This window comes from Chanodichthys erythropterus, chromosome 2 (assembly GCF_024489055.1).
Source record: "Chanodichthys erythropterus isolate Z2021 chromosome 2, ASM2448905v1, whole genome shotgun sequence".
In the NCBI taxonomy this organism is placed as follows: domain Eukaryota; kingdom Metazoa; phylum Chordata; class Actinopteri; order Cypriniformes; family Xenocyprididae; genus Chanodichthys; species Chanodichthys erythropterus.
This window is the reverse complement of record NC_090222.1, coordinates 461,236-533,324: the sequence shown is the minus strand read 5'-3', so window position 1 is coordinate 533,324 and position 72,089 is coordinate 461,236. Positions and strand designations below refer to the sequence as shown.

At 39.9% G+C, this 72,089-nt stretch overlaps 3 protein-coding genes across 3 annotated transcripts in view; 2 read left to right on the top strand and 1 right to left on the bottom strand.

The window, feature by feature from the left end:
• mtf1 (metal-regulatory transcription factor 1) overlaps positions 1–30,047 on the top strand; it is a 32,606-nt gene extending 2,559 nt beyond the window's left edge. The window contains exons 3-12 of the mRNA XM_067399407.1: positions 5,778–6,282; positions 13,240–13,478; positions 18,098–18,229; positions 18,455–18,528; positions 19,872–20,002; positions 20,103–20,180; positions 20,264–20,366; positions 22,244–22,767; positions 23,981–24,038; positions 25,764–30,047. Of these exons, the coding sequence (XP_067255508.1) occupies positions 5,778–6,282; positions 13,240–13,478; positions 18,098–18,229; positions 18,455–18,528; positions 19,872–20,002; positions 20,103–20,180; positions 20,264–20,366; positions 22,244–22,767; positions 23,981–24,038; positions 25,764–26,149 (2,230 nt within the window). The 3' untranslated portion in view covers positions 26,150–30,047. The remainder of the gene's footprint in view (positions 1–5,777; positions 6,283–13,239; positions 13,479–18,097; positions 18,230–18,454; positions 18,529–19,871; positions 20,003–20,102; positions 20,181–20,263; positions 20,367–22,243; positions 22,768–23,980; positions 24,039–25,763) is intronic.
• An 803-nt stretch (positions 30,048–30,850) lies between these two features.
• On the top strand, positions 30,851–38,246 carry yrdc (yrdC N(6)-threonylcarbamoyltransferase domain containing). The gene is made up of 6 exons (XM_067391480.1): positions 30,851–31,063; positions 33,764–33,959; positions 34,490–34,604; positions 35,897–36,016; positions 36,097–36,227; positions 36,924–38,246. Exons 1-6 carry the CDS (start codon positions 30,922–30,924, stop codon positions 36,991–36,993), a joined length of 774 nt encoding a protein of 257 aa, XP_067247581.1. The 5' UTR covers positions 30,851–30,921; the 3' UTR covers positions 36,994–38,246.
• Positions 38,247–42,443: 4,197 nt separating this feature from the next.
• On the bottom strand, positions 42,444–57,851 carry znf407 (zinc finger protein 407). Its single transcript, XM_067399396.1, has 9 exons — positions 57,775–57,851; positions 51,387–54,289; positions 49,604–49,718; positions 48,938–49,012; positions 47,183–47,349; positions 47,019–47,102; positions 46,638–46,758; positions 46,292–46,470; positions 42,444–43,670 (listed from the first exon to the last, which is right to left on the bottom strand). Exons 2-9 carry the CDS (start codon positions 54,223–54,225, stop codon positions 42,883–42,885), a joined length of 4,368 nt encoding a protein of 1,455 aa, XP_067255497.1. The 5' UTR covers positions 54,226–54,289; positions 57,775–57,851; the 3' UTR covers positions 42,444–42,882.
• Between the last annotated feature and the right edge of the window lie 14,238 nt (positions 57,852–72,089).

The following is a 72,089-nucleotide window of genomic DNA, read 5'->3' as shown; positions in this document are numbered from 1 at the left end:
AGGAAGTAATTTAATCATTAATGGTCATGTGACCCAGGATGACAAGTCCTCACAATCCATTTTAAAGGCACAATATGTAATTTTTTGCCGCTAGAGGTCGCTTATTCCAAACAAAGGTCTAGCTCGGGGGTCGGCAACCCAAAATGTTCAAAGAGCCATATTGGACCAAAAAAAAACAAAAAAGAAATCTGTCTGGAGCCGCAAAAAATTAAAAGCCTTATATCAGCCTTATATGAAGGCAACACAGGCTGTAAGTGTATATTAGCCTATTATCAAAATGACTAAGTAGGCTACAAATACATAATGAGGTATTCCCGAGGTATATATTTAAAAACTGCTGAAAGCTACAGAAAAAAGAAGCAAATGGATCGGTGCAATTCACAGAAACAGCTGGACTCCAGCAGAGAAACGTGGATTTGCAGTTATCATTTCGTGTCAAATTGTTTGATTTTGAGGTAAAATCATTCTATATATATTGTATTGTTATATATTGTGTTGACAAATCATCTATAAATATTTTCCATCTTTTATTCTGCATAATTGTGTGTTTTAAAATAAACACTGACAAAAACTATAATAGATGTTTTAGGGATGGACAATATGACGATATATATAACATTGATATAACGTTAAGTGATTACGCGGATTTAAACCTAAGTTACCTATATTGTAGTTATATAAAATATTCACAGGCAGATTTGCTTTAACGTTATATATTTCCTCGGCGTCAAATCAGGCACATAATATAAATGTCAGGAAACACGACTCCTGGCTACATGTCAATATCCATGGATTAGGTTTATTTGACAAGTTGTAAGAAACACTTTCGAGTCCAAACTTGAGTGTAATTAGTTTGTTTTTACTCGCGTTTTCACAGTTTCCTCTGTTAAATCCAGTCACGCAGCAGGTTCTTTTGCCAATCAGTCCAGCTGAGGGAGCGCGCTTTCGGCGGGAAAGTGGCGTCGATGGCTATGACGCAAATCTTCGTTGACAGAAATGTTGAAATTTAATATTTATTATACACATTTTTACAGCATTGGAAAATGTTAAGAATGTTTGTGTCATATTTGTCCTCCTACAGAAACCATATGAAAACAAAAAAATCTATTTTTTCCATTTTCATACATTTTTGAAAAAGCTCCAGGGAGCCACTAGGGATGCGCTAAAGAGCCACGGGTTGCCGACCTCCGGTCTAGCTTGATGACGCCTTGATTTCACGAAATCATGGGAAGTGTTGTCTTCACATTTACAGCCAGTGGAAAAGAATCCAACGGGACTCGTGAGAATCAGAAATCATGTTCATGGATGAGGTTATTAACGTTACTGTAGTATGAAGCAGAGCAGGGCCAAATGATGTTGGAGCTGAACGAGGCCACTGGAGTGATTGCTCTTGAGAACAGTGGAGCTTTTATTGTGTCGCAGTCGCCACTTCCGCTTCTTCCGGTCAAGGGTATGTGGAGTAAAGCAGCGCTGTTTATCATATGAGATACATTTGTGTGTTGAAAGTTGTTATAGTGTTACTCTGTGTTCGCTCTGCGGCTGCTATGAGACACTTGTTGCACACTGCAGTAAGATAGATCGATAATTAGCATGATAAAACATGGTACTCACTGTAAGTCAAGAAAACGAGAATAAACCGTAAGACTTGCTATGTTGAGCTATATAACATGATTAGTTTTCTGTCGATCAATATATCCAAACAGTTTCTCATCTGTCTGATAAAACACATAATATATTAAAGCGTATTTGGTGTTTTCATGGTTTCTACAAAATGAAACTGGAAATTGAGGTTAAAGCCCAAAGTATACTTCACTTTTTACAGGTACACGAGGGTCTGTGTACAGTGCACGTGACACAGTTTTTGTCATCAGAAGAGTACGCCGCCAGATTTTTGTAACTGCGCATACTTGTACACGCAGGTCGCACATACGTATTTAATTTTTCTTTTTTTGCAGTAATTACTTTATCCACAAGGGGGCATTGATTCACAAGGTAGTTCTGCATAAACAGAACAGACCTGAACACATGCAAGCTACAGGCCTACATAGACTAGAGATCGTGTGAAGAGATTAGAAAGTACCCTCATTTGTACAACTCTAGCATGAAAGAATACAAAGATAAATATAGCTGCGAGCAGCGATGGCGGGCCCAAGCCCGGTGGCACCGCCACCCCGGTGGCTTCAGGGCAACTGTGCACAGCGGGCAATAGGCACTTAAAACGGTTAAACATCAAAGGACTATGTCAAATTCACTCCACATTTACTGCACTACAAGGTGCCGCTATAGAGCCCCTCCTCCCTGCCCATTTTCAAAGGATTACATGTGCCAAGTTTTAACATTATTCTGATGAATTTTGAAGCAAATCAGGTAAAAATAAGAGGGTGATCTCAATGTATGCTGAAAGTGACACATTTTCTGCTTCCAGTTGGTGGCGCTATGACTTTGAATCACAATAGTCAAATCCATGTGATCAGCCTTGTACAACGAAGACTAAGCCAAAGTTTCATCAAAATCAATTAATGTATGCAGAAGTTATAACACTTTGTTTCCCTTTTCTTGCCATAAATTCGTTGCCTCGCCACGGCCAAACCGTTTGAGATATCCAAAATCCGTTTGCAATTAAACAACTTCAATGTGTTAGCAACAAGTTAAAAAAAAGCTTGGTGTAAATTGGATAAACCCTGTAGGAGTAGTAGTATAAAATTCATAGCCTGTTTTTTCAAAAAATTAACATTCAAACCAAAATAGCTGACTTCCTGTTGGTCGGAGCTAATGAATGTCAATTAGAAAATTGTCCGGCTTGATGAGAATAATATGTGTACCGAGTTTGGTGACTGTAGGAAAAACTAACCCCCCCACTTTTGTCAAAAGGTGGCGCTACTGAGCCCCTCCACCACGCCCATTTCTATGGCTTTGTCCATGTCTACTGGTTGACAATATTGATGTGTGTGTCGAGTTTCATGCAATTTGAAGCATGTTAAGAGCCTCAAAAACACTCAAGAATATTATTACAGTTTGACCTGTTGCCATGGCAACAATATTTCAAATATCAAAAATCCTGTCATAGGTCTACATCTGCTGTGTATTGACATTACACTGATGAAGTTTGAAGCAAATCAGGTAAAAATAAGAGGGTGATCTCAAAGCATTTTAAAAGTGATACACTTCTTGCTGCCATTTGGTGGCGCTATAACTTTGACTCACAATAGTCACATCCATGTGATCAGACTACTACAACCAACACACTCCTGAAGTTTCATAAACATCAATCAATGTATGCAGAAGTTATAACACATTTCCTGTTTCCCTTTTCTCGCCATAAATTCGTTGCCTCGCCACGGCCAGACCGTTTGAGATATCCAAAATCCGTTTGCAATTAAACAACTTCAATGTGTTCGCAACAAGTTAAAAAAAGCTTGGTGTAAATTGGATAAACCCTGTAGGAGTAGTAGTATAAAATTCATAGCCTGTTTTTTCAAAAAATTAACATTCAAACCAAAATAGCTGACTTCCTGTTGGTCGGAGCTAATGAATGTAAATTAGAAAATTGTCCGGCTTGATGAGAATAATATGTGTACCGAGTTTGGTGACTGTAGGAAAAACTAACCCCCCCACTTTTGTCAAAAGGTGGCGCTACTGAGCCCCTCCACCACGCCCATTTCTATGGCTTTGTCCATGTCTACTGGTTGACAATATTGATGTGTGTGTCGAGTTTCATGCAATTTGAAGCATGTTAAGAGCCTCAAAAACACTCAAGAATATTATTACAGTTTGACCTGTTGCCATGGCAACAATATTTCAAATATCAAAAATCCTGTCATAGGTCTACATCTGCTGTGTATTGACATTACACTGATGAAGTTTGAAGCAAATCAGGTAAAAATAAGAGGGTGATCTCAAAACATTTCAAAAAGTGATACACTTCCTGCTGCCAGTTGGTGGCGCTATAACTTTGACTCACAATAGTCACATCCATGTGATCAGACTCCTATAACGAACACACTCGTGAAGTTTCATAAAGATCAATATATGTATTAAGACGTTATAACACATTTCCTGTTTCCTTTTTCTCGCCATAAATTCGTTGCCTCGCCACGGCCAAACCGTTCGAGATATCAAAAATCCCCTGGCAATTTTTAATCATCAGTGTCTTGACTTCATGCTGACCGAGTTTGGTGGCGATCGGATTAATCGTCTAGGAGGAGTATATCAAATTCCAGAGCATGCGTTTTTCAAACAACCCTTAATAGCTGACTTCCTGTTGGCGTGGCGATTAACTTAGAGCGCGAAAGTTGTTCGGCCCGATGAGGTCTATATGTGTACCGAGTTTCATACTAATACGTGCAAGCATGTTTAATATATGGACCAAATTTTCAGACTTTTTCAAGGGGGCGCTGTCGAGCCCCCCTGCCACGCCCGGGTACCAGCCTCTCCGGCGTCCTAATGGCCGCGGATTCCAATGTGTGTGCCAATTTTCAAGAGTTTTTGAGCATGTTAAGGCCCCCAAAAAGCCCCGGAAGACGGAAAAAAAAAAAAAAAAAAAAAAAAAATAAAAATAATAATAATCCTTAGAAGAACAAGAGGGCCCTGCGCGCTTAATTCGCTTGGGCCCTAATTACATGGGTTGTATCTCCTGGTGAGAGATTGCTCAAAATGGCACATGTCGAATGCTTGTGTACACGTACGAGTCAAATGAAGTATACTTTGCAATGCTGTGCATTCGACTGTGCACGTACACTAGTATACGTGTAAAAACTAAGTATATCCATGGCTTAACGCAGGTATGATGTTATTGGTAGGCGACGCATGGCCTCGGTCCATGTCCTGGTTAAAATTGCTTATTTCTCTGGATATAAACATTCTTTGGGATAATGTAAGTACACAAGTCAGCAAAATACGTAACACTGTTCTAGTGGTTTTTGGATATTTTAATCCAAAAATGTTACATATTGTGCCTTTTAAATCTAGATTTGGCGGGAGAGTTGGAGTTAACGTATAAATGAATAATTCATTTGTTTTGTTTTGTGATATATTACACACATTTTTATCACACATTTAAAGTATAATAATATATTCCGTTGTCGTGGTAGCATTCCTTGTGACGCTAATGAGGAGATTACGTCATCTTTCACTGCTCCCTTCACGAAGTGCGTTCCAAACCGCTTCGTTATTTATGACGCACATGTGCTCCGTGCGTCCCCACTTCAAGAGCTCTGCCCTTCAGAGTGAGTAAGGAATAGAGATGCCACTTCCAATTGGAATATGCCCATGACTTGTTTCATTACCAGATGAATCAGCATTTTTGAGCGAATCTCTTGAGTGAATGATTGAATGACAATGCCATTTTACAGTTTCAAAAGGTTTTTGCTATCGTAGACGTCAGTGTTTATATCAGAACTGTAAACTTTTGTCCAGTACTTGAATTATTGTAAGCCAGAAATAATGATACTGTGTGGATTAAAAGGCTGTTTGTGTAGCCGTTTCATACCTAAACATGACAACGGCTCTCTCTGGATCAGAGGCAGCGCCAACACAGATCTGAATTAATGCTCCGGTGTGATTTTGTCAAAGTTTTAATAGACACAAGAGAATCGTTGTCATTTAGGAATAAGATTGCGTGGGTGTTTGAATCAAGGTCGCGATTAATCGTGCAGCTCTAGTTAGTAACACTGATGAGGAAGTGAGTAGTGAGTTCAGTCCATGATTCCCACTGATGAATCCTGTTTTCAGTTTAGGTACCATGAATATTGTCTTTAACCTCTTTAAACTCATTCCAGCCGCAACAAAAGCAAGCGTGTGGACACAAACCCAGGACTGAGCTCCTCCATCAGGATCATGGGAGAGAATGGCCCTCTCATAGAGTCAGCCATGCTCTTTGAAGACGAGGAAGAGGATGTGGACAAACTGTGCCGAGACGAGGAAGAAGAGGACAAGATGGCCAGGTTTGACAAAGATGACGATATAATCTCGGGACCCTCGTCGTCCTCGGGAAGGGTCTATGATCGCACCACTGTGCTCATCGAGCAAGACCCCATCCGCCTGGATGAGGAGGGAGAGGAGGACTGCATGGCCTTCCTGCCGGACGGAGAGGTCGAGGGAGACGAGGGATCGCTGGCTTTCATGGGTGACCCGGATGGCATGTCGCAGGGATACATACACCACACTATCTCGCCAGACCAGATACAGTTCATCATTAACCCGGGGTCCACGCCTATGCCGCGAAACATTGAGGGAGCGACGCTGACGCTACACTCGGAGTGCCCGGAGACCAAGCAGAGAGAGGTAGGGAACTTCATCCTGTATGTTTCCATGTTCATCTGTCTTTAGTTTGTAATGTTGCTGTTTGATCATGAAAAAGATCTGCAAAGCTCCAAAGTCCCTCCAGCAGGAGTTCTTCTCTAAATCAGTGTCAGTGTTTCTGAACTCCCTGAAACGCCTCCATTGTGGTCTTGAGGTTTCTTCCAGGAACAAACACGTCACAATATTCCTCATTTAAATAATTCATACGCAGAATAAAGAGGCGGGGTCTGAGTTAGTTAGTAGTGTGTTGAAACTGGCGGTTATGGTAAGGGGCGGGACATTTCCCAAACACACTCAAAGTGCTTGACCAATCACAACACACTGCTCCAGTCGACCAATCAGAGCACACTGTGCTTTTCAGAAGGAGGGGCTTCACAGAGACAGGAACTAAACAGAGCGTTACTGACAGACTGGGAAGAGAGGAGCTGCAACAATGGAGAATATGAGGAAAATAGTTTTTTTTTAACTTTCAAGCACGAAAATCCTCTGACCCTGACATAGCAGATGTTGTTTTGTCTGTGTTTAAATCGTGTTGCACCGCTAAGGCCAGTTGTGTTTCCATCAGTCATGCATGTTTGAGAGATTTGCTTATTCAGTGAAAGCAGATCAGATAAGCTGGTATGGAGGACGTGTTCAATTCCAGGCCTGTGTTTGTATGGGGCGTTCATCCCTACAGGATCTGTGTTTCCACATGATTTCACATCAGAGCTCTGAAACCAGCCATCCTCAGCTCTTACAGCGGGTTTCTGTGAGTCAGGCGAAATCACAGGAGGATTGTTTTTTGCACAACACAGACCCCACTTTAGTCCTAACCACATACTGAACATCTAGGCCATTTTTTATTACGTGTTCCTGAGCGATCGTGCATCGTTGTGTTCTCGTACGTTGTCATCATCAATCGCCACAGTCCGGTTCCAATACTTACAACATCCCTTTTTTTTTTCTTTTTTTTTTTTTTTTTTTGCGACGCATGTAATTTGGGGATTCTGTGTTTTATGATTTAATGCAAATTTATTATTAAAAATGCTAATCAAATGAATGCATCAATCTTTAACAATTGAATTAATCTTTTAAAATGTAATGACATTTAACAATTCCTTTTATTTCTTGGCAAACAAAGTGACTTCATGTTTCAGTCTTCACAAACACTAGTCAATATCGCGATTTGATTAAGTGTACAGCCCTATTTTTTTATTTATTTGTTTTATTATTCATCCAAAACTTGCCAAATTCTTTCACATTATGCATTTTACAGTAAAATACATTTTTATGAATGGATTCTGCGGTTCTGTTCGCTTTTTGACCCATTAATTAAAATCGGCATAAAAAGAAAATTCACCATATTTTCTAAATGCTTATTGTGAACAATACGATCTATAACATGCATAAATACTGAAACCAAAAATAAAGTTTCTGTGATTAAATTTGGGTAACTAATTGAAATTCAGCATGCTGTTTATTGTTCAAACCAGTTCTTTGGCAATGAGCTCCTCTTGATACTTCAGCTGACTGAATTATACAATTATATATCTATTGCAACAACGTTTTCTTTCAGCCCTTCAAAACTATTTCGACCACCAAAATCACTAGTAGATCTTTACACTTCAGACGGGTGTGGGTTTGGCGTGTTGTGGGTGCGATGAGCTCGTTTGTGCTGCATCCGGTTTGTTCTGTGATTAATGATGTGACTCAGTCTAAACACGGCCAGTGTGTTGAAGACATTCAGATGTCATACCAAAAGCCTTGACATTGACATTTAGGGCTCATTATCAAGACATGTAGTCTCAGAGCCTGTATGTGAAAGAGCCTGTTGAGCTGCCTGATATTATGTGACATTTCATGCTGAACAGACTGAAGAACAAAAAATTCAAATATAGTCATAATCTAGTATTACTCATGTGAAATGGCCACCGTGAAGCACAAATAGAATAATTTGGTTGCAACAAATGGCGCCAGGTGGTCTATTTGCATTACACAGACTTGCAAATCACGTCCTTTACTGCCTATTTTGCCACACACACACACACACACACACACACACACACACACACACACACACACACACACACACACACACACACACACACACACACACACACACACACACACACACACAGCTTTGTCTCATAATACATCAATGCGTTTAAACTTTTTGTATGCCTTATTGTTACATAAGCTCACTGCATTCATAGTGAAGTCTACATTTTTTTTTTTTTTCAGTTTTCAAAATGTAATGATTTTCGTAATGTAGGATCGATGGATTGTTTTAACATGACATAATAAGCAATTATAGTCAGAGATGTCAATCATTCTAGTTCTTCCAAACAATCTTCTAACAAAGATTAAAGATTAAATTGTGTCATGCTAATTAACTAACATTGTCCATCTGGATGACATTGATGCATTTTTGTTGAAATATGACTTACTGTAGGACAACTTGTGATAGTTTGACGGTGTTAATTTGGGGATGTAAATAGTTATAACATCCCCAAATGAGAAATAACATTTGTTTGACCAGTGCTATTGCTTAACAAATGTTATTGCTCTACAATAAACAACTAACGAGATCTAAATGAAAGTGCTGCTGATTATATACAGTATTATATGAAAATGTGAGGAGATTGTAAAATATGACGACGTCATGCTCAGAAGCAAATGGTGTGATGAAACATTGAGGTTCATTAGAAGCTTTAACTGTGCTGTAGTCTTAGAGGGAGTATAACACACTTTGAGAATCAATGAAATGAAGGTGTGTTTTTATTTTATTTTGAGCTATTGATGTTTATGTAGTTTGTCTTGTGTGTGTTTGGCTGTTAAAAGCAGGGAGAGATCAGCATTATCTCCGGGGTCTGATGTTTTTTGCTGACGGTTTTGTACGACAAGAGAGTTTGCTGCTGAATACTGATCGCTGGCTTGATGTAAAAGAGAGTCTGTTTGCTGCTGAAACACACACACACACACACACACACACACACACACACACACACACACACACACACACACACACACACACACACACACACTGCTTATAAAATATTTGAGCAGAATTCTTCACAAAATGTTACAAATAATAACTTGATATTGTATTAATTATAAATAATTATGACCTATGATTTGGACTTTTCATTTGAATTTGATCTTCATATATAATATATCTTATTAATATTTTATGTTTTACTTTTACATTGAACTGTAAAGAATATAAGTGATTTTTTAAGCCGACAATTTAACATGGACTCACATTTGGTGTCAGTAAGATTTGTTTAATGTTTTCAAAGTCACTTATCACCAATGATGTATCAAAAATACAATAAAAACAGCAATATTGTGAAATAATATTATTATAGTTTCAAACATGTTCTATGTGAATATATAGTAAAAGTAATTTATTCCTGTGATCAAAGCTGAATTTTCAGCATCATTACTCCAGTCTTCAGTGTCACATGATCCTTCAGAAATCATTCTAATATGCTGATTTGATGCTCAAGAAACATTTATGATTATTATCAATGTTGAAAACAGTTGTGCTGCTTCATATTTTTCTGGACTCTTTGAGGAGTCTTTACTGTCATTCTGCTGTTGAATAGGTTATAAACAGAGCGAGTAACGAGACTTTATTAGAACGCTCCCATCGCACTCAGGTGATTTCATCACACAGGAAATGAAAGGTCAGGTCAAGCACATTGCATTGTGGGATACAGTATTCCGTATTCTGCACCTTTAGTTCCTATTCAGGGGTGTTTCCTCCGAGGAGGCAAGGAAGGCAGTGCCTCCTCAAATAATAGGATGAGAAAATAATCCATATTACAAAATTAAAACAATGTAAATATTACAAAATGTGACATCAAAACTTGTTTTTCTTAAGTAACACTGTCCAACAGCAACAACCACAGGTAAAGTTACAGCGGGACACCGCGTCTCTCTTGCCTCCCATTGAGTTTTAACAGACCCCCTAAAGCATGCGCTGGGTTTGGTGGGGGGTAACTCAGAATGAATGGGAAAAGTCACGTGAGATTGGTTATGATTTGTTTGTGTGATAAATCCTGTTTTCGTGCGCGTTTGCGAATCATTGTGAATAAAAACAAAATTATGGCGACAATGGGAAGACTATTTAAAAAGCAAGAAAACAACTCAGCCACTTAGATATCACCGCTTTGTCACATCAAAATCAAACTTGAAATGGCCTGAAAAAATGTGACTGTGGGGGTTTTAGTGAGTAATCAGCTCTGAAATTAAAGATACATCTTTGTGTCTTTGACAGTGTATACTGAGGTTTACTGATGATCCGAAAATAAGTTGACTATTAAAAAGAACAGCTGAACATCAGTTCACAAATAAAATGTATTGTTTAAATTGTTACTGCCTTGAGTTATTTTTGGATTTTTTTAGAAGTAGTATCGGTTGTATGGCAACCATTTGCCATTAGTGTGACAGGAAATGAGGAGAGAAGGAGTGGGTGTATTGGGAAATGAGCACACATGAGCACCATGTGAGTTAACCACTAGGCCACATCTCTGACCAGTGTGCCACTTAACCACAAGTGATTATAAAGAAATGTAAATTGATAAACATTTGTCAAGTGATTCCAGTACACACATATTCGAGATAAAGTATGTTTTGTTCAATGTAGAGCCTGGCATCTGTGAGAGAATATTGTTTTGGTAGTTTATTGGAGTTTGGTTAAATAAAAGGGAAATGTTTTGTTCATCAAAAAGGAAATGTTTTGTTGATTTGAGTCATGCTTTGACCTCTCGTTTCTCCTTTGGAGACTGTAATACCCGTTTAACTCATGATCTGTTTGTATTGCATTAGGTATTATGGCCATCTATAAAGTCTTGATTTTGTTTTTGGGCTTTGAAGGGGACCTATAACGCCCCTTTCACAAGATGTAATATCAGTCTCTGGTGTCTCCAGAATGTGTCTTTGAAGTTTCCGCTCAAAATCCCCCACAGATCATTTATTATAGACCCCTTAATCGCCTTCGTCACTGTGACGTCTCCGTTCTAGCTGGAGGCAAAACATAAGGAAGAACTCATAGCAGCCGCGCTAAAAGTTTGAGGTTTTGACTTTGAAATGTCGTCTTGTTGTGTTTTTGGCTGCCAGAATAGAAGGAACAGCACTTTTGGTTCAGAACTAAAGTTTTACCAGATCCCGGCAGACTTTTCTTCACAGAAATCAAAGATATTTGTGGTTGAAAGCAATACGGCGTACAGACTGGACGGAGACGATCATAAATAATGCTCGTGTTTGCAGTGCACACTTCATATCAGGTAAAATAATCTATGCATATGTAATGGTGTGTTGGTTTTATCTAGTACAAATCAGCAAGTTTCTGTTTTATAGGTGAAAAGTCGCCAACTTTCAGCGCACTAGCTAGCTTAAATGTTAAACAAACATACAGCGATAGATGTGTGTGCCATCCTTTGAATGGTCTCTTCAAATAATCCACATTGCTAGCCATAATCATAGTTAGCCCAGCGATAAGTTACATTAGACAATAAACCTTGACAGAATTCCCCGAACCACCCGAAAGTAATTCATATGTTGTCTAGGAAATATCCAAAACTTAATTTAATTTACAAAAATAGCTGTCACGGTCCCGCAGAGTCAGTGACTGTACATATTCGGACAGTTCTGAACCTTCTTCTGCATCCATGTTTAATAAATCCCTCCTAAAACATGCTAGCTTACGCTCGTCAACATTGCGTCCAGCGCCTCTAAGCCCCGCCCACCAGGAAACGTTGCAATGTTTACAAACTTTTAAGGGTTCTATAGCTTGTCAAATTTGCCCCTATTTGGGTGTGAGCAAAAACACGCCATTTTTGTGTGCCCCCCTTTAAATGCAAATTAGTTGGAAGAGGGCGGAGCTTTAACAGCTCAACAACAACAAAGCTGGAGAATCTCACGCAGCCAAAATGAGGAAAGTGTTCAGCCTTACATTGTTCAAACCGGAGTCGACACTGATGGAGAGACTCAGGAAGAAGTTACAACTTTTAGACGTTTCTGAATGGTTAGTGGATAAATTGATGTAGTTGCTGTGGAGTTGATTCAACTCATCCACTAGCATGTGCCGTCATGTTCATCTTTTGTGTTGAATTGACCCTCGTTTGTGAAGCAGTCCGGCGTAAAATGACGGCATGACAACAACACTCGACTACAACAACTCTTCCTCTTCTCTAAAGCAGCCCAACATGGCCCCGCCCTCTTTGTTGAGTGTTCTCGGGGGCGGGGTTTGTGTAAATTTTAAGGTTTGTGATGTCACTAATCCAGGAAGAAGCTTGTTGTAGTCCCAACCAGCCGTTTGTTGTAGTCCTTAAACAGTGATTTCTGTAACAGAAAATATCTCTCTTTGCATTGAACTTTGAGCGTCGTAACTGCAGATGTTGTTTATGTAATGAAATCATATTCAAGGACCCCTTTAATACAACTGGTTTTAATGCTTGACAGTGTGTTGTGATTGGTCAAGCACTTTGAGTGTGTTTGGGAAATGTCCCGCCCCTTACCATAACTGCACTTTTCAACACACTACTAACTAACTCAACCATGCCCTGCCCCCTTTTGGAGGGCGGGAATTATTTAAATGAGGAATATTGAGACATGTTCTTTCCTGGAAGACTACAAGACTGAACTCGAGACTACAGTGGAGGCGTTTTTCAGGGAGTTCAGAAACATTTTTGTGACTTTGGTGTTTTGCTTAAAGTAATAAGATTAAACATAGTAGTATAATTTAATTAAATGCCTTTTGTTGAAATGACCACATTTACATGTCAATCCGTGTTCATTTTGACTCATTTTAATTCAGCGAGAACACTTTAACATTAACTTTAACTCAGGCACTGAAAAAAATGCGCTCATCATATTTACTGCAAGTGGATGATGTGTGAAACGGGAATAATGTCTCTTTCTTCGTAACTGTTGGCTGTTTTCTGATCATCTCAGGTGAAGCGATACCAATGCATGTTCGAGGGCTGTACGCGCACCTACAGCACGGCGGGAAACCTGCGCACGCATCAGAAGACGCACCGCGGCGAATACACATTTGTGTGCAACCAGCAGGGCTGCGGCAAAGCCTTTCTCACGTCCTACAGCCTGAAGATCCACGTCCGCGTCCACACGAAAGAAAAACCCTTTGAGTGTGATGTCCAGGGCTGTGAGAAAGCCTTTAACACTCTCTACAGGTGAATATGATATGATATCTTGCATTAGCATGCTTAAATAGCTCGTTCTGACCTGTGGGCTTTGCTGTTAGACAGTGATTGCATTGTGTGGATGGCAGCGTGACTCATGTGACTGCTGGTCTGTAATTCACAAGCTCTTGATAACATTTGATATCGATTCATTTTGATATATATATATATATATATATATATATATATATTATATATATATATATATATATATATATATATAATATAAATATAATAATGGTAATGTATATAATAATAATAATAATAATATATAATAACAAATGAAAGGTAATCTGGATAAACATTCACAGCCATGATGTACAGAACACTCTCAAAGATATAGAAGAAAATGAACAAAAACATTTTGGATCAATAAACTTTAAAATATATATATCAATAACTGCAGAAAGGCCACACTGCAGATAGATATACATTTCATATGTCAGCAAATCAAATTGCATCGGCTAAATTGTCTGTGCGAGCAAGCTTTAATTAATCTACAGCGCAACATTGATGCACCAAAAAACAAAAATTAATAAAATTTTTTTTTTTTTTTATATCAAACATTAATTTATAGGAGTGAATTAAAACAGAATATACTGTTCTAATAGCCTAATTAAAAAAAATGAAATATGATCAAGTCAAACTGCAAAATGCCTGAAGTGCAGGGGAACATATATTCAAAACACAAGCCACAAATAGTTAAATTAGATAACCCAGAGCGATCAATAAATAAATTAAAATTAAAGCAATTATTAAAATAACAAAAGTATAACTAGAATTGTCAACTTTATCTTTTTAACTGCAGAGACAATAAACGCTAAACTGGAGTGGCAGTCTTTTTAGCTAAACATTCACAACATCCAAAAATCATATTACAAGCGGCTGAAATAGTTTGAAATCACCTGTAGCTACCCTACCTGACAGAGAGAGAAAAATCCAGTCTTTCACGCGATCTGCCTGTGTCCGTTTGAGTCTTTTCCAATAGCGCGCTATCGCTCATTGGCCGCCGGCAGAAGCGCCGCAGTGTTTGTCGTTGTTGAGTTCTAGGACATGAGCTGTTGGCACAACTTGCATCATACGTTTTTTGGATTATCTTTTACCATTTCAAAGTGCATCCAACTGTACACTTTATCCCAGACATTATTGAAGATTTAATCCCTGCCGTAAAGATGCTCCTCTGCTGGTCACGGATCATGGAAGTGAAACTTAAATCGGTCACAGGTTGGATTTATTCACGCACATTCAAAATATTTATTGAAAGCTTCTTTCTTTTCACATTTTGATTTATGGTATTAACATAATAGACTGAATATTAACCTATTGGTAAAGAACCGGTTTGACTGTGAGATTGGTAGTCAAATCAGGCTCCTCCTATCGAAGATTCGAATCGTCGACTATTCAGGGTCAGCCCTAATATATATATATATATATATATATATATATTATATCTATATATATCATATCTATATATATATATATATATATATATATAAATCAGGTACAGAACATGTGAAATTTTCTTAAGAAAAAAATCTCTGTAAACTGTACAATGCACAACAGAGGGCATAATATTAAATAAATATAAAATATTATATATAAATATAATAATCAATGCTCCAAAACTCATTAGGTCAACACTCATTAGTTACATTACATACATAGTTACAAGGACTATGTAATTCATGTATTTAATAAAAATCATGTATTTAGAGTTATTTGCTGCTGGAACTAATAATAAAGATGAAGAGATGATCAGTTCATATAGCGCTTGAACTGAGGAGCTACAGCAATATGTCACCACTAGTGGTGTGAAGAGATCAAAATTTGCTCTCTATTTAGCTGAAGCTGCATTTATTGTTTGAATTTCATAATAAAATTGACATAATATGAAAGTTAGGTCCTTGTTTCATACCAAAGGTATCAAAGCATAAATAATGATCAAAGCTTCAAGTAATGTTTAGAGAAGTTTTGTTCTCTAAACATTATTTGTGGTTTTCCAGGTCTAGAAGGTCTAAACTTATCTAGGTTTTCAGTGGGAATCCTGTTTCTTTTTTTTTTTTCTTTTTTTAATTTAAAAAAAAATCCGCCATTTTGTCCGACAAAGCAGTCAGGAGTTAGAAGGTTAACCTCGGTGGAGTTAAACTTGAAGGTGCCCTAAAATTTTTTTTTTTTTTAAAGATGTAATATAAGTCTAAGGTGTCCCCTGAATGTGTCTGTGAAGTTTCAGCTCAAAATACCCCATAGATTTTTTTTAATTCATTTTTTTAACTGCCTATTTTGGGGCATCATTAGAAATGAGCCGATTCAGGCTGCGGCCCCTTTAATTCTCGTGCTCTCCACCCACAGAGCTCACGCTTGCCTTGAATAGCATAAACAAAGTTCACACAGCTAATATAACCCTCAAATGGATCTTTACAAAGTGTTCATCATGCATGCGTCAGATTATGTGAGTATTGTATACTGTTATATTGTTTACATTTGATTCTGAATGAGTTTGATAGCGCTCCATGGCTAAAGCTAACATTACACACTGTTGGAGAGATTTATAAAGAATGAAGTTGTGTTTATGAATTATACAGACTGCATGTGTTTAATAATGAAAATAGCGACGGCTCTTGTCTCCGTGAATACAGTAAGAAACGATGGTAACTTTAACCACATTTAACAGTACATTAGCAACATGCTAACAAAACATTTAGAAAGACAATTCACAAATATCACTAAAAATATCATGATATCATGGATCATGTCAGTTATTATTGCTCCATCTGCCATTTTTCACTGTTGTTCTTGCTTGCTTACCTAGTCTGATGATTCAGCTGTGCACAGATCCAGACGTTAATACTGGCTGCCCTTGTCTAATGCCTTGAACATGATCTGGCATATGCAAATATTGGGGTCATACATATTAATGATCCCGACTGTTACGTAACAGTCGGTGTTATGTTGAGATTCGCCTGTTCTTCGGAGGTCTTTTAAACAAATGAGATTTATATAAGAAGGAGGAAACAATGGAGTTTGAGACTCACTGTATGTCATTTCCATGTGCTGAACTCTTGTTATTCAACTATGCCGAGGTAAATTAAATTTTTCATTCGAGGGCACCTTTGAAAAATTGTGTATATTTACATCTTTCCGCGTTTGAAACAAAATTGATTCATTCATGTTTATTTGATGCTATAAATGGACTCGTAGTATGAGATGATCGGTTTACGAGCCTCTTGAGCTGAGGCGTTACAGCAATCTGTCACGACCATGGTCACGACACAATAAAGAGCAACAAAGCAGTTTTTATTAAAAACTACATTTTTAAAGCTGGGTTGGACACCCCTGATATAGATAATGGGAGTAAAACTGTAAAGTTTGGTGTATGTAAAGCTTCTGCAGTGAAGATTTTTGACAGGAGAAAAAAAAACAGGGTGCGGATGCAACCCTGGTTACCTGAGAAGGGGAACAAGACACTGCATCTTGGTGTTGACGTAATGAGGGAACGCTATCGTAGAGCTGGTCCGAATACCATAACGGGTTGACTATTTATAATAAAAGAAGAATGAAAAATAAATGATCGAACTGTAATAAATATAGAACATGCTGTCCTAGTAAAATTTCACGTTTGAGTTTGAACAAGCTCCTATATTATGCAGTAGATTCATTTAGATTGATAATAATGGGTAAAAAGGCTAATACATTTTGTTCCTCTTGTTCTATTTTCCATAATGCCAAAGCAGAAATAACAAGCAAAATACAAGGGAACACATTGGTAGGCTAGGAATAATCAAATATATTTAAGAATAACAAAGTTGGGTTCCTTCAACTGTATTCAAATCCCAAAATTGAAAATCGAACACCAACCCACCGAACGAATATTCAAATATTTGGGTCCAGCATTACGCCATCGTGCGACCAGTTGACTAGTGCATAAAACCTAATGCTGCATCTCACATTAGAGAAACGTGCGACATGAAGCCGCTGCTCATAGTGCTTTCTGACGCCTAATTGGGCTTGAACGGTTAAATACATACCAGAGTGGCAATGTATTTGCAAGTAATTTATGTCTTAAGTGAACTAAACCGTTGAAAGAAAACGCACGAGTATACCGACGGATCCATGTAGTTGGTCTTAAAGTGACATCATCCATATTTACCTGCTGTCGTTATTAATGCTGCTAATCAAACAACAACAAAAAGAGAAAATCTGCTCTTGACTAAATCACTTTTGTAACTTTCATGAGAATAAATGTATATTTAATTTACACTGTAAAGACAATGCAGTGTTTTTATACATTTGATTAATTTTACATTTTATGTAGTGTTTCTTATTTTTAGTGCTTGAAGTTTCTCAGGTAGGCCTGTTTCATTTGTTGTCTTTGTTAGAGGTTTTTTTTTTTTTTATAATAATAATAATAATAATAATAATAATATTAAAAATGGTGATAATAATTCTGAAATTCCACATGTATCAAAACATTCAATATCATAAACAGCTTATTTAAAGCAAAAATAACTATATTGTGATATAAGATGTTGGTCATATCGCCCACCCCTACATTCATACTTTGTGTGAAGGCATCTGATCAGTGTGCGATTATTGTGTGGCTCTCTCGTCAGACTGAAAGCACACCAGAGGCTGCACACTGGGAAGACGTTTAACTGTGAATCAGAGGGATGCACCAAGTACTTCACCACGCTCAGTGACCTGAGGAAGCACATCCGCACGCACACGGGCGAAAAACCATTCAGGTGAGGAGCAGGAGATCATGTGATGGTCATCTGATTGATTCGTACCTTTCCCTAGTTCAGAAGTGCTTTACCAAATTAACAGCCAATCGCATTTAAATGATCCATTTTAATTTGCTTCCTGATACGGCTGTAGACCGCAGAACACGTGCTAAATCATGAACGTTGATGTGTTTGCATATTAGCAAAGATTGATGAACTACTATACTATTGTGTTTGTGTCTGCAGGTGTGACCATGATGGCTGTGGTAAGGCTTTCGCTGCTAGTCATCACCTGAAAACACATGTACGGACACACACTGGTAAGACACTGTCAGTCTGTCAAAAAAATACAAAGCAGCTATTTACTGTCACTGACAGTCCTGTAAAGCCTACTGCATCATATTTGATATGCAGATTTCTATAAATGATGATCTGAAAAACCTGTCGCTCATGATCTACTACATGCCTTCTGATTGATAGTTTAGACATTTTTTAGCAGTATGATTGTACAAACATACACCTTCAGCTTGTGGTTCACGTGTCTTTCTGCTGTTTACCCCTTAACTGTCACCGTCCCACAGGTGGGACGTTTGCCATTACATATTTAAAACAGTAATATTATATTTGGTATGTGATTTTCAAAATAAATAACAGAGGAGCAGTAATTTATCAATTTGCAACAAGCATATTTTCATACTCATAAGGCATGTTCAGACCTTTATTTTGAAATAGTGATGAACATGAAAAATCATTTAAAGATTGGTTGAAACATGTTTGTTTCCATGCCAAGAGTTCAAAAGATAACATCCATTCAACTTTTTGAGAAAAAAGGTCTGAAAATGTTTTTAATAGAAAAAAAAAATACATTTATGATTGTGGCGGCGATCTATAACCCACTTAACATGTTATTTTTATGTTTATTAGAGACTGAATTCATATCAAATTCTGCCAAACTTCCCATACTACTTCTATATAGGATGTCTACTTCATAAATTTTATGAAAATAATGGAAATATTTGGTTCAGATCACTCAAACCATATGTGGAAATGGAGGTGCCTTTATATGGTCAGTAATGAAGCTTGGTTGTCATCTAGTGAAAAAGTGTGGTACTGCGCCCAAACTAAATCTTTCTGAAAGCTCATTTTTTGAGATATCAACCTGAAATTTGGAACACAACTTCCTTGCAGCTTTAGAGTAAAACTTGTTTTGTAAAATATATATTTTATATAAAATATAAAATATTATATTTTTACATTTTACATTTTCATAAACTTAAACTTCTATAACTTCTGTTTCACTTACATAAGTTATTTCACATCTACAATAATTGTAGTAATACAAATTTCATCTTTAAAACAAGACCAGCCTTATGTCTATACTCCAAAGTATTCTTGAATTACAACCGTTTAAGTTTGGAGAGTGCATTTAAAAAAGTGGGGGTGACCATTAAAGGGATAAAGTAAATTTGAGAATAACTTTGATATTGTTAGTAATATTTCAATGTGAACACTTATTTTATTTACAATATTTCACAAACACCACTTTTTCACCTTAATCAGTACATATGCAATTGATTCTGCCTTTTGTTTTGCAAAAATGTCAATTTTTTTTTAGACAAGAGACCCTCTCCATTTCTTCTCCTACTGTCTCTTTCTGTTTCAGGAGAGAAGCCGTTTTTCTGTCCAAGCGATGGCTGTGAGAAGACCTTCAGCTCTCAGTACAGCCTGAAGAGTCACATCCGAGGTCACGATAAAGGTCCAACGTTCACCGTGAGCAGTCATCCGCTGTCAGAGGTGAACACTCACATGGTCACAGCCCTCTGTGGCTGCTTTATTACACCCACACTTTTTGACAGTGGACTTAATTGGTCCTGTTGTACTTGTTCAACCTTAGGATGCGAATCACTCGCTGTGCCTCAGTGATTTGAGCCTCATTTCCACTGACTCTGAGCTCCAGGAGAACCATAATAATGTGAGTTGCGTCCTCATTTACACAGAGCTGTTTTCAGTCGTCTCCCAGATACGAGTACATCTCAGCACATGTTCATGTCTCAGTCTCAGGGTTTGGATCTGAACAGCGTCACCCCCATACGAATCTTTGAGCTGATGTTCCAGAGTCCTGAGAACAGTGTCAGCCAGGACGAGCCGAAACCCACAGGCAAGAACTTTTAGAGCTCACTGTGTTCAAAGACACTCGGGTCACTTCTGTTGTGCAGTACGCTTTGAACTTTTAAAAATGAATAAGTGTGCTAAATGTGCTAAAGAGGCCATATTATGCCCTTTTTCAAAGTCTTGATGTTGTTTTTTTGCTCTACTAGAACAGGTTTTCACGTTTGAATGTTGATTATTTTCCTCATGTTCTCTGTTGTTGCAGCTCCTCTCCTCTCCTCTCCTCTCCTCTCCTCTCCTCTCCTCTCCTCTCCTCTCCTCTCCTCTCCTCTCCTCTCCTCTCCTCTCCTCTCCTCTCCTCTCCTCTCTTCCCAGTCTGTCAATAACGCTCTGTTTAGTTCCTTTCTCTATTAAGTCCCTCTTTTTGTTCAGCTAGACCAGTGTTGTGATTGGTCACATGCTTTGAGCGTGTTTGGGAAATGCCACGCATCTTCAACACAGTTTTAGACCAAGTTAACCAGGCCCTGCCCCTTTATTACACATGTGCCTTGAGCAGGAATTATTTATTTTATTATTTTTGTGTATGCCAGACCTTCAGAGACCTGCTCAGATACCTAAAAATTGTTCGAAACACATTCGCAATGTCAAAACATGCCAGGAACCTGCTAGCAAAATGTTAACAATGCTTTTAAACATGTTAAAAACCTGTTAACAAAATATCAGTATGTTGAAAACATGCTATCAGTGTGTTAAAATCTGTGATCAATGTGCTAAAACTTGGTAGCAATGTGTTAAAACATGTTAACAACAGTAGTGTCCCAAACTACACTACACTTGTACTATGCACTCTACAGTGTGGTGTATGTAAGGTTTTGTCGTCATTCAGTATTGAGTGTGATCAACCCTCCCTCTCTGCTAAGGAAAGCTGCGACACTGTCCAACACGCTACACTTCATTGTTTCGGTTAATTAAGCTCATCATTCAGGTATTTAAAGTGCATTCTAGTGATGTGATAAAACATGCTAGGAACATAATTAACAATATGTTAAGTCATGTTAGCAATTGTTAAATTTAGGGCTGCAAAAATAAATGTTCATTTTGCGATTATTTTTTTAAATTTTAACGCGTTCAACGTTAAGCAATTAACGCAGCGTCCATTTTTTCCTGGCAACCTTTGGCTAGCGTTACATTATATGATGTGCGATTTAATTAGTTATATTTTTTAATCGATTGACAGCACTAATTAAAATAATGTTAGCAACGTGCTAAAACATAGTAACCAAATGATTAAACATATTAGCAATGTGTTAAATCCTGGTAGCAACATGGTAAAATATGATAAGAACGTAGTAACAATATGCTGAAATGTTAAATCATGCTAGAAATTGTGAAAACATGTTAGCAATGTGTTACAACATGGTAACCACATAGTAAAACATACTAGCATTGTGTTAAATCCTGGAAGCAACATGTTAAAACATGTTATCAATGTGTTAAAACATGCTACCCATGTGCAAAAACATAAAGAAACATGGTATCAACATGTTTCACATTAATATTGTTAACGTGTAGAAACATGCTAGCAATATCAATGTGTTAAAACATGTTAGTAACGTGCTAAAACTTGTTAGAAAAATTTTAACAACGTTAAAACATGCTAGCAATGGGTTAAAACATGCAACGTGATAAAACATGTTAGCAACATGCTGAGAAATGTTAGAAACATGTTTAAACATGTTAGGAAACATGCTATCAGTGTGTTAAAACATGATAGAATTGTGTTAGTGATGTGCTAAAGCCTGTTAGCGCTTGTTTGAAAAGTTTAACCAGTAGATGAATGATGGTGTCATGCAATGTACTGCATAACAGGAATGACCCATCACGTGTCCTGTCGCTCAGTCTGACGTCACGCTTCTGTCTCTCCAGATAACCCCGCGGAGTCTTTCGGCCTGGAGTCGTCTCCTCAGTCAGCCGCTGCAGATGTGTCCACTCACCCCACTTTCCCTCAGCCCCCTTCATCCACCTCATCCCCATCCTGCTGCATCACAACCCCTGCACCTGAGGCTCAGACTCCGCCCACAACACTCCCCCCTCAGCCGGCTCCGCCCCCCGCCGCCGGCAGCTCATTACTGACCTCCACTTTCGCCTGTGCTCCGGCCACCTCGTCGCACTCACCAGAAGTGCCCGCTCCATCTGCACCCTCAGTCGCCCAGCACTACGTGACGGCTCCACCGGGTCCCCCGCCAACTGCGCCCGGTGCCTCCAGCGTGGCGGGCATGACGACAGAGGTGACGGCGGCAGTAACACACACAGTGCCTTTGGCTCCTCCTCCTCCTACAATCACCATCGCCCCCACGCTCGGCCTGCAGCCCAGCCTCGTCATGTCCGATCAGAACCTGCAGTGGATCCTCAGCAGTGCCGCCAGTGCGCAGCAAAACCCCGAACAACAGGTCCAGCAGTTTATCATTGAACTAAATAATATTGTTTTTTAGCTTCAGCTTTACGTTTTTATCTTTGGTTTCGTTGTCATTTACAAGCAGGATTTTAGCAATTGAGATGCCATTGACTCTTTCCCTGCCAGCGAACTTTCATGGCCCTCAGAATATTTTGTTATTTTAATATGTAAACACTCAATGTGTCAAAAGAAAGAAAAGAACCTCTATTTTTAACAGTGAAAACGGAGAAAAGTGGTGGGGAAAGAGTTAAAGGGTTAGTTAACCTAAAAATGAATTATCATACCCTCACGTCGTTCCAGAGCTGTCAGACTTTCATCATCTTCGAAACACAAATAAAGATATTTTTAATAAAGAGATTTCAGTCCCCCCATTAAAAGTCAATTTACACCAAAACGACATGATCGGCATGAAGGCGAGTCTTGTGCGTATTGTAGTTTATTCTGGCCAAGAGTCAGTCACTTAATCAGGAACCAGAAAGACTTTTAAAGATTTGATTCTGCGAACCTCACTGTGATTTTCATATCAAGGTGCCCATTGTAGCAGTTGGCTTAAAGGGTTAGTTCACCCAAAAATGAAAATAATGTCATTAATTACTCACCCTCATGTCATTCCACACCCATAAGACCTTCATTCATCTTCGGAACACAAATTAAGATATTTTTGATGAAATATGAATATGTTTTTAGTACATTAATGGATCTTGAGAGAGGAAATGTCATTGCTCAGGCCTCACTGAGCCATCGGATTTCATCAAAAATATTTTAATTTGTGTTCTGAAGATTAATGAAGGTCTTGTGGGTGTGGAACGACATGAGGGTGAGTAATTAATGACATTATTTTTATTTTTGGGTGAACTAACACTTTAAAAGTAAATTGTAACAACCATGTCTCTGCCTTCAAACAGACATTAGTGAATTTTTTTTATTGTTTTATTATGCATTTTTAGTGCATATTATGGTTAATATTTAGCATTTTTTTTAGCACTTGTTCTTTTCCCCCCTCAAATGTACTTATTTTGAAAGTTATTCAAAGTAATACATTTTTTAATAATGTTAATCTTTGCCAGAAATATGCATCTGATTATATCTGAGATATTCTGAGTGTTTTAGTCATAGTCAGGATCTTAGTAATTGTCTAGTTAGGGTTTGAATTAATGCCACAATCTTAATGCTTTCCTTTTTCACATTACTACTGCTTTTATTTTCAGGGCCCAAAAGTAGAGAAGGTCTTTTTTACAACAGCCATACCAGTCGGTGGACATTCAGGTATGATTTTAATAATATTTGTTATTTGTTGTAACTGAATAGGGCTACACATTTAAATGTTTAATTGCGATTCTAGTTTCTGCTTCTCTCTATTAAGCATAATTGTCTGCCATATTGGCCCATTGGTTATTTATCCAAGATGAGAGTTCATGTTCAGGGTTGCCAGATGTCACGTGTTTAAATCCCCCAATCAGGGTTTTTCTGTTAAATTAATGATTTATTTATTTTTTGCTTAATCTTCCCAACCTGGCAACCATGTGCAAACGCTCTCTTTCAATTCATTGACACATTATGGTAACGAGGTAGTCTGGTGGAATCTGTCCTGCAAACTGTATATATTTGAAAATCGTTAGCATAGCAGTGATAATAAAAACCATGACAGTGAATGATTCGTCCGAGAGGCAAAATGTAGAATATGAATAATAATGGACTGAGAACTGAGCTCTGTGTTAAGCGAGACAGTGGGGGATTTTTAATTGTAGCTAGAGATGTTTCCCTGAGATATGAAGAGAACCAGGATAATGCATTGTCTGAGATATCCATCTCTGAAAGGTGAGAGAATAATAGTTTGTGGCAAACAGTGTCAAACGTTTAGCTGAGGTCAAGTAATAAGAGAATGGAGGGACTGCCCGAGTCACCAGAGAGTGAAAGGTCATTGACAACTTTTGCTGGAGCAGTTTCAGTGCTAGTGATCTAGAAATGATTTGTCGCTGAGTGGCCATGATTTTAAGTTTACACCTGGTATTAAGATGCATTTTGGTCAATCGGACGACGAGGGTGACACATACCCATCTACACCTGGTGTTTTAATCGGTCTCTTTTGTCCACTTTCAACTACTTCTGTCCTGATGTCTTCTAAGGGAGGGTGTAAGGTTGGGTAAATCTATGGATTTGTTCAGATCTTTTGATCTAAGGGACAAAATAAGCTCATGCGATTTACATATTAACACGGAAGAACATACGGAGAGCATCAGCTTTGTCAACATTGTGCTTGGTACATTTTTTGTCTCCAAACCAAACTTGGGTCTTCAGCCAACAAAGTTTAAATCCCGTCTGGCTAGTGCGCTTCCCATAATGTTTACGCATTAGGTCAATAGGAGGAGAGTAGTCTTTTGCGGCTGTTCGAACCCATTCGATCACATGAGTGTTTACACTATGAAATCAAACTACTGGAAGTGGTTGAAAGTGGACAAGCTCAAAACGTTTTACACCTGCATTTAGCGCCGTCCACTTGTGATCCGATCAACCAGAATGCAGGTGAAAACAGCGCCTCGGTGACAAACTGTAAATTAGAAATCGGATGATAATTAGAAAAGTCTCCTGGATCAAAATGAGATTTTTGGGAATAGGAGTAACAGCAGCAGTCTTGAGTGATTTTGGGACAGTGGAAGAGATAAGAGACATGTTTAGGTGTGAGATGGGAGCAGAAATAACAGAGGTACAGTGTTTTGAAAAATTGTGCTCTTCTTTTAACGTTAGAGCGAGCGGCCATGTGAAGGTTTCTTATGATAAGCCGTATTTGAGGTTGATGGATGATAGCCGAATGTTTGGATTTCCTCACTGACTGCGTGACTTCACCACGAGTTTGTTCTTTCTGTGACTTACTAAGAAAACTTCTAGTCTATTAGTCGACCATTAGGGGGCAGCCCTATTATCAGTTTAACCATCATTGTGTAACAGAATGTGATGCAGATTGTCATCAGGCTAGCTGTGTTTGTGTTTCAGGGACTGCAGTGCAGCAGATCGGTCTGAGCCTTCCGGTGATCATCATCAAGCAGGAGGAGTCCTGCCAGTGTCAGTGTGCCTGCAGAGACTCCGCTAAAGACAAGAGCGCTGCCTCCTCGCTGGAGAAGCCAAAGGCCACGTCGCCTCCTCCTGCTCCTCCAGCCCTCCCCGAAGAAGCTGGCTCCTGCTGCCCGTCAGAACAGAGCCCCGCTCCATCCCAACAGGACAGCCTGTCCGCTCCGGTGACCCCCAACCCTCCCACCGACGGCCTGGCCAGCATGGATGTCTCAGATCTGCTCAGCCCAGAGACCACGGCCAACATAGAGGCTCTGCTGGCGGACGAGTTCCCCATGGCTGATGGAGCGAGCGGCAGCAGCGCCCCCTAGAGGACGCAGAGGTTCATCTGTACCGTGTACAGATGCGTAGCTCACACACACCCGTACCTCTGCTGAAGGCGCGCGGCTTTTTTCCCCCGCGTGTCTTCCGGAGGTTTATTGTGATTGGAACGAGTGGTTTTTGGTGCACTTTTAAGGGAGGGTAGCAGGCAGAGTAGGTTAGCTGCTTTAGCGTTTTAACCCCGCAGAATTATTTAAATTTGACACTTGCTTATAGAGATTCACCGTACAAAACGAGACGAGACGAGACGTACTTGAGTTTAAACTTGAAATCCACTAGATCGATCGTGGGAATGTTCACTGATATGTCCGAGACTTCAACAATAAGGCCTTCATCACGGTTTGTGGGTAATGAAGTCATCTACGCAAAGTCCTGCACATTGAATCACTGAAGTATTTTATGATGTGTAATTTATTGGAAAGGCTGCAGTGGTCATAATAATGTGATTTTTGAGGTATTTTATTTTATCTGGATGAACTGCGATGAACATTTACCTGCCTTTTTAAATGTAATTTAGAGGTTTGCTTGGCTGCCTATAACTTAGTATTTAATTTTATATATGTTAATTTATTAAAATACTCAATTGTTGGATAAATGTAGCTCTATTTCCCACCTTTTCACTCAGTTTTCCTTTTCTATCGTCCCTAACTACGCAGATCAATATACTTTAAAGTGGATCTCATGAAGCCTGTCTAGAAATTCTTTGGGTCGTATTTCCCACAATCAAAATCAAAATATGAAATGTTTTTTGCATAAAGAAAATGAACTCAGTTTTAGAATCATATATAACTTTTTGACTATTAATGACCATTTCATCCACGATTCTCATCATGTTAATATAAAAAATGTAATGTAAGAAATGCTATTTAAACTGAATTGAATTTAGACATTTTAATTTTCGTGGTGTAAATCCACAAAAAAAAAAAGTATTTTTCTTTATGCAAAAAATAAAATAAAAAATTTCCTCTTGATTTTTGGATGAAATATGAACACTCTTGAATACTCTGTGATGAAATCAAACGCTGTCATCTTGCCTTTGCTACGGGCATGTGCTTGGGTTTCCTTTCTTTTCTCTCATTGGTTGTTACAGATCGCAGTGTTTCCTGCCTCTCATCTGCGTCTCTGCACTTTTCGTTTCGTGAAACCCCTTTTAAAATCCACGTGAGTCTCTGTTGTGACCCGCTCAGGGATACAGAAAAACAAGCAGCAGTATATATAAATATATATGTGTGTGTGTGTGTGTGTGTTCGAATGGGTCCCTGACCAGTTAACCAGGCATTGCTCATCCCACCTGTTGTTTTTAACCTGCTTGTAGTGCACTACCCGACCACGGTTCAGCCAGCGTTACCTGCGCCCCTCACTTATATACCACTGCTGTATAGAGCTGACCGTAATGTAAATATATAGTACATTTGAAATGATACATGTTTAAGACATTAGACTGTATTTGTATTTTTGTATATAACTATGTGAAATCCGACTGTGGGTGTGAGATGAGAGACGTGACTCTGCACTGCCTTTTCTGTCACCGGAGCATCTCTAATGCAGTATGTTGTTCTCCACAGATCCTTGTGTTCTCAGACTCGCGTAGGACAAGCATTGCCTTACAGCTCGCGAGAGTTATTTCATTTCACACGTGAACCACAGCGTTTCAGATATCGATGGAGAATTTGATTTGGCGAGATATCACTGAGCCTTTTCCTGTCCAGTGCCAAATAAAAAAGCGTGAGCTGACCGCGAAACCCTCAGTTGTGGGTGGTACGCTGGTAGGTCGTCGTAGAATCTGTGTTATGGAAGCTTGTTTCTGCCACTGAATAAAAAGATAAAAAAGGTAATTACGACTTTTATCTCACAATTCTGGCTCTTTTCTCTCGCAATTCCGAATTTGCATCTCACAATTTTGAGAAATAAAGTCAGAATTGTGAGATATAAACTCAAAATTGCGAGTTTTAAGTCAGAATTGCGTGAAATAAAGTCCGAATTGTGAGTTATAAAGTTAGTTATAAAGACTTTTTCTAATTATTGCAAGTTTATAACAAGCAATTATGACTTTATTTCTCAGAATTGCGATATATAAACTCGCAGTTGCAAGTTATAAAGTCAGAATTGAGGGAGTAAACTGACTGATACAACTTGCAGTTCTGACTTTATTTGTCACAATTTGCTTTTTTTCTCTGAATTGCGATATATAAACTCAAAATTGCGAGTTTTAAGTCAGAATTGCGTGATATAAAGTCAAAATTGCGACTTAAAACTCACAATTTTGAGTTTATATCTCAATTCTGATTTTATAAGTCAGAATTGCAAAATTGAGTTTTAAGTCAGAATTACATTATATAAAGTCAGAATTGTGAGATATAAAGTTAGTTATAAAGACTTTTTCTAATTATTGCAAGTTTATAACAAGCAATTTTGACTATTTCTCGCAATTGTTTAATGCTTAAAATTCTGTCGTAACTGCCTTTTTTTCTCAGAATTGCGATATATAAACTCGCAGTTGCAAGTTATAAAGTCAGAATTGAGGGAGTAAACTGACTGCAGTTCTGACTTTATTTGTTACAATTTACTTTTTTTCGCTGAATTGCGATATATAAACTAAATTTTTTACTTCATTTTTCGCAAATTGAGTTTATATAACGCAATTCTGACTTTATATCTTGCAATTCTGAGAAAAAAAGTCTGAATTGTGAGATAAAAAGCTGCATAAAAAGTGCCTTTTTTATTTTTTATTTGATGGTGGAAACAAGCTTCCATAGTGTGTCGCTCCCTTAATGTTGATCAGTTGCTTTATTCATCCACTACATTTTCCTTTTATCCATTAATGGGACCTGTGCAAACTGAGTACTGGAACATTATAGCTTGAACAACACAATGAACGGCACTTACTATGGGTCCAGCCAATAAACATGATCAACTGTACCTTAATATCAATAATAATAATGCACATGCTTTCTGACCTTATTGTTTGACATTTCACATAGAACTAGTTACTTTACTACATTGCTTTAAAAAGATTTCGATTGAAGCCAGTTTTTATTCACCAACTAAAAAACAACTATGCAATGTGTCATAGCGCATCAGACCACTCCATCTGTGCGTTCACACGTGAGATATCATGCGTTCAGTGCTCATTTTTAGCATATGCAAGTCATAGAGTAAAACAGCCGTGTCCTGATGCATTGAATATTTCATGTTTGAAGCCTTTGTTGTTATCCTTAACCCATCAAAATGTTGTGTTGTGTACAGTTATGTTTGATGTGACTTAATCTGTTGTTTTGTTTTGTATCTGGGCATTGCAATGTTTATATATATACATATATATATATCTTCCTGTTAGAAACTTTTGCTGCTTTATGTAATTTCTTTGACACCCACATGACATGAAAATCTTGCTTTAGTTTTAATGTTGGAAAAATAGTGGTGAAAGAACTACTTGCTTGACCTTCAAGATCAGCTTTTGTCCACGTTGAATCCATGTAAACCCACAACGTTTTCTTTTCATTCATTCATTCCACCTTTTGTCAGGTGCCATCATCATCTTTCATTCACACGTTGGTCTTTTGGAGGCATTAAGTTATGATTTGCTCTTTCAGTGCAACAAAATAGCTTATTAAACATATTTATTCAGAAATTCTGATCTTCTGCTTCATCCAAGGCGAGTGGGAAAGATGGTCTGGCATGTTGGTCGAGTCTCAAAAGCTTGAGGTAGAGAGGAAACAAATGCTTCCATAACGACTGCTTTTGATACCCAAAGTGTGAGGAAACTGTAAAGATCTGTATTTTTAAAGAATGTATAATGTGAAAACTTTTCTCATATGCTTGTTTTGTATAAAGTATTATGGCAAAGTAATAACTTTTTGAATCAAAAAGCAATACAATACCAGTAAAATCCTGTGTGATTTGTTATTTCACAGTTTTTCTTGTTTCAGAGAGAAATCGTTCCATCCCAACACTTTCACATTAAGATTTTATTTACATTCACACACACTTGTAGAGATTTCCAATCAGAATCCCAGTGAAACAGCTCAGTTATCCGGTTCTCCACATGATGTGTCCTCAAGTCCTCTCTCCTACCAAAATAAACATGAATGAGTAGTTTGAAAATAAACATTTTAATACAAACTATGAAACAAAAACCTACAGCAACTATTTTCTGGATTTCCAGCAGGTCGTTTAGGATCATATTGCAGAGCTCGATCTGCTCCCGTCTGTCGGAGATTTTGCCATCAAGATCCTCCAGATGTCTCACAGAAGGACTCTGTTTTTAAAAGAAATACATATTAGTGAATTAAATACCTGTGGTTTTCTAACATAAACACACACACACATAAGATGTAATTACCTGATTAACAGGAAGATCTTTTATTTTGGTGTTTGAATCTTCAGGTTTTTCTGAAGAGTGGACATTTATAAGAAATATTAACCTATGAAATAGTTCTTTAAATGTACTAAAATATCTTACCTGCAACTGACGCCATTTTAGTTTTGTTTATAAATCCGGACGCGGTCGATCTTAATTATATTAAATATTCATTAGTCATAATTAATTACATCAGCAAGTTAATTGATGTTAACAAGATGCACCTGTTGTATTTACACTGAACGTGTTGTTCTTACAAGACTAAAATACCACAGCGAAATGGTCTAAATAAATAAATAATTAAATTATTTTTCGGCCGCAGCGGGACTTTTATTTTGAAGTCAAACATGTCTTCCTGCTGAATGAAAGCATGGTGTCTGCCGTCATTGAGCTGAGCTGTTTATGGTGTTCTCCAGGTTTATTCGTCCGATCAGTGTACTGTTGAATATCTCCTCGCACACACACAGAAAGCCCTGTAAGAGTGTCAGCATGTGTAAAGAGCTGAAGACGAGAGTCCTGCGGATTTCAGCTCAAAACTCACAGGGTGAGAGACGCTTCATCTCATGATATAAACACTTCTGCCATGTTTCTGCTCGTGTTTTATAGCGCAGACATTTACCTGATCTTCTGTCGGCGTTTTTCACTTTATCATCTGTTGCTTTTATCCCTTTGGACAAAGAGAAAATAAACTCTCAAAATACATTCGTCACACACGTGCTAGCTAGGGACTTAAAGGTAGGGTAGGCTATTTCGGATAGCTGTGGTGTAAATGACATTTTAAAGGGTTAGTTCACCCAAAAATGAAAATAATGTCATTTATTACTCACCCTCATGTCGTTCCACACCCGTAAGACCTTCATTCATCTTCAGAACACAAATTAAGATATTTTTGATGAAATCCGATGGCTCAGTGAGGCCTTCATAGCCAGCAACGACATTTCCTCTCTCAAGATCCATTAATGTACTAAAAACATATTTAAATCAGTTCATGTGAGTACAGTGCTTCAATATTAATATTATAAAGACCAATCACATTTGTCAGGGCGATGATTGACAGCAGGGGCGCCGTTGGCACGGGGGTCAGGACGGTCAGGACCCCCGCACTTTTGATAAGGGCTGCTTCAGTCACACTATATCACCTTTTAGCTTAGGATATTTTCTTTTTTCAAATGAGACCATTTTCACGTTTCTGTGAGCTTTCGTTCGTAAATAATCAGCTGTTTTGTCGCGGATGTGAACAGGAAATGCGCTCTCAAACGGAGAAACACACGATCTCCAAACCATCGATCAAAGTGTGCTAACGTTTTAGGTCAGGTCGATGGTATATAAATCATGGCCGAACGTTAGCGTTTGTCAATCAAGCCAAACCGTCCATTCAGAAACTGAGAAGTTTGACACTTTAAGGTAAGGAGGCTGATCTCTCAGATTGATGCGCGAGCTGGCTTGAAGTTTTCGTGAGGATTTATAGTTCATGGACTGTTTTGATTTCGGTAATTACATCTTGAAAGGCAAAAGCATTGATGGCATCTATAAAAGAGATATTTGAAATAGAAACGAAAGTGATATTGCCTTTTTTTGATAACGCCTTTTTTTGAGAGCTGCGTGGCGTTAAGGGAGGTTCGGACGGGAAGTTGCAGAGGAAACCATGAAGACAGACCGTGACACTACCAACACACCGTTATCCGGCACACTTTAAACCTCTCTCGGTGTAAAATGATCTTGAATGACACGTCTCGCGCTTGAAGCGTCGGCTGAGGACTTGCTGTGAATAATGGACCAGTCCGTGGCAATTCAAGAGACTTTGTCCAAAGGGGAGAACTGCACTATAGTATCCTCTCGGCACTCATCCGACAGCGTTATTGCCTTGCAATCGGGTGTTTCTGGTCAAAATAAAGCCGTGCTTTTGAAATCGACTGCATGTTTTGATACATAGATTGATGCAAAAATTTAAACATCTAAGGCATGTAGACCAATTACAAACATCTTTAAATGATAGTCTAATGAATGTCACATAGTCTGTCATTTCTATTTACAGTGTATCTTACTAAGCATAAGTTGTTTTTGCTTTCTTTCTTGAGCATGTCCAGTTTTAATGGAAAAGGGTAATTTCAGTGTCATTCCGGACATGTCCGCTAGATGTCGCTAATGTGCAGTAACAAAAAAATGAGTAATTAATGACATTATTTTCATTTTTGGGTGAACTAACCCTTTAAACAATTTGTCTTTTTTTTTTTTTGTCTTTTTTTTTGTTAAATTATATTAGTCATGATGTTATAGCAGTCAATTTATGCATTTAATTATAGAATTAAATAATTTTACCTTTTTGTTTTTGCATAATTGGCTTGTTTAAAGGTGATCACTTATTAACAGAATATTATTACTGTGCATATTTTACAACTAAGTTTCTTCACGCGTTTAATATTTCATGTCATTGTCAAGCATGCTCTTAACATGAAATATGAAAAGCGTTTACAAAATAAATTTTGATAACATTATGTGGGGTGAAATGGTTGATGCCAACACTGTGGGACAAAGTTTATATTTAAAATATAATTGTGCACTCACCCGTAGCTATTATTTCACTCTTTGTTCAGATCATCATATTTGTAAAATGGTATTTTTCATAATCGGGATGCACCAATATGAAAACTATATACCAATACCATTAATCCTTTATATTTGAAAGCTGATAACTGATAAATTGGCCGATAAATCTAAATTTTTATATAATTTGAGAGTGATTACAAAAACAAAAGTCTCACCAATTAAAGCCATGTCACATGCACACAATTCTAATGTTCTCACTATAATATTATGCAGTCTATATGATGAACTTGTGCTGTAAATGTTGTGCTCAACTATATTTTCCTTTTTTTTGAAGTGATTTCAATCATATTTCGAGAAAGGCGAACAGTGCGTATCTGAAGGAAATAATCCATTATTTATCGGCTTTGATATGTCAGCCAAATTCTTATCGGGCCGATAATGAAAACATTAAAAATGAACATATATCAGCTGATACCAATATGGTGGCCGATATATTGTGCATCCCTAGACTGATGGATCGGAAAATCAAGGGTTTTGCAAAAATTAAATTAGACATGTAAATGTTTCCAGGACTTGTGTGACCCTGATATATGAATGATGATAAGAAAGATGTAAATGGTTATTTTGAAGAATGTTAAAGGCCCGTGGACATGAAGGTGCCTGTAGTTGATCGTGTTTTTGTCGGCTGTGCACACAGAGTGGACGGAGGTCCTGAGCGCCACAGTGACGGCTCTGAAGGCCGGGCAGGTCGTGGCTCTTCCCACTGACACCATCTACGGTCTGGCCTGTGTGGCTCAGAACTCCTCGGCCATCCACAGAGTTTATGACATCAAGGGCAGGAATGGAGACAAACCTCTAGCCATCTGTGTCGGAGAAATACAGGACATATACAGGTTCGCTCTTAATCAGTCCGTTTGAAGAAATGACACTGTTGTTCAGCAAGGATGCATTCAGCTTATCAAACGTGACAGTAAAGACCTTTATAATGTTACAAACTATTTTTCACAAAACTGTTTTCAAATGTTTTTTGAGCAACAAATCAGCACATTAGAAGGATCATGTGACACTGAAGACTGGAGTAATGATGCTGAAAATTCAGCTTTGATAAATACAATAAATGACATTTGATAAATTACATTTTAAAATATATTCAAATAAAACGGCAATTTTAAATTGAATGATTTACCTTTTTTACTTTATTTTTGATGTAATAAATGCAGCCTTGGTGAGCAGAAGAGATTTTTCAAAAACATGAAAACATCAGAAGTACCTTGTTGCATGTTTCTTATTGAAATTGCATCATGGCAATATACTCCATAATGTTGATATTTAAGTGTTCGAATGCTTAATTCATGTAGATTTACTGTATCAAAGTCCCATGGTTTTGCTGTACTGTAAGGGTGTGTTGTTGTTCTGTTTGCAGGTTCTGTAAGGTGTCTGTGAAGGAGGAGCTGCTCTCAGATCTGCTGCCTGGACCCGTTACACTAGTTCTGGAAAGATCCGCCACACTGAACGCTGATCTCAATCCTTTCACCAAGGTTGCTTTCAGTTCTGCTCAGTTTGCTTTAACACACCCCTCGTGAAAGACAAACACTTTAGCACACTTATTAAAATAGTACTTATTAGTGAAATAATTATCAATTATAGTTGAAATTCATTAAACATTTTTGACCCACCTAAAAATATCTTTATATGCAATTCCAAAATATTTATGGTAAACTAAAATAGTTCTATTCAAACTTGTATGTCATGCATTTAAATATATATTGGGGTCAAAGACAAAAAAGTGTTTTCAAGCATCAAAACAATAAGAGTAATACAGCGTTGAATTGTTGTTGTTTTTCAATACATCAGAATTTAATTTCTTTGTTTGTTTGTTTTCTGAGCAAAAATTAATTATCACACATTTATACTAGGATTTACAGAAGACCCACTAAAATGTCATTCAGTAGAACAATCTTGTCAGGGATATTTACAACAAAAATCTATGTATGCCATATTTTACCCCAAATGTTATTTTTAAATGCATTCTTAAATTTTGCCACTATCCTAGGGGTTTTGCCCATTTGTCAGCAAGAATTTTTTATTTATTTAAAATGCAATAAAATCTAGTATGCTCATTTATTCTTTTCTATATTTTAATATGTACAGGTCAGAATAAGAATGTTTCAGTTTTTACATAAATATATGTGTTACACTGAATGAGATTATTTCACCCACATCTTGACATTTTATTCTCCCAAAACTAATTTGAAACCGTGTAAGTGTACGTTTTACTTGCATTTAATGTGCTTTCTATGTATATAAATCACTTTTGTAAATTTCCATTGATGCGGACATCTAAATGTCTTTGACCCGTTTGTAGTAAATACACATTTTAATGAAGTTGCAGTGTAGTACATTTGAAATGTATTAACTTTAAATGTAATATCAAATAACACACTACAGCTAAAATTATAATCAACTAACATACTAAACCAAAATGTAAAAAATGTACTTAAGTAGGAATAATATTAATTAAACTACATTTACTTACTGTAGGGTTGGATTTAGGTTTGAGTTGCATGTAATTATGCTTAATTTATAGTTCTTACTGCAGTAAATACATGTAATGTGTAACATAGTGTTACCAAACATAATCATGAAAGTGTCTAAGTGGCCTTTTATTTCATTAATATTATATCACCTGCAAGTACGGTTTTAAAATATATTTAAGATGTAAAAAAGAAGTGCACTTAATTGTACTTCACAAGCGGCCTTCTGTTAGTGTGTTTCTAAATGCTGTCCTCTGTGTTTAGGACATGTGTCATTAATGTCATGTGTGCTTTAGCTCATAGGGGTCCGTATCCCAGACCACCCGTTCATGAGACGCCTCTGTCAGATGTGCGGCGAGCCGCTGGCTCTCACCAGCGCTAACGTCAGCGCTCAGACCAGCACGGTTGCTGTTAATGTAAGCACAGATCTCCATAACGCCCAGTGATCTCTGAACAGGCTTTGGTTTGAGTTCCACATGTCTTTTGTTTTCTGCAGGAGTTTGAGGATTTGTGGCCCAGTCTGGCCGTTGTGGTGGACGGTGGCCCGATTGGAGATAAAAGCCGCTTGGGTTCGACAGTTGTGGATCTGTCCGTGTGCGGCAGATACCGGATAATCAGACCTGGATGGTGAGTGACTCTCAGGAACATATTCACATGTTCATTAAAGACTTGTGCTGTCCAAAATCAAATACTTCCCTACTATACAGTATGCGATAAACAGAGTAGTATGTATTATTTTATTATTTAAAAGTGCCACCTCAAAAAATATGAACCTAATGATCTAGTCTGGAAGAGAGTAATCGTTTTTAAAGGAATTAATTAAAAGATTTAGCGGGTGCTTACGACACCTTTTTCAACTAAAAACATAAAGCTTTTTATGCGTTTTGGCTGTTCATTTGCACGACAAGTGTTTTGGGGGCCTGAAAGAGCAAACTTTTGAAAACTGGTGAAAATTATACCATTATCGTCTCCGTGTAAACTACAAGAAAAAGTGAATTTGTAAAAACGGTGATGTCATGTGCATGTGTATTACACGTTCAGTCAATAGGGGTGTACTGTTTCTTTACAAAGTGACATCGCCATCTACTGGCCTGGCAGCAGAATACAGCATTTTTAATCGTTCTCGTGGATCCGTGTGAATGGGGATCGTTTTGACAATGTTGTCTGTACACGGAAAATACATTTTGTACAAAAAAACCACTGTAGGTCTTTCCATGATGTGTCTCCTTTACAACTTCTTGTCTTCAAACGGTGTCCCTCCAGTGTCTGTGGTGGTTACGGCCCTGCTTCACATAACACATTCTCCTGTCTGTTCTCTTGCAGCGCTCTCTCTGCTACTGTGAAAGTTCTCGAGGGCAAGTATGGACTGCTGGAGGATCCTGTCAATCAATGAGCCTCCAGTGCAACACACACCCGCTGTAGGTCAAAGCCAGTACAGAGACCAACAGACCAGACGCTGCCCGTAAAGGGAAGGGGTCTTGATTTGTTCTGCTTTTCTCTTTAGAGAGTTTTGGGTTTGGAGCTTCTGATATGAATGTGCCTTTAACATCATCCCCTCAGGCTTCTGTATCCACAGACACATACTTCTCACTCATAGTCACATGTTTGGTTCCTGAGTAGTGTTTATACACTCGACCTCACTCTTTCAGCGATTACTCTGTAATATGTTGGGAATATTAGTATGAATACTGTATTGCTGTTAAAGTACAGTAATAGTTTAGGTCTTTTTAGTTTATTGGATTTTATTTATTGCAGTTTTAAACTCAAATGATTGTTCCTGGTTGCGAGGCGTCAGGTGCTCTCTGGCAGAGCGTCAGTTGTGTATTATAAAAATGAATACAACATGAATCTGACATGAAGAACTTTTATTTATTATTGTACTGTTTTGCATTGTGGACCAAAGTCAATCATAACATCGCCATCTTTCGCAGTAGTCCCACATTTAAAATTAAAACATTGTTCCATTTTATTTCATACAGTTAGTTTTTGTAATGCCTGTGAATTCATGGACATTTTAGTTCCATAAATATCTTGCCTGTTGTGAACGGGGTTAATCCTTGTTCCTCTTGAGGCCTGTTGACATGGATCAGTCTTCTAGGGATCATGGGTGTTTGTTTGAGTTATCTGTGTGTGCTTTTAAGGGAAGTGGTGCAAAACTTGCTATTATGTGAGAAATAAATTGCTATGCTATAGATGTTTAAAAACCTTGTCTGTTCTCATACAAATTTCAACATCCTTGGCCAGATCGGAAACGTTGTGCGCATGACTGGCGTTAGATTAGTGATATTTCAGAACTCTTTAGCAACTTTTCTTTTCCCCAAGAAATGACCAGTGACTTTTTTACCTGCATGTCAACTTGTCTCTCACTCACTCTGTCATACTCTACACTCTAAAAAATGCTGGGTTAAAAACAACCCAAGTTGGGTTGAAAATGGACAAACCCAGCAGTAGGGTTAAATGTTTGCCCAACCTGCTGGGTAGTTTAATTTAACTCAACTATTGTTTAAAAATTACACTACTCAGTGAACCCAGATGTTCTAGTTAAGAAATATTTTTATTGCCACGTTGCACTGATTTCCCATGTAAATTGTCTGAATGAACCGATTCTTTTTAAATGACTTTTGGTGCAATAAACAATTCTCAGTTTGTCTTCCATTTCCTTACTCAATACACACTTTTCTTGTTCACGACAATTCTAGAAATTCTTTTTTTAAATATTGATACATTAAAATAAAACAAGCTTTTAAATGCATATTCGATCTAATAAAATGTAATTACTACAGCAATATGTTTGCTTGAATACATTTGATTTATGTGTGTAGATATAAACACAAAATTACATGACTGTGCATATCTCAAGTGTATTGTATTTAGAGGGTATAGGATTAGAATTAACTAGGAAAAGGTACATTATCGAATTATTCTATTGTAAGGCATGCATAAAACTGAATACAATACAAAAAGACTACAAAACAAGGATACACACCATATCCTGGATATACAGGTGCTGGTCAAATAATTCGAATATCATCAAAAAGCTGATTTATTTCACTAATTCCATTCAAAAAATGAAACTTGTACATTATATTCATTCATTACACACAGACTGATATATTTGAAATCTTTGATCTGCCTGCATTGACACTATTCTTTAAGAGCTGCTGTGCACCCAAAATAATGTACCAGTTATCACTGTAAAGCTGCTTTGACACAATCTACATTGTAAAAAGCACTATATAAATAAAGGTGACTTGACAGTAAGGGTCTGTGTCTCCGTCAAGGCAAACATTAATGAAAAGCGAGCTCAGTCTTTGGTTGCAAGCAGGGCAAGTGGGAGTTGTCTCGTTATTTCTAATTGTTCTGACCATTGTTTCAGCAGCTCCTGGGAAGATCATGTGACCCCGCAGGCCTGACATCAAGCACAACTTTCATCCCCTGGGTCCGGTTCTTCAAAAGTAATCCACTAGGATTTTGGATAATGGATTGGATCAAATCTTGAAAATGTGTTTTTCAAAAGAAAAAACGGATTACATAATCGGATTAGATCACGTAATCCCATCTTGGTTTTGATCCGGATCAAACCTTTAGTTTGTGTTTTTCAGAACTTTTTTGTAGGATTTGGATCACTTTGATCCAAAACAACAGGATTATCCTGATCCCAACAGGGGGTAGGATTTCAAGGTGGATTCCAGGAGGAAAATGTAGTAAAACGTTAAAACTAGTCAAAAAATAAATTTTTATCATGTAATATACATACACATTTTTATCTTGCTCTTGATTAGTTTAACTGTTAAAGTAATAAATTAAATGCAGACATTAGTCTACATAGTTAGCCTTTCGCTAACCTACTCTAAAGTGAAAAGAAATTTTGGTTCCATAAAACAATCCCTAAACAGCAGTAAATATCCAATCAAAATATATTTAATTCAAAACCCATATTCTTTCTATCAACATGTCCCTTTAGGGCCTCCGTAGAGCACTGGAAATCCAGATTTGGTGATCCTGAAAAGTTCCTATCCGGATCAGGGGTGCGTTTCCCAAAGCGAACTATGGTCGCAAGTTCCGTCGTTACCAATAGAGTTCAATGGGACTTGCGACCATAGTTCACCAACGATGCTTTCGGGAAACACACCCCAGATTGATCCAATCCGATATTGCTTTAAAAAACTGGCTCCAAAAGTAAGATGGATTACGTGATCACAGATCGTAATCCAGCTTACTTTTGGAGCCAGTTTTTTAAAGCAATATCGGATTGGATCAATCTGATCCGGATCAGCAAAAGAAACTGATGAAAAAGTTTATTGCATTATCTTTATAATTAAAGGTGCCCTAGATTCAAAAATTGAATTTATCTAGGCATAGTTAAATAACAAGAGTTCAGCACATGGAAATGACATACAGTGAGTCTCAAACTCCATTGTTTCCTCCTTCTTGTGTAAATCTCATTTGTTTAAAAGACCTCAGAAGAACAGGCGAATCCCAAAATAACACAGACTGTTACGTAACAGTCGGGATCATTAATATGTATGACCCCAATATTTGCATATGCCAGCCCATGTTCAAGGCATTAGACAAGGAAAGGCAGTATTAACGTCTGGATCTGTGCACAGCTGAATCATCAGACTAGGTAAGCAAGCAAGAACAATAGAGAAAAATGGCAGATGGAGCAATAATAACTGACATGATCCATGATATCATGATATTTTTAGTGATATTTGTAAATTGTCTTTCTAAATGTTTCGTTAGCATGTTGCTAATGTACTGTTAAATGTGGTTAAAGTTACCATAATTTCTTACTGTATTCACAGAGACAAGAGAGCCGTCGTTATTTTCATTATTAAACACTTGCAGTCTGTATAATTCATAAACACAACTTCATTCTTTATAAATCTCTCCAACAGTGTGTAATGTTAGCTTTAGCCACGGAGCGCTATCAAACTCATTCAGAATCAAATGTAAACATCCAAATAAATACTATACTCACATGATCCGACGCATGAATGCAGTATGCATGATGAACATCTTGTAAAGATCCATTGTCAGGGTTATATTAGCTGTGTGAACTTTGTAAATGCACTGTATTATAGTCGAGAGCTCGGGGGCAGGGAGCAGGCGAATTAAAGGGGCCGCAGCCTGAATCGGTGCATAGTTAATGATGCCCCAAAATAGGCAGTTAAAAAAATGAATAATAAAAAAAAAATCTATGGGGTATTTTGAGCTGAAACTTCACAGACACATTCAGGAGACACCTTAGACTTATATTACATCTTGTAAAAACTGGTTCTAGACCACCTTTTAGCTTATTATTATCTAATGAGCCTGAGACTAATGCACAGAATAATCACAACAGTGTATATCCCCACCGAAATCCTGTTACTTCTTTCTCCTGTCATCTCCATACACACATTGTGAATAACAATTTATCACCACATAAGTTGCTCTTTATTCTATAATAAATTAAAAACACCCTCATGAGTGACTTTCAACTTTCACATTTACAATGTACTAATTACTATGTGGTTGATTATTTTAGTCACTTGTAACTAAAATGTTAGAGACCTCTTTGATGAAAGTCAAGTTTTTAATGTTGTTTATGTCTGTGTCTAAGAGCCGACCCTGCTCCGACACACATACCTGGAGTCCTCACAGAATCCTGAGGGATTGATGGATGGGTTTAAAGTTGACTGTGGCCCTCCAGTCTTTACTAACCAGCTGATGGGTTGAATCAGGTGTGTTTGTGTAGGGAGATTGGCTGGGCTTCTCCAGGACCAGGATTGGGAACCACTGATCTGCTGCTAATGTCAGACACCACAGGACACGTTCAGGGGTCTCGTGGAGTCCAGGCCTCGAAACATCAGAGCTGCTTTGGCCTTCAGCATAGACAGGTGCTTGTACTGCTGTGGCTGATCAATAAACACACCTGGACGGACACCCGGCTGTAAGACTCGGCAGGACGTAAAATAAAGTCCTGTGTAGAATACCTGATGTAGCGCACATCTGAGACTAAATCTCACGCCTAGTCAAAGGTAGGTGTAAAGTGAAAGTCATGACTTGTTTGGACAAGATTAGTTTCATGTTGCCCAGGAAATATTATTTCCAAGCACTGTCCCTTTGGGCCAGACCATGCATGGTATACAATATCTGTTCATATTTAATATTTCACGTCTTGAAGTCCATTCACAGCGAGTGATATTTAGCCAGCGAATCATCTAAATTAAGTTACTATACTAAAAAAACAACATCATCAAACACATAACATAATTACATAAACAAGTTCAATAACTGTAGGTGAATTATGTTGTATGCACAAACCTTAAAAAGCATAAACTTGAATTCAGATTTCAGAATGAGCGCTTTGACATTTGCAGTAGGCTTGTGTGTACCTCGCTCACACTTTTAATAACTACTGACTTCAAATAAATAACCATTTACATGCTCAGGGCGTTTGCGTTGAACTGAAATCGGTAGCCTGACTTCGTCATACTCATATTCTAGGCAGAATGTGAGTCTGATACTGCTCCATTGCACTTGAATTATGGGGTGTCTTAACCGAACCAGTAAAAAAAAAAAAAAAACTCTGCACTCAATTGGATAGACCTACAACCAATCAGAGCAATGCAGTAAGTGACGCGGTAAGTTAAGTGTTCGTCATGCAGCATGTCTAATCGCGTAAGTACAGTGTTTATTTTGATGTTTACATTGATTCTGAATGAGTTTGAGGCTAAGGCTAAGAGAGTCATATACACCTAGGATGGCTTGAGGGTGGGTAAAGCTTGGGCTGATTTTCATTTGAAAGTGAACTAATCCTTTAACAAGCAAGTCAAACTCAGAAACATCAAATGGAAGTACACCTCCTTTACCAAAGAAAATCCCGAGGTTATATATATACTCATGTTTCACAGTTTTATTTATTTACTGATCATGCTGTCTGGAGATGTCCGGTCTTGAATCCATTTACTGCACCAGAAAAGGTATTTCAGCAAGCAAACATACATAAAGGAGTAGGAAAACAGAAGGTGTATGTTTAACAAGGTTTTCATTAGTAATCTAAACATCTACACACATTGAACTGAACAGAAATTCTGGTTATTAGCCTTTTGAAAAAGGATATATTGCATTTATACATATAAAATAAAAGAGTTGCTGTTGTATATAGAAGGGTGTTCGCAATCAAAAAACAAAAAAACATCCCAAAAAGTGTTGTGATGGGAAGTGACCCTGAGTTACTGTCTTAGAAGGAAGAAGAGTCGCCAGACTGAAGAGATCCACTCTCAATCGCTCATCATTCAGGACTAACTTCCGAGTAAACGATGGTCTCCTGTCCGGACGGATGCTCCACCGTGCCCTCGACGTGCAGGGTCGAGTCGTCCAGCTGCGTGACTATGTAATGAGTGCCCTCGTCATTGACGATCACTTGAGTGAGACCCTCCTTCATCATCAGCTGACTGGCTGCAAACTGCAGCACCTCCTGCATCTCCTCAGACGCGTGCTCATTGGCCGAGCCCATGACCACGCCCACCTCCGCCCTCTCCTCGTACTCCTGTGTCTGAGTCGGAGACGTCTGACCTTCACACTTCTCTCCCGGCAGCTGGTCGGACACTGTGGTGACGGTGATCTCTCCCTCTCTGGCGCCGCCCTGCTGGCCCAGCTCCGTCACGGCGCAGAGCAGAGCGTCCAGAGCGGAGGACGACTCGGACACAGTGTGCACAGCCTCCTCCTGCGCCCGCGCTTCTCCCGCGGCCTCTCCGGACGACTCCACCAGCACGTATCGAGTGGTCTGCCCTGCTGTAGACACGTCCCGGCTGGACGTGATGAGCTGCCCGTCCTCAGTGATGTGCAGCACTTCGCCCAGCTGACTGGACATGGCGAGAGTCTGCAGGGTGGCGGCGGCCGACTCCTCCAGGGCCTGATCGATGGCCACCTCCCCGCCGCCGTAACCCTGGATGATGATGACCTGCTGGAGCGCCTCGGAGCCCAGCTCGCTCTCGTCGGGGGCGAACGCCGCCTCGGCCTGGACGAAGGTCGCGCCCTGTCCCTTCAGACGACACTCGAACGACTTGGACACGATTCCTGACACAAACACAGGAGAGAAAGACACATTAAGGCTGTGTTCACTCGTGGAAGCTTTGGTGCGATTCATTTGAATAAGTGTGAACGCTGCCAAACAAGTGGACCTTTTCATGGGGTCCACTTCCAAATGAACTCTGGTGCAAATATGAACGAAACATGGACCAAAGTCATCTAAACTAACGTAAAACAGGACGTGATGTCACAAGATGTGACCCTAAACAGGACAGAACGCTCAGTCATGGTGTTTCTCGTCATAGTCGTGATGTTGCGGTTTAGTGTTGGAAACACCGTCTCCTCGCAGCAGATCTATATTTGTGACTCTTCACAAGTTCTCAACGGGTAAAAACACCAGCATATCTACACAAGTGCATTCATCTGACACACACAGCAAAGTGTACATCATAAAAGCCATGTTTTTTTGTTTTGCATCTTTAGGTTCGGTGGTAGAAATGACAGTATGAACTCTCAGCGAACCAGGACTAAATGTGTCATTTTCTTTTTTCCTAAGGCCCTGTTTCCACCTGGTATTAAGATGCGTTTTGGTCGATCGGATCACAAGTGGACGAGAGATACACGTTTACACCTGGTGTTTTAATCCGTCTCTTCTGTCCTGATTTCTTCGAGGGGAGGTCTATGGGTGGGTAAATGTATGGGTTTTTCAGATCTTTCGATCTAATGGACAAAATAAGCTCACGCAGTTTACATGTGACCCCGAAAGGAGACGACAGAGAAACACACGGAGAGCATCAGCTTTCATTTCTGCTCTGATAGTCACAATACCAGCTGACCGCAGTGAGTGTGTGCTAGAAATCAGGAATGATGGAGAACATTGTGCTTGGTACATTTTTTACTTTCAGCCAACAAAGTTTAAATCCCGTCTGGCTAAATCCTGTCTTGCTTCCCATAATGTTTATGCATCTAGTAGGTGAAGAGTAGACATCTTTTGTTGGCTGTTTGACCACATTCGATCACATGAGCATTTACACTATGAAAGCAATCCAGTCGAATGCGTTTTCGACTACCTCTGGAAGTGGGTGAAATTGGACAAGCTCAAAATGTTTTACACCCAGTTTACACCTGTATTTAGTGTCATCCACTTGTGATCTTAATCACAACACCAGGTGGAAACAGGGCCTGAGTGTATTCTGTAGCTCAATATGACCGCTTTATGACAGATTGATCCGTCAAAGTGCCCCATATTGCTTTTTGGGATATTCCCTTTCATGCAGTGTGTAATAGAGCTGTTTGTGAATGTAAAAGGTCTGGAAAGTGTCACAGATCAAAGTGCAGATCAATGGAGTTTTTGTCTCCCAAAAGAAAGAAGCGATTCTGAACTTCCTGAAAGAGACACCGGTAATTCCAGACTCACTTCCTGCTGAACCTATGTTTGTTTGTTACTAATTTGCATAATGCCAGCCTCTGGTCTTCACTGGCTGCACTCCATGTTATTGATGACAAAAATGTATAAATTTCTTTCCCCTTTATAATTTTATATCAATATGGTACAAGATTATCCTAATGTGATAAACAAATTAGGTCAAAAGCAGTCAAAGGCCCTGTTTCCTCCTGGTATTAAGATGCGTTTTGCTCGACAAGTGGACAGCAGTAAATACAGGTGAAAAAGTTTTGAGCTTGTCCACTTTCGACCACTTCCAGAGGTAGTTGAAAACACATTTGACCGGATTGTGTTCGTAGTGTAATCGCTCACGTGGTCGAATGTGTTCAAACAGACCGTCTACTCTCCACCTACTGACCTAACATTATGAGAAGCGCTCTAGCCAGACGGGATTTAAACTTTATCAGCTGAAGACCCAAGTTTGGTTTGAAGATGAAAAATGTACCAAGCACAATGTTCTCTCACCGTTCCTGATTTCTAGCACACACTAGCACTGTCGGAGCAGAAATAAAAGCTGATGCTCTCCGTGTGTTTCTCTGTTGTCTCCTTTCGGGTTCACATGTAAATTGCACAAGCAGGACAGAAGAGACGGATTAAAACACCAGGTGTAAACGGGAATGTGTCTGCCTCGTCTGATTGTGATCTGATCGACCAAAACGCATTTAATACCAGGTGGAAACAGGGCCTTAAAGTAGTTGGAGTGCATAAAATGTGTAATGTAATAGATTAAGTACAATTTTTGTCATAAACAGTAGTGGACAAAAGTGGATATTTGTTTTTAATGAGTTTTTAAGTTCAAAATATGAGGAATATATTTTATATATTTTTTAAATTTTCTAAATATGAGTGAAGAACAAAACATTAAACTTGGTTAAGGTATTTATCTGACAGAATGATTTGGGAAAAAGGCAAGCTACAGCTACAGGTTTTAATTTACTATGCAAAAAATGCAAATAAAACCAAAAAGCTGACAGGAAAAAGCACTGAATACAACATAACCAGTTATTAATATTTGGTTCTCTCTGGTTTTTGCATGTGTTCATAATTTCTTTGTATGATGGACTGGACGCATTTATAATCATATTTGGAAAAGGGTGAAGGTGTCAGTTTTCCCAGGCCGAACGTCACTTTTGACCTATATATATGAAATCAGGTTATGCTGTTAAACTCTGACTGGCTGTTTAAAAGAAAGACGAAAGAGACGACGAGAAGACAGACGCAGTACCTGCATGCAGGTAAGCCAGGTCTGGGTTCTCAATGTCAGGGTGCGTCTCTTTCAGGTGGTTCCTGAAGTCCATGGGGGCGTTGGTGGCGTAGCTGCACTTGGGACAGTTGTACATCTTCACCCCCTCATGCTTGCCTGTGTGCAGGATGTGTTTACGGATGTTCTCCGCGCAGTTCGATCTGACAATACAAACAACAAGTGTTCAACAAGACAAGAGGAGAAGCAAACAGGAAACACAATTTAATTAATTATGTTAGTTCTTATTATGTTTCAGCATTGATAATAATCAGATATGTTTCTTGAGCAGCAAATCAGCGTAAGAGTCATGTGACTGCGCGTGTCATACCTGTAGTCGCACCAGGGGCAGCGGTAGGGCTTCTCGCCCGTGTGCACACGCTTGTGCCGCGTCAGGTGGGACTGTGTGGTTGACGCGAAGTTGCACAGCTGACACTTGAAGGGTCGCTCGCCTGCAGCAAACACAGCACAGGTCCAAACATCAGCTGTTGTATCGGTCCACAACACCTACAAATCTATGAAGCTTGTTGAGCTATTTTTTAATTTCAAACAAGGCTTTGTCAAGCCAAAGTTTAAGTTAAAAATGACAGTTTCTTTGCATTTCGATTCATTTTAATTCTACCTCTGTATGCAAATCTGAAATGCAATTCTGCATCCTCTTATGTTCAATTCAAATTCAGGAACGCATCTTGAATCTCAGTTTAATGTGTACCTGTGTGCTGGCGGCGGTGTTTGGTCAGAGCGTGACGGGTTCCTCCGGCAAACCCGCAGAGATCACAGAGGAAAGACTTCTCTCCTGACACAAACACACAGAGATCAGCACTGGAGGACAGACAAGCTCTTTCTGGAGCCAGGCGTGTGTGTGTGTGTGTGTACCTGTGTGTGTCCTGTGATGGTCCTTCATGGCAGAGAGGGTCAGGAAGGAGTAATGACACGAGGGCCATCCGCACTTGAAGGGTTTGTCTCCCGTGTGCAGCTTCATGTGGTTGTTCAGAGCCCATTTCTCACTGAAGGTGCGCTCACACAGATCACACTCAAACTTCCTACAGCAGAGAACATATAACCAATAAACCACTGCGTTCAGCCACAGTTCTTACTCTGACATTTAAAGAGCACCTTTCTGCTGTTTTCATCTGTCTTTAGTGTGTAATGTTGCTGTTTGAGCATGAAGAAGTCCCTCCAGCAGGAGTTCTTCTCTATATCAGTGTCAGTGTTTCTGAAACGCCTCCATTGAGTTTCTTCACAATATTCCTCATTTAAACTGTCCTGAGGTAGCTTTAACAGCATCAGTAGTGTAATACTTAGTTTATAATCAGATCATTGTCACTGAAATAGTCAGGCTTAGCATTAATTTAGTTATTCAAACGTAACATGCATAAAAAAGACGTGTCCCTCAGTAGTGTTCCTCAGAAAAATTCAATTCGACCATCAGTTTTCATACTTTTGTGTGATAAAAAGCCTCAACACACTGTAAATGACAGATTTACTGCACACCTTAGTTAGATTCATTGAATAAAATGTGAGTTTCAGAAGTGTGATCTTGCGCTGCACTGACAGCTTCAGTGATTATAAAGAGAGAGCGGCGCTCGCTTCGGTGTCATTCGTGCGCAAGAAAAGTTATTGTTTTTCATGAGATTTTATGAGTACTTCATACTTCACCTTGACAAAATGTATTTTTAATCTTGATTTTATGTTTAATATTTATTCAAAAGCGAAATGTGGAAAAAAAAATTATTACAGGAAATGGCTAATATGAGCCAATAAATGCTCCCCTGCTGCCATCTACTGGTTATAGTGGTAATTAACGTCTTTATTTATTTTTAAATAAAAGTGTTTTCTTTAAAATGTTGGATTTCCTACATCTTTAAATGTCGGTTTTACAATGGGGACAATCTCAGACGGATGAACAAATAATGTTTTTTGGTCATCACATTAAGAATAACATTTGAAGTGCTGGAAAAATGTTGCATGCGCGTGTCTAATTAGTTTCTTATTCAAGCGTTCCCATTAGCTTCGTCTTTACTGCAATCAATAAAACTGGTTTATTGGCAAATTAGGTGTGATAACTGCATTAAAATATAAATGCAACATAAAAAGTCGTTGGTTTTGTGTCGATGTACAGTAGGGCTGCAACGATTAATCGCGATTAATCGTTTGCAAAATAAAAGTCTGTGTTTACGTAATATATATGTGTGTGTTCTGTGTATAATAATTATTTATATATAAATACACACACATTCATGTATATATTTAAGAAAAATGTTATATTTATATATAAAATATTTATGTTTATATGTAATATAAAATATATATAAATATATATATTTATAATACATGCATATATTTCTAAACTTTATACCTGTATGTGTGTGTATTTATATATACATAATTATTATACACAGAACACATACATGTATATTCCGTAAACACAGACTTTTATTTTGCAAACGATTAATCGCGATTAATCGTTGCAGCCCTAATGTACAGCAAGTACAGAATGACAGCTAATAGTTCACCGGAAATACCCAAACTTGCTTAACAAAAAGCAGGAAGTAACCGTTCATATGGTCAATTAGTCATTATAGGCATATCAGTATTGGCCAGTACAGAAGTGTATGGGTGGTTCAGAACCTCTCTTTGGGCTGACCCAGTCCATGCTTTCCCAGCAGATGAGTGTTGAGATGCTTCTTCATCACAAATGCCCATCTGTGACACACAGGTATAAGACATTTAAATACGGAAATAAAACCAGAGATATATACTCTTGATTGAAGGATTCAGAGGACAGATTTTGATCCTAGCCTTTACAATTCCAGAGTTATGAACCAAAAGACAAATGGTGATAATGGAAATTATACTGGATTGAACAAGTTTTGTATGCTTTATGCAAACCCATTAATATCACCAATACAGTGCACCAAACACCCTTTTAAAAGGGTGTATTAACTAGTTTAAAACTAATAAATTCAATTCAAACTTTGAAATCAAACTTCAATGAGCTGCGAAGGCTATTACGTAATGATTTACCCCATATCTAGTGTCCGAGATGTCTTGATCCTCTTACAATATAAATATGATTCAGCATATAGAGTAATTCCTTCCATTTCATAACCAAAATGGAGCATACTGCAGCCGTCTCTTTTGGCTTGTTTACTTGGGGCGTTTGTAGGACACTAAGGCAAAACTGCTTCAAATATGTATCGTAAAAACACAAATACAGTAAGCAATCATTTAGCTGAGATAACTGTAATTACAATATTTCAGACATGGATTTCAGGCCGTGTCTCGTGAACTCACCCACAGATGTGACACTTGTACTCTCTCATGCCCAGATGTCTCTTCACATGGTTGCGCGCGTCGCCCAGCTGAGCGGTGGCAAAGTTACAGATCTTGCACATGAACGGTTTAGATCCTGTAGAGGAAAATACAACAAAAAATTCTTCTCATACGTTGTTTCCGTCCAGCGCTTCCAGGTTCATCGTCAGAACGCCGACTCATTATTGGCCGGCTCACATGATCAGATTCGGCCAATACTGAGCCGGCATTCAGACGTAAACACGGAAGCTTCACTGTGTTACTGCGTCACCTGCGTAAGGATAATGACATGGAAGAGAAGAGATTGTGAAGTGGTTATTTTTGTTTTGTTTTTGCACACAGAAAGTATTCTCGTCTCTTCATAACATTAAGGTTGAACCACTGCAGTCACATGACTGTTTAAACGATGTCTTTAGTTCCTTTCTGGACCTTGAAAGGTCTAATGACATTGCTGCCTGTGTGTGCTTCAGAAACCCTCAGATTTCATCAAAATATCTTAATTTGTGTTCTGAAGATTAACAAAGGCCTTACAGGTGTGGAACAACTTGAGGGTGAGTAATTAATGATTAATATTGGATTGGATAATAATAAACTTAAATACATTTTTCCCGAAGATGGTTTCTGTCATTTTAGGTATTTCTTATTAAAGGGATAGTTCACCCAAAAATGAAAATTTGATGTTTATCTGCTTACCCCCAGTGCATCCAAGATGTAGGTGACTTTGTTTCTTCAGTAGAACACAAATGATGATTTTTAACTGCAACCGTTACCGTCTGTCAGTCAAATAATGCGAGTGGATGGGAACCTCTACTATAAGAGTAAATAAAACTTGCATAGACAAATCCAAATTAAACCCTGCGGCTTGTGACGACACATTAATGTCCTAAGACACGAAACGATCGGTTTGTGCGAGAAACCGAACATTATTTATATAATTTTTACCTCTAATACACCACTATGTCCAACTTCGTTCAGCTTCCTGTTAGTGAGGTCAAAAAACGCGTTCTGAAGATGGAAGTGATGTCTCGCCCATATACTTCAATGAGCGCGAGACATCACTTCCGTTGTCAGAGCGCGATCAGACCTCACTAGCCGGAAGCTGAACGCAGTTGGACATAGTGGTGTATTAGAGGTAAAAAATTATATAAATACTGTTCGGTTTCTCGCACAAACCGATCGTTTCGTGTCTTAGGACATCAATGTGAAGTTTTTTCGACTCTTATTGTTCAAGTTCCCAATCACTGCTATTATTTGACTGACAGACGGCAGCGGTTGCAGTTAAAAATCATCATTTGCGTTCAACTGAAGAAACAAAGTCACCTACATCTTGGATGCACTGGGGGTAAGCAGATAAACATCACATTTTCATTTTTGGGTGAACTATCCCTTGGTGATAAACATGTTTTAGTTACATATTTGATGCTCTAAAAATGTCTGTGATGTCATGATTGACAGCTATGCTAGCGAATGAGTCTGTAGGAGTGGGAGTGTGGGCGGGGCCTTGATTCCACGGCTCCACCTCACAAGACTCAGATGTCAACGGCCATTTTTGGGATATTTTGGAAGGAAGTGGAGACACATCGTCCATCTTTTTTTACAGTCTATAGTAGTGTTGACAAAAGTGCCAACTTCATCTTAAAAATGTAACGATTCCAACATTTGCAAGAAATTACCAAGAAAGTAACTAAATGCTAGTAAATATTTTGATGGTTAAATAATTAACAAAACATCCTGTATGTGACGGCAAAGACAGAGGGAGGCATACCTGTGTGTGTGCGAACGTGAGCCAGGAAGGCCATGGAGTTGCTGCTCTTGCACACTTTACCGCAGTACTTGCAAACACTGCCCTGGTTCTCCTGCCGCTCTCGGTTGATCTGCTCCGTATCCTCTATTACATATTTGTTCACTTCTCTCAGCAGTTCCTCGTGTTTCTCTTTGATATGCACAAACAGTTCCTGCTCGGTTTGGCAGGGCTCACTGCATCGGACGCATTTAAAGCTGGCGCCTCCGTCCGGAAGATCTTCAACGCTCCCGTGCTCGTTGCGCATGTGTGCTGCACTGCTCAAGTGCTGCTGTAGGTTACTCTCTGTGTAGAAGGACTTTCCACAAAGCAAGCAATGGAAATGCTTCTCTTTGGATGGATGCTTCATGGAGATATGAACATTCAGGCCACTTATGCCATCAGCCAAAAATCCACAGTCCTCACAGCGGATCCGAGGAATTGCTTTGGCAGTCTTTGTCTCGGATCCACTCAGGGTTTTGGGCTTTCTGGTGCCCTGCTGATGTGATGCGCCTGTAGTTTGTTCTCCGTCATGTGGTGTCTGCTTGTGCTCTTCTAATGTTTTTAAAGGAAAGATGCAACCATCAAACTGTATTCCTCTAAGGTGTTTCTCACTAGAGGCACTGTCATCTCCTAAGTCAGCAATTTCTTCCTCCTCAAACACGTTTTCCTCATCCATATCCTCCAGCATTGCGTCTTTCTCCATCGTCACTGACTGGTCCACGTCAGACTCGTTTGATTCCATTGGATTAGTTGAGGATTCTTGGTTGTCTTTGGAAGTATTCGCTCCATCTTCATTTGCACAACTCTGCTCATCTGTCTTTAGCGAATGCTCTGCATCTTCAGTCGTGGTGCTCGCAGGTGTCAGAACAGAGCTGTCACAGACCTCCTCTGATCCTGCGACTGTCTCTGGGTCTTCAGAGCCGGGCTTGTTAACACTGTTAAAGCTTCGGTTGGGTCTCTTCAGGTAACCCTCGCGTTTCTGCTTGTGTTTTTCTGTTGCCATGTGCCTAAACATCTCTCTACGGGTCACGGTGTAGTAGCTACATGCTAGACAAACAAACTCAAAGTCTTTGGTGTGCTTGCGTCGCACGTGGAGAGCAAGAGACGGAGTTGAGTGAGCGACAAAGTCACACTGAGAGCAGATGTTCCCCAAGTCATTCTTGCTTTTCTTGCACGGCACACCGGAGGGATCTGTGTCCGCTTCAATAGTCGTCTCAATCTCTGCTACTCCGTCACCTAGTTCTGCCTCAGCGTTCTTTGCTTGACTCGGCTGCTCAGCGTCTAGCAGAACGACCCCACTCTCTTCACTTCCGGCCGCTTGCATTTTGTTGACGTGCTTTTTAGTTTCACAGTGGCGGTCCATGTCGCCTTTGGTCACACAGTAGTAGTTGCACAGCTTACAGACGAAGCTGTACATCCGGCTATGCCTGCGCCGTATGTGAACGCTGAGGTTGGTGGCATTGGAAGCAACGAGCCCACAGTGACTACAAACGGTCTCGTTAGATGTCTTCGGTCTGCCTCGTTTCCGTTTGTGAGCAGAACCTTTCCTCGCGGCTTCAGCCGGCTCTTCCGCATCCTGAACCTCCATTGCTTCATGAGGGTCTCCGTCCTCCCTTTGATCTGAGAGAATCACAAGGATTTTTTCAACACAGTCTTTAAACAGAGAGCTGATGTTCTTCTCTTTGGCCACCTGTTGGTGGGCTTCTTCTGACAGGTGGACCTCCATGGCTTCTGTGGTGCTGGTGTAGTAATGGCAGACCCTACAGTGGAAACGGTGCTCCGATGGATGACGCGTTTTAATGTGCTGCGCTAACATTACAGAGTTGTCGGCTGTGAAGTCGCACCTACTGCACTGATGCCGTGACCTGCCTTCAGTCGCAGGCATCACCTTCGCTGATGGCGTCTTCTCTGGCGTCTTTAATGAATCCTGATTGTCTAACATCTCCGGGTTGCGTTTATTGCTCATGCAGTGCTTCTCATGATCACACTCTGTAACACAAGAACAGCTACCAAGATCGCAGGAGTCATTCTTTTTTTTATTATGCTGCCGTTTAATATGCTTTTCTGGTGCATCTAAGAATTCATGTACACAAGCATTAGGCTTTGAATTCTCACCATGTCCATCCGTTACACCATTTTTATTGCTTTTCACTTTACTTTCCGAATCAAAACTGCAGTCTGCTTGTGTATCACTGCCATCTTTAACAGCCTCATTGGCGTCTTCACCATCCTTTCCTGATCTACATGAAGTGGGCTCAACTATTTCCAGCAGCATCTGAGTGGGACTGGTTCTTCCATCCTCAGAGGAACCAACATACTTCTCCGATAGTACCGCCTCATCTGCAAAGGGTTGATTTGTACGTTTGCTCTCTGTTTGAACCATGCAGGCATCTGATTGTTTGTCTTCCTCTGCCAGAGATGCAGAAGCATCTCTTTCTTGTAACTGTGGTGCGTCTTGCAAAGAACTCAACCCTGGTGCAACTACTGTGTTGTTCTGTGAGCCTCCTTTATGAGAGTGTTTCCTCGTTGAGTGAATTTTCAGTGCAGTTTGAGTTTTTGCAACAAAATTGCAAAGTGAACAAGCCAAAGCATCGATTGTTTGTGGAGAGCCACATTCTTTAGACTGCTCCTCCACTGTAGCCGTCCCAGCATGCTCAGTTTCTTCTACAACATATCCATCTCCAGACTCATCAGATGCTTTAGCACTTTCAGGTGCAGATGAAACGTCTCCTTTGCCAGTATCATTGGACTTTTCCTTAGATTGGTCCTTGTCCTTCAAAATCTCCTTTCCAGATCTTAATTTCCGTTTTGGATTATCCATGTTGCTGTCGGTTCACATGCAATAATCACTAGAAGGATCCATGGACCTTTCTGTGAAAAAAGTGCTGTGAAAATAATGAACATGTAAGTAAATATAATAATAATCCCTGTAAATTATTACACTGTGTTAATATTGTTTTTGTACACGTTAAAATACAAGTGCACCGATACCAATTCATAAAGGCCATCACAGGTAGTCTTAAATCTCATGCCAGGTTCAGACTACATGATATCAGCGTGATTCTGGCACGATCCGTTGGACATAGAGTGTCGTGGTGATTCATAAACGACAATGGGCATCGGGACACAAGAATGAGGGGTGGATCTAGAAAATCTTTTATGGGGTGGCATGAGGACTGTGAGGGGTGGCAACACCAAAGCAAGCATTCAATCATCTATACTACATACTATAATTAAAAACAACATACAGCCTCAAGCTCCAAGCACCAATGGCCCATGTGAATGATTAGCGATCCAGCTGAAATGTATCTTATGATTCAAGTTGGAAAAGTCCATCTTGAATCTTCAATGAAAGTTAAAGTTTGATGAAACAGGCAACAGATACACACAGATGTCAAAAGGGCCAACTGAATTTAAAAGGAAATCACTCCCTCTTACTGATTAAAAGAGAAGTAAAAAATGAACTAGATCGATGCATTTATATCCACTGAAAAGGATGGAAACTGATAGAAAAACGTGTAGTCTGACATGTTACTTGTCCACGACACAAGAATTTAGGAGTCAAAAATCACATAATCTGACACTCTCGTAACAGAAAACAATATTGTGTAGTCTGAACCTGGCATTAGACACCTAGGGCCAGATTCACAAAAATCTTCTTAAAGGGGTCATGAATTGAGAAATCAACTTTTCCTTGAGCTTTTGATATATAAGAGCTCATCGTACTATAAGAATATCCTGTAAGTTTCAGAACTGAAATCTTCCTTGTTAGTCCAATAAAAGCTTTTATTGACACCAGACCCAGAAAACGACTGATCCTGGGATGTGTCTATAGATGGTGAAACTCCGCCTCCACTGAAGAAACCAACGCCCACTTCATCATCACAGCATTAGCCCCGCCCACTGGTGTGTTAGTGAGGAGGAGGAGAGAAGAGCGATACAGGACTAAAATAACATTACCTTTCAAAGCATCCTAATGCAGGAATATGATTATTTATTTCCATTAATGTGAATGTCTCAGTTGAGCTTTATTTATTTGTGTTCGGTTCATTTCACTGTGGATTCTTTGGTTAATCAATCACATTTCGGACCAAACAGACTTTTACGATATGAACTCGACAGTAATGCAACATCACGTCAGTAACTGTGTTCATTCTAATGCCTGATCTGATATTAAAGATTCATGTACAGTCACATGATCTTTGTCTGTGTGTCAGTAAATCAAACCAGCGACTAAACGCTCAACTACACCTTGTTTCTCTTAGTATGATGAAAATAATCTGAAGTCTCACACAGACACGCCCCAGAGTATTCAAATCAGAGGGATAAAATCAGGGCAGGAAAAATGCCTTTTATTTCTAAATTATGACCATTTTTGATGCAAAAAGCATACTAACATTATAAGTGCACCCAGGAAACATTATAAAACAATAAAACAACACAGCTCATGACCACTTTAAAGAAGTTGAGAAATTTCTTAAGACAAATTCCAAGAGTTTAGTGTATCTGCGCACTGCTATAGTGAACAATCTCCTGCTCATTGCTGCCGAAAATTATCTCGATCGAAACATTATCGATCATTGGCGTCACTTCAGTGTACGCATACACATCCCTAGAAATAGTAATATTTATAATATGTGGCTAATGTTATGTTGTAATGCTTAATTACAGTTTTTTGAAATTGCTTACACACTAAAAGTGGTACTTGAGGCCCATTCAGTGAAACCATTCACTCAAACTCCTGATCTTCAGAGCAAGTCTGCAAAACTACAAGCACATTACATGCTTTAAACTCAAAACAAACTCTAAACAGACATTACACACATCGCTCAAAACTAACAGCTCTTGTGTTTCATTTGGGAAACACTGTCATTTAAATGCCACAGTCATTTACTGATTACTTACACCCAGTGATCGTGTGTGAAAACACCTGAATGAAGTGTTCGCTTTTGAAAGATATGTGTGATGTTTTGCATGTTGTGTGTGTTTTATGGTTTTGTGTGTAGAGTTTAAAAAAAATTAATTTGCAACCATAAATTTGTAAACAAAAACAATGAATGCATTAAACATCTCCATTGTGTACTTAATACAAGCGAACGTACATAAAGCACTCAGATATGAGGTTCATTCTCGCGTTTGACCTTCCACAGCCACCAATGGGGTTTGTTCTCGCGCGCTGAGCTTCTGTTTACTTTCGCTCATCAATCTGTTTATATGTGAGTAAACGCCTCAATTAAACCTGTTCATCATATAAAGGTCATTGAATAATCATGCAACTTCTCCTGATAAACACTGCGCAATCCGTCATTCCCAGAACCGGAAGTGCCACATAATTTAAAGCGCAGTAAGCTTGTTCGGAAAATGGTTGGATGGTTTTTAAGCAAAAACAAGGAACTCTTTGGAGTACTTCAAGTGATGATAATAGTATAGAAACATCTGATGTTTATTAGTGTGTATGCGTGTGGGTTTATCACAATATCCTCCTGTAAAGGGCTGTTTCTGAAGGCACAAACTCGACCTTTGACCTCCGCTCTCTATGTGAATAAGTCAGAAGATACTTTTGGTATTTCATCAAAATAATATGATACAATAAAATAATAAATAATTACATGACACATAGGAGGATGTGAAATGAGCACCTGAACTGTACATCCTCTATTTAAATTAAATGACTGTAAAAACACAATCCTCATGACATTCTGACAGATCAGTAACTCTGAACTCGAGACTTTACAGTGTAAACTGAACTTTTTAATGCAGTATGTGTTCAGTACGCTATTTTAATCCAGTTTGACTGTCACTTTAATCTAGCTTCTCTTTATAATGAACTAAAAACATCTTAATACCCACTGATAATACACAGAAACTCATCTGTAGTGACTGTCTCTGCGCTGAACCTCAAAACGATTCATTATTTCGTCGAAATTTAACACGACTAGCGCGTGTCGTCATGATTAAGAGCTTCATATGTGCGTGTTTTGTTTGGATGACACAGTTTGTTTCGGGAAGACGACTGAAAAACGTAAATTATTAATATTAAACTTTAATTTTTGTTTATCTTTTCTCTCTTACATGAAACAGTTTAACTCTACTTCCTACTAGCGTGACTGTTGCTGGCGTGAGTTCTGTCCAATCAAAAGGCCAGTTTCTCGCGTTCGTCCAATCGAAACACGGGAGAGGCGGGATTTCGCTCGAGTGCTGGAAACGACGGAGGCACAGAGGCCCCAAAAGCGCATCATACGCGACTCACAATTCCTCCACATTACGCGCTGCTGAGCGACAGTAACAAAGTTAACATCCATGTTTCACGCTTCTAAACATCTGATCTGTGTTCACGTCGCCAATAAAAGTCATGTTTTAATGTCATTACCTGAAATGTTGCTCGTATTCCCTCACTTCGCGCGTTCTGCTCTTGGTCACAAACGGCGCACCGTAGTCTGCTAGCTGTTACGTCACAAGAGGCTCGAGCGCAGCCAGAGCTCTTCTTGAAGGAGGAGACGGGAAACTCAAAGCGGTTCATGTGGATCACGTGCTCTAATCGAGACGCGAATGACTCAAAACACAACAGGCTGGCGGCACCTGCTGGTCAAAATGGTGTATAACCGCAACGAAAACAGCCCAAACACACTTTCAGTAAATACCTGTGAAATGTGTAGTGCTCGTTGTGTGTGTTATTAGGCTGGGCATGGCAAACTACACCAATTAGAAGTTAAATATAATTCTCATTACAGTATTAGAATTCATTAAATTAATTAAAAATGAACCTACGTTGCAAAAACAGACCGAGATCAGGTAAAGCTGATTCACTGCATTAACGCCATCTGGCGGTTAATCATCAGAATTTTAAAATGTTTCGTAACAGTATGACATAACGCAGCCTCGACTGATGAAATCACGTGACTTTGCGAGTTTAGGCTCGTTTGAGGTGTTTCACTGCACCTGTCTTTCTCAGAAGGAATCAAAAGCCCCTCTCAACAATAATACTGTGGTCAATAAAACAAAGTTCATTTGAATTATAGTCAATATGACAGTAACAAATCGATTAAAAGTCAGAAAATACGAGTTTATGTCGCATATTCATAAGTGTGACCAGTCTGTTTACAAAAGATAACTGCGGACCATATGTGTGTCGAATCAATTAAAATAATATTAATTCATCGATGCCTGTTTGACACGCAACCAATCGTGATGATGTGGCACAACAAGCTCAAATGTCATTGGACAGTGTAAAGTGAATCGGTAATTTCCCGCTTTTATCCATAAATCGGCCAGCCGTTGTCTATTTTAAGGTGAAGCTAAAAGAGAAAAAGAAGAAGAAGGTGAAAAAGACCTAAGCGAATTGACTACATGACCATGCAGCACCAGAAGTCATATTAATGGTAAGTAGTGGTCAATTTATTGTAATTTATGAACATATTTATGTACCGTTTGTCTGTCATAGTTGGTTTTTATGTAGGTAACACTTTACAACAGTGGTTCCCAAACTTTTTAGCGTGGAGTACCCAATAGAGTGCCACAGGGATGACGCATTTTTGTAGGCAAAACCTGGAAGCGAGTTAGCATTTTTGGACTTCCGGTTCCAACGCCGTAAAGTCTATGGGTTTTTTGAATGGGTTTTTGCTAAATCGCCTGAAATAAGGTCTGTGGTTAACAAAGCCTCTAAATACTTTCACGTTTTGATCTATGACATAAAACACACCAGTTATTACCCACTTGTGATTTTTTTAAACTTTTACTGTGTCTTAAAATCGGCGGTTGCTAACAAATTGCTAAAAGGGACTACTTCCTTTGGCGGGGACTTTAGACGTCATCATGACAAACAGGACATTTGGACAGCATTTCTCACGAAAAAGTGGATAAGTATTCATACACAGCGCAGATCATAATCAGTGAGGTGGTGGTGGTGACGACATTGATCCGCGACCATGGTGTGTTGTAGTCCGTTTATAGCCTACTGTTAGCCTTTTATATCTGATGACTTTATTTAGGCTTCAAAATCTATAAATGTTGTGTTAACTTGTAAAGACAAAACGTGTAAGTGTCATAACCCTTTGTTAAACACAGAGCTTATTTTCTGCGATTTTCAAAAAGTCTATGGGAAAAATGAATAGGCTTTCAGTCGAGGGAACCCGTGCGCCGCTAACTTCCGGGTTGGCCTACAAAAACGCGTCATCCCTGGGGAACTCTATAAGGGATTACCCCCTCTGTTTCACTTAGACTGCAGTCACACCTATACCATTAAAGGGGCAGTATGTAATAATTCTGTCCGCTAGAGGTCACTAGAACCCTATTCAAAACAAAGGCGTAGCTTGATGACGCCATGTTTGAGCGCAGAATCTTGGGACATGTGGTCTCCACCTCAACAGACGGTGGAATAGAATAGGGATTGGAGTCGGGCAGAAATCATGTTCATGTGATTATTGACATTACTGTAGTGTGAAGCAGAGCAGGAGCGAGTGTTGTGGAGCTGAACGAGGAACTGGAGCGATTGATCAACACACGCCTCACGAGCAGCGGGACTTTTATTATGACACAGTCGCCGGTCATGAGTATGAGGTAACGCAGCTCTGTTTATCATATTAGATACATTTGAGAGTGTTAAATGATGTTATAACGTTACTCTGTGCGTTCGCTCGGCGGCTGCTGTGAGACACTGTTACACACTGCAGTAAGATAGATCCATTTTACAATATCAGATTAAATGCTGGATGATTGTGTTGATGAATGACATGCAATTAATTTTAATAAACGTATTGTATGATGGAGAAAATGCTGTATTACTGTTACTAAAAATGAAGCTGCATCTGATTATGCTATGTTAGCTACTTCACAAAATAGTGTTTTTCTCTGAGGATGGTAAAGCATGAGACTCGCAAAAAATCAAGAAAATTAGATTTAAACAATGAGACTAAACGTGTTGAGCTATATAACAATAATTAGTTTTGTGTCTATAAATATATCAAAACAGTTGTTCGCTTGTCTATTAAAACATGTAAATATTAAAGTGTCTTTGGTGTTTCCATGGTTTCTATCACATAAATCGGAAACCCGAGGGTAACGCGGGTATGACGCCATTGACAGGTGACTCCTCACACGTCCCGCAGCCTTGGTTAAAATTGCAATTTTCTCACAATTTACAAATAGTTGCAAACCTTTAAGGGACAATATTTGCCCCCTAAATTTATTTTTCAGTGCATATTTTTACTTCTATGAATAACTTTATAAAATAAATATGTTTAAATTAAAAAAAATGTTCAATAGACTAAGTAAAACTTTTAGATATTAAACTAAAACCGCCAGTAGGTGGCAGCAAGTCACTGTTTTTATGAGTGAGTCATCGAGTCATTCATTCCGTAATGAAGCAAGTGGCTGTGAATGAATCATTGAATCATTCAAAGCCGCAGAATTGTTCACGAAACAGACATGTGTTGTAGTTCTGCTGTTTTTCTAGTTGGAACTATTATTTCATTGCAAAATAGAGTAAATACTGACAGTACTGTGTTTACAATGTACGTTTTATTTTTTGACCTGTTGTATAATAATGTCATGTTTGTGGTCATGTGGATATTTGGGAACAGTTGCATTCTTGCTCGTTATCATCATTAAAGGGATAGTCCACCCAAAAATGAAAATTTGATGTTTATCTGTTTACCCCCAGCGCATCCAAGATGTAGGTGACTTTGTTTCTTCAGTAGAACACAAATGATGATTTTTAACTGCAACCGCTGCCGTCTGTCAGTCAAATAATGCGAGTGGATGGGAACTTCGTCTATAAGAGTCTAAAACATGCACAGACAAAACCAAATGAAACCCTGCGGCTCGTGACGACACATTGATGTCCTAAGACACGAAACGATCGGTTTGTGCGAGAAACCGAACAGTATTTATATAATTTTTTACCTCTAATACACCACTATGTCCAACTGCGTTCAGCATCCGGTTAGTGAGGTCTGATCGCGCTCTGACAGCGGCAGTGATGTCTCGCGCTTATACTTCAATGAGAGCGAGACATCACCGTCAGAGCGCGATCAGACCTCACACACCGGATGCTGAATGCAGTTGGACATAGAAATACATGCTCGATTTTAATTTTACTTTAAGGTAGAATTAAATGAACTACTCAGCATTTTGACCCCAGTTTGGGAACCACTGCTTTACAATAAGGTTTCATTAGTTAATATTAGTTAGCTACTTTAGTTCAACGATTGTACTTCTACAGCATTTATTAATCTTAATGTTAATTTCAACATTTACTGATACATTATTAAAATCAGAAGTTGTATTTGGTAATATTAGTTAATGCACTGTGAACTAACATGAACAAACTATGAACAGCTGGATTTATGCTAACACATTAACTATGTTTATGTTAATACATTAATTAATGTTAACAAATGAGACCTTATTGTAAAGTGTTACCATTACGTGCCATCTACACATCTACAATATAAATGTAGGCTGAAAGTTCAAGAACACAGAAAATGGTAAAGCAAAATGGCATATGTATAGGAATTCAGGTTGATTGGGATACTTTGGTCATTGAGATGATTGAGGAAAAGTGTCCCAATCAACCTGAATTCCCCCAATATATAATAATAATAATAATAATGATGATGATTATATATATATATATATATATATATATATAATATATAGTGGGTACAGAAAGTATTCAGACCCCCATAAATGTTTCACTCTTTGTTATATTGCAGCCATTTGCTAAAATCATTTAAGTTCATTTTTTCCTCATTAATGTACACACAGCACCCCATATTGACAGAAAAACACAGAATTGTTGACATTTTTGCAGATTTATTAAAAAAGAAAAACTGAAATATCACATGGTCCTAAGTATTCAGACCCTTTGCTTATTATTTAGTAGAAGCACCTTTTGATCTAATACAGCCATGAGTCTTTTTGGGAAAGATGCAACAAGTTTTTCACACCTGGATTTGGGGATCCTCTGCCATTCCTCCTTGCAGATCCTCTCCAGTTACTTTGTATATTTTCCTTACCCACTGTGTGTGTATATATATATATATATATATATATATATTTGAAACATTAAAGGGGAAACATTAAGTTACAAGAGTTCAGTTAAGAGTGATTTCTTCGTCTTTTGATTAGTAATAAAACAGAGAGCAGGAATATTAGACTGCTGTCCCTTTAAGACATAATTCAAAGATCCAGTACACTGACACTGATACACATCCGTTGTCTGTCCTATGTTTGTTAGGATACTCGCTAAGATGGGCATGTTGACATAACTTTGACTTGAAAGAGACTTGAAAGAGAATCTGCGCGGGAGTATTTGCGCGCTGTGACGCGGCTCTCCATGAACGCGCTTTGGATGAGCGTACACACACAGCTCCGCACAGAGCGCAAGCTCTCTTTCACGTCTTATAGAATTTTGCTCTGCGGTCACGCCATCTGCGCTTCGGAGAAACGCGGTCACGCCATCTATGCTTAAAAATGTATGGCGCGTCTACATGAGGTTGTGTGGTAGGTGTTTCGTGTCAGTAAAAATATTTTTAAAATTCATTAAAAAAATAAAATCAAACTGTTTACTGCAAACTTCACATGATTCTTGTTCTACATCTCCCCAAGAACCACTGTTGTGATTTTCATGTTGTTTAACTTTTTCATTGTATAGTACTACCTCGCCATACAGACATGATCTCTGACATCTGTATAGAAAAGATATTTCATTATGACCCCTTTCAAGTCAACAAAACATATTGTACTGTCACCCCAAAAATGTATAGAGGAATTTATATATATATATATATATGGTAACACTTTAGAATAACTCACACTATGAAGCATTAAGAGTTAGTAAATAGTTAATCCATAATTTATAAAGCATTAATGAACATTAGTAAGCAGTTTTTTTTTCAAATACACCTATAAATGCTTTGTTCTTGATTTATAATCATATCTATAATGAATTTAATAATTGTATTTTCATACTTTATGAATGATCAATTTATCACTTCTGAAGTATTACATTATACACAAACCAGTTATTTAGGAATTGTCAGTGATTCATAAGATCATTTATAAAGTGTAAGTAAATGATTAATAAACAATTTAAATGTACATTTATGCATCTTACATTTACATTTATGCATCTTACATTTACGCATCTTACATTTATGCATGTATAGTAATAGTTACTCAGTGTGTTAATAAATGCTTCATTAACACATATTTTCTAACTGTAATTCATGATTAATTCAGGTAGTTATTAAACATTTAGAAGTGTTCAGTTAAATATTTTTGTGAGCTCATCTAAAGTGAGGACTATTTATGCCCCGTAAAGCTTTACAAAGGAGATTTATGTTACGGCTGGTGGTGTAGAGATGAGGCAGATAACGGATTTCCACAAACATATAAGACTTTAATATAACCAAAGGCAGAGTACACCAAACAAGCATCTAACATAAACAGAGAACGGACCAGGAGTGAAGGGAGTGAGTGCAATATATGGGGAGTGCTGACAATAGAGTCCAGGTGCAGGTGATGAGTGACGATGAGGAGCTGACGAGGGAAGTGAGTGCAGGTGTGGAGAACAGGAGGATCTTGGGAAATAGAGTCCAGGGGAACACGGGATCTGTAACAGTACCTCCCCCTCCCGGTAGGCGCGTCTTCGCGCCGTAGATGTAACAACCGGGAGGGGGGCGGGCGCCCTGGAGACCTCAAACCGGAGCAGGGGGAGGAGTAGACTGGAGTGGAAGTCTCCAGGGCAGGCTCAAAAGCCATGGCGGGTCAGGAGCCGTGGGCAGCCATGGAGGGTCAGGAGCCGTGGGCAGCCATGGAGGGTCAGGAGCCGTGGGCAGCCATGGAGGGTCAGGAGCCGTGGGCAGCCATGGAGGGTCAGGAGCCGTGGGCAGCCATGGAGGGTCAGGAGCCGTGGGCAGCCATGGAGGGTCAGGAGCCGTGGGCAGCCATGGAGGGTCAGGAGCCGTGGGCAGCCATGGAGGGTCAGGAGCCGTGGGCAGCCATGGAGGGTCAGGAGCCGTGGGCAGCCATGGAGGGTCAGGAGCCGTGGGCAGCCATGGAGGGTCAGGAGCCGTGGGCAGCCATGGAGGGTCAGGAGCCGTGGGCAGCCATGGAGGGTCAGGAGCCGTGGGCAGCCATGGAGGGTCAGGAGCCGTGGGCAGCCATGGAGGGTCAGGGACCGAGGGCAGCCATGGAGGGTCAGGGACCGAGGGCAGCCATGGAGGGTCAGGGGCCGTAGGCAGCCATGGAGGATCAGGGGCCGAAGCCTTCGAGGCGTTGAGCCCAGGCGGCGGTGAGGGACCGGCGGGTGATGGCCTAACTGTAGGCTCCGCCGACCGAAGCGCAGCCGGGGCTCCAGAAGGCCGCAGTGGAAGCAGGAGGACAGCCAACAAAACGAACACCGGGGGGAGTGAGGAGGCCAACTGGAACTGAGGGACGGAGTGACGGAGCAGAGACGGAGGAGTGTAGTCCAGAGGGGAGGGCAGGCCGACGAGTGAACAAGGTGTGAGTGGAGGCAGGATGGATACTGGTGAAGCTGGTGGACTGATGGACAACGGTGGAGCAGAGGGAGGTTGGAGCCGGGGTGAAGGTAATCGCCCAGAGGTCCGAGGTGGAGAGGCGGGAGAGGGAGGCAGGGAGGGAACACAGTCCTTACAAAGTTCATAACAAAGGGCTCGGTGGTGGCAGGAGCGGCAGGCTCGGCGGCGGCGGCGGCTGGAGCGGCAGGCTCGGCGGCGGCGGCGGCTGGAGCGGCAGGCTCGGCGGCGGCGGCGGCTGGAGCGGCAGGCTCGGCGGCGGCGGCTGGAGCGGCAGGCTCGGCGGCGGCGGCTGGAGCGGCAGGCTCGGCGGCGGCGGCTGGAGCGGCAGGCTCGGCGGCGGCGGCGGCTGGAGCGGCAGGCTCGGCGGCGGCGGCAGCTGGAGCGGCAGGCTCGGCGGCGGCGGCGGCTGGAGCGGCAGGCTCGGCGGCGGCGGCGGCTGGAGCGGCAGGCTCGGCGGCGGCGGCGGCTGGAGCGGCAGGCTCGGCGGCGGCGGCTGGAGCGGCAGGCTCGGCGGCGGCGGCTGGAGCGGCAGGCTCGGCGGCGGCGGCTGGAGCGGCAGGCTCGGCGGCGGCGGCTGGAGCGGCAGGCTCGGCGGCGGAGACTGGAGAACCTTGCTCGGCGGCGGAGACTGGAGAACCTTGCTCGGCGGCGGAGACTGGAGAACCTTGCTCGGCGGCGGAGACTGGAGAACCTTGCTCGGCGGCGGAGACTGGAGAACCTTGCTCGGCGGCGGAGACTGGAGAACCTTGCTCGGCGGCGGAGACTGGAGAACCTTGCTCGGCGGCGGAGACTGGAGAACCTTGCTCGGCGGCGGAGACTGGAGAACCTTGCTCGGCGGCGGAGACTGGAGAACCTTGCTCGGCGGCGGAGACTGGAGAACTTGGCTCGGCGGCGGAGACTGGAGAACTTGGCTCGGCGGCGGAGACTGGAGAACTTGGCTCGGCGGCGGAGACTGGAGAACTTGGCTCGGCGGAGACTGGAGAACTTGGCTCGGACCAAAAGTCTATAAGCCAGGCCGCATCTTCTGGCGGCTCGCACAGGCTCTGGAGATACTGGAGCGGGCTCTGGAGATACTGGAGCGGGCTCTGGAGATACTGGAGCGGGCTCTGGAGATACTGGAGCGGGCTCTGGAGATACTGGAGCGGGCTCTGGAGATACTGGAGCGGGCTCTGGAGATACTGGAGCGGGCTCTGGAGATACTGGAGCGGGCTCTGGAGATACTGGAGCGGCTTGTTTCCTCCTCCTCCGCCTTCGGGACCCAGTGGAGGAGTGTGGGTTCCGTGTGGGGCAGGCAGAGCGTTTGCTGGAGGGGTATGCGGAGGAAGACGGAGGTTGACTGACTGGCCCGGCCAACCATGTTTCTGGATGGACTAGAGACAGACACCCATCCTGAACCCAATCAATTACGAATTTGGAGTCATTTAACCATAAAATGGAATTTATAGTTTCACTTAAGGAGAATCTGTAATCGGGTTCACCAAAACGGATGGTGTCATCATCTAGTCCATCCAAAAACAAGGAGATCAAACAAGCTTCAGGCCAGTCAGAAAAAAAAGCGAGCTCAACGAACTCCTCCACATACCTCTCCAGCGAACGACCTACCTGCAGGACCCCGATTAGGCGATCGCCGGATGACAGGGTGAGAGGCGTTGGAGGAGCTGGAGCCAGGGAGCCGGGGGAAGTCTCCATTTTGTCCTTGTGAAAATCCAACGTTTTTAGGTCCGTTCTTCTGTTACGGCTGGTGGTGTAGAGATGAGGCAGATAACGGATTTCCACAAACATATAAGACTTTAATATAACCAAAGGCAGAGTACACCAAACAAGCATCCAACATAAACAGAGAACGGACCAGGAGTGAGTTCAATATATGGGGAGTGCTGACAATAGAGTCCAGGTGCAGGTGATGAGTGACGATGAGGAGCTGACGAGGGAAGTGAGTGCAGGTGTGGAGAACAGGAGGATCTTGGGAAATAGAGTCCAGGGGAACACGGGATCTGTAACAATTTAAAGGATACATGAACATATTTATTTTAGGGGGAAAAAAATGAAACTTTACGATGCGTAACTTGATATAAAATTAAAAGTAAACCTCTGCAATTTCACAGTAAATAAAAATCCCTGTACTCCTCCAGAAAACATAACTGTACAGTAAAATGAAACTAAGCCTATGCAATCTGATATAAAAATTACTTTCTGTAAAGTGTAAACGTTGCTGAATACAGATTTACCAGAGCCAACACTGGATTACAGGAGTGCCAAAATACAACAAATAATGTTTTTATAAAACAATAATAATGTAAAAATATTTCACAGTGTCAAAACTACCTCAGTAGTAACTTTAAAACATTAGAGAACAGCAGCGCAGAAGATCACTGAGCCTTTAAATCTCCTTTGTAAGAACATGAAAATCATCACAGTGGTTCTTGGGGAGATGTAGAACAAGAATCAGGTGGAGTTTGCAGAAAACAAATTGATTTCATATTTTTATGAATTTTTAAAATGTGTCTGTATAGCAACGTAAACCATATATGTCATAAATTTGGCATGTAATTATTAAATAATAAAACAGTAAAAGAACATGAAAATCACAAGATTGGTTCTTGGGAACATGTATAACAAGAATCATGTGAAGTTTGCAGTAAACAGTTTGATTTAATTTATTTTTTTAATGAATTTTTAAAATATTTTTACCGACACGAAACACCTACCACACAACCTCATGTACACGCGCCATATTTTAAAGCATAGATGGCGTGACCACGTTTCTCCGAAGCGCAGATGGCGTGACCGCAGTAAATTTGCGTCGTAAGATTTGGGATGCAAGCGCACGCCGAATAAATACAGTGTGCGATCTGTGCGCGTCGAGAGCGCTCATACATGATTTGTTTGCGCATCGCGTGCTTAATGTACTTTGATTTCAATCCTCATCCATCAAAACTTTAATAGCAAGAAGCTGGTTTGCTTTATCCATCCGAGAAACATAGTTTTCATATCATCTGGCCATACAGCGGTGGGATGTTGACGTTCCGTTCAGACAGGAACAGCGATGCGGGAGGACTCGCTCTCTTCAGATACAATGACAGAATCTGACAGAGAGTTCTTGTTTTAATAATTGAAATAATTCTCTCTGTCATCTCTGATGAAACCTGGCATTTTTTGCTGGCTAAAAATACTTTGTTGGACACACACGTTAATTGAATATATTTATTGTTAGGCATATGGCCAATTTGTCTCTTTAGCATTTATGCAATATTTTAAGACTCCTCCTGCAATGACTCTTCAAGCCACTAGAGAGCGCTGTCTGCTCCCTCCTGCAATGCATTTCCCAGCCACTAGGTGCTGTGAACTCTTTAGTTAGGACTGCTCATCAAGATTATTTGTTCCACCTGTATTTTGTCCTATTTCATTTTGGCAATTTTATTGAGCTGTGTTCAGACTTGAGTCTAACCTGTATGGATTTCCTGAGTTCTAGAAGAATTAAGTGTTGTTTCTCTGTTGCCATTTGGCCTACATTATGGTTGTTGTTGTTTTTTGTAAAGTTATGACTACTCTTTTGTTTGTATTTTAAAAAATTAAGATCAAGTAAAGTCTGCTTTTGAGTTATCTGAGCTTCCTAGTTTGCCTTTCCTTCTGCACATGGGTCTTCTTCAAACTGTTTTCCCCAGTAGACCAGAGGTGAGAAGTACTGTAGCTTGCCCTGACTGGAAGACCTGGGTTCAAGACCCACCTCAGATGCCTTATGTCAGTCCATTGTGACCAATATACGGGTGCGAACCCTGAGAATGGAGTACAGAAGATTCCACAGCATTCCTGGACATGCAATTTATGTAGTTGTAATTGGTAGGCAGGGATTAGGCAGGACATGCGCCCTATTTAGGAATGATTGGGATTTATTAACATGTGTATATTTAACTATCAAATCTGATGTTTACGAACCGTTTGTGAATCTAGAGTTTTCGGGAAGATCCATTTTACCTGCAAATTACTCAGAATTTACTCGTATATTTACAGAAGTTTCATGAATGAGAGCCATTGTAAGTACACAAGTCAACAACATATTTTTGGTTACATTAATTTAAAAGTCTTACATATTGTGCCTTTAAAGCCAGTCTCTACTCAAAAGATCAGCTAATGAGATCACCATAATGCAATTACAGGTGGCCGCGCTACAGTGCTAGTTTTAACGACTGCTTATAAATATGACAAAGTTCAAATTACAGGGCTTTGTCACATAGAACATTAAGAATTAAATAATTCAACACTTTGTAAACATGCATTCATACAAGACGTATTACAAAGTGAGCAGCTCAGTGTTTTTATCCTTTTTTTTACTGTTTTTGTCTCATATGATTTATGTAATGCAGCGAGGAGTGCAGAGATCTGTCTGTGGTAATAATTATGATTATTTGTAATTATTGTTCCCCCTATCTTCACATTTTCTGCAAGGAAATGAAATGTTGGCTTTGTAGTGCAGCAGCCTCAGCTGTGAATGATTCAGTGCCCCAAAGGTTAATTTTCAATTTGCGCAGTGAAAGGTTACCATTGCAATTTGACCCCCCCAAATTGTATCTTCTTGCTAATGAACTATCATTTCATTTTGGCTCATTTTGTCATTAAGATTGCTGTGACTACCATCTGTTTATTATTTAGCTCATACATGAATACACATTCTGAGTTCGCTCTCAGCAGGTTCGTTCATTTCTGCCATTATACCTGAGCTACTAGAAACATATACGGGTGCTTTACAAAACCATGAGAAAGGCACCGGCACCTACTAAACCTGTATGACTTTCTTCTGTGGAAAGCAAAAGAACATTTTAAGAAACATGTTTCAGTGTTTTGTGTCTAGAAAATTAAAGCCAGTGGGATCCAGTGACAGTCTTAGCGTTTGCAATGAATCCCATTCCGACTCGCTTCTCCTCTGAAATGGTGGTTGATGTGTAGTTGATCGCTGTGGACTTGAACCCCATGAATTGCACTCACCAGTGCCAAAAGTAAGTGACTGTCTCCTCCTCCCTTCATACTGCGTAGTGATGCAGGGTTATTATCGTTAAATGAAAACTAAAACTGTTCAAATAAAAATTGAATATTAAAAAAAAAGTTAAATTAATTAACAGTTAACAATCATTCATATAGCCAATATCAATAGTGTTTTCTTCCCATTTTCCCACATGTGCATTTTCCCCTCACTTACAGAGATAGCTTTAAGAAGGCCTATATATACACAATTTTCATAGTAGTTCTGTATTATTCTTATCGAACTCTCCCATCTAGAAAAACTAATACCAAAAGTAATACCACCTAAAATAATAAAGATGCTCCGTTGAAATATGTAAAGTGTAAACTTTATTTAAACTGCATACATTAAAGCATACATTTAAATTATTGCGACAGATATGAAGGGGGAGGAGAATTTATGCGTGCGTCAGGTTTCCCGACGAGAAAGACCTCTGCAAAGGATGCACCTGTGTATCCTCGCTCATGACTCCTCAGGAAACTTCCTCACTCCTCGATCCTCGATCCTCGCGGTGCAGTTAGAGAATTGAGATGTCCTTCAAGATGGCTGAGCTCGATCGGTATCCGGGTCATAGGATGGAGGACGAAGGAGCGAGGAAACGAGGAGGGATATTGAGAAGCACCCCTGGTTCACTCATTCATTCCCTGCAAAGCATTGCAGCCTGTATTACTGCATTTCTAACCCTTTTTTCCATGGATTATTATTTCTTTGTTCTCTGTATTTCCCTGTTTTGCCTTCATCTGGATATTCCCTTTGTTTGGACTGCTCATCTGTGTTTCGACCTTTGCCTGGTTTTTGTGTATGCTTTGGATTTCCCCATTAAACTGCATTTGAATCCTCAACCATTCGAGCCTCGGAGCAGTACATCACAGAATACTTTGCCAGCTATGGATCCAGCAGTTCAGATCATCCGCCTATGGTCAAGGTAATCGGTCACTTGAGGGCCACATTCAGGACTTTCTAGCCATTGCTAATTTCTCCGACTTCCTGGACTATGCACTTAATGATTTCTTTTGTTATGGATTGAATGAACAATATCAGTCTAAGCTGATCCATGATGGTCCTCGAGGGTCACTCTTTGAATTTCTGGACTATGCTCTGCTGTTGGCTGATTCCTCCTTCACTGATTCCTTGTTTCCCTTAAACACTTTTGGGGGGGAGCTTGGTCCATCACAGTCACCAGCATGCCCAGTTCTGATGGTTGCTAGCCCACTGCTTTATGTACCTTCCTGTCCTGCAGTTTCTGCACCAGAGTCATCAGTCAAGATGGCTGCCATGAAGAACAGTCATGGCCGCCATTCCAGAGTCTCATTCTATCATGGCCACTACGCCAGTGTCTTCAGACAAGATGGCCACTACGCCAGGGCCTCCAGCCATCAAGGACACTACGCCAGAGTCTCCAGGCTTCACGGGTGTCTCACCAGAGTCTTCAGCCATCATGGGCACCACATCTGTGTTCCCGGTCGTCACGCATGCTAGTGCGTGCCAGGACCGGTCGCGTTTACACTGTCACTTCCGAGGCTTCATCTTGCCTCTTCAGTGCTTCCTCGGTGCCCGCCGAAAACCTTGGTCCAAAGCGGGCCAGCTGGGGCTTGAGGCGCGGTCGAGGAGAAAGGCGGAGCTAATCGTAGTCAGGTGATGGTCTACACCAGTGTTTCTCAACCCTGGTCCTGGAGGACCCCCAACACTGCAGGTTTTGTCTTTCTCCCCAATTAAACACACCTGATTCAACTCATCAGCCAATTAGAAGAAACTCCACTACCTGAAATGAGTGTGTCAGAAAGAGGAGACTTTCAAAATGTGCAGTGTTGGGGGGCCCTCCAGGACAGGGTTGAGAAACACTGGTCTACACGCTGAAATGGGTTGGGTTATGTGAAGTTTGATCAAGGGAGGTGTGTTTAAGGGCGGTTTTTAGATCAGCGTTGCGGAGCTAGCGGACCAACAGTGGAAACGCAACTTGATTTTTGCCTCGGTGCCTAAGGTCTGTGGCCATAGGCCCAGCCCGGCACGCTGTTAGCACTGGCCCGACAGTGGAAAAGCGGCTATTAAGGCTTTCCCTAGGCTCTTGAGACTGGCTTCAAGTCTGGAGGACACACCACTGATGTCGGTGCGAGCAGCTGGCATCTC

What these genes read in the sequence shown, in the direction of transcription:
- yrdc (XM_067391480.1), top strand. Translation starts at nt 30,922, where the DNA reads ATGGTGTTCTCCAGGTTTATTCGTCCGATCAGTGTACTGTTGAATATC. An exon ending in TTCAGCTCAAAACTCACAGG is followed by an intron (nt 31,064 to 33,763) that starts GTGAGAGACGCT and finishes CTGTGCACACAG; the next exon opens with AGTGGACGGAGGTCCTGAGC. An exon ending in CCAGCACGGTTGCTGTTAAT is followed by an intron (nt 36,017 to 36,096) that starts GTAAGCACAGAT and finishes TGTTTTCTGCAG; the next exon opens with GAGTTTGAGGATTTGTGGCC.
- znf407 (XM_067399396.1), bottom strand. Translation starts at nt 54,225, where the DNA reads ATGGATAATCCAAAACGGAAATTAAGATCTGGAAAGGAGATTTTGAAG. An exon ending in CCATCACAGGACACACACAG is followed by an intron (nt 47,103 to 47,182) that starts GTACACACACAC and finishes TGTTTGTGTCAG; the next exon opens with GAGAGAAGTCTTTCCTCTGT. An exon ending in CCTGGCTTACCTGCATGCAG is followed by an intron (nt 43,671 to 46,291) that starts GTACTGCGTCTG and finishes TGTTTGTGTCAG; the next exon opens with GAATCGTGTCCAAGTCGTTC.